The following is a 72089-nucleotide window of genomic DNA, read 5'->3' as shown; positions in this document are numbered from 1 at the left end:
CCTGTCCCACTCACAACTCCGGCATTTGTGGCTCCTACATCCCTCGGCACCGTCCTCCCTCATCCAGCTTTCCTGCCGGCTGATGTGGTGGCCCTTTTAATCAGACCTGAACCCCTCTGATGGGTCTGCCCTCGGGCTTTCTTCTTGTTGCTGATGTAGCCCGTACTTGGCTTGGGGAGTAGTCTTGCCACCTGTCTCCTGCAGTGCTCTCCTGGCCATTTTCTTGCCGCCAGCTTTTATTTCAGGCAGACAGCACTTTCCTGTGACATCATCCATCTGCACCACGCCCAGCTGAAAATAAAAGTGGCTGACAAACTGGGTGGGCATTCTGTCCTGGTGTGGTCCGTCCGGCTCATCTCTCCCTGGAAAAGGTAAGCTTGCCCTGTCTTCAGGGCTTTTCTCCTTCTTGTCCTGGAGGGTCCACTCTACCCCGGATCCCGCCATGGGAGTGGTCTCTGGGCCCTTTACCTGCATCCCCCTGGGACAATAAACATATCCTGGTCCCTTGGGATGCAGCATGAGGGCTTTGTTTAGACTTCAATAAAATGTATCAACAGCTCATAAACCAGGATAAGGAGTCATTTATGAAGAGTCTATGAACTTACCTGGAGAAGGCAAGGATGATTGAAGGAAGTACCGCCCACATTTTGAAGTTTATCACCCACATCAACCCTTCTGCTGTTGTTATTGAGCCCTAAAACCAAGATGAATGTAGTGAAGCTAAGAGCTAGTACTATGGTCTGATGGTATCGGTTGCTAGGTTGATTCATAGTGAAGTCTTAAATTCTTCACACTTCTTTATTTTTTGCTGGGAGTAACCAAAAAGAGAGGAACCAATATGACCCTTCACATATACAGCGAATATTCAAGGTCAAAAGTCACCATGTTTCTCAGGGAAGAGGAATACAGTCAATATCATTTTGCCTGACTAATCTACTTGCTGAGAAAAAGGCGGCTGTTTTAATCTCACCTGGATTACTGCAAAGGAGTTCTGAGTGTAAACTATGGTTATATAAAGGAATAAAATTGTACATGTTATTTAATTAATGTTTTATTTAATAAATGCTTTTAGGAAACTAAACATCACAAAGGAGTCTGTGAGCCTATAAACTGCAGGGCATAAACTGCTGAGCTGACCTTTTCGGGTAGCAATTTCTAATCAACCCTGCCAGATTAACAGCATGAGTAAAATGGAGTGCTGCTCCAGTCAAGAGAAATTTACCAAGGAAATTCAGGGGACAGAAGCTCCGGGCTCTGTTAAGGATGTGACCTTTTAAAATACTATTACTAAATCCCCTTGCTGAGATGTAAAACAAAAATAAATAAGAATTAGAATAACTGCAACCTCACAAAGCTGTGCTCTTTATGTACACCAGAAAACTGTTGAATCCACCAGCCTGTTTGCAAATGAGCAGAAAACTCTCTTCCAAAGTCATGATGTTGGATTTCTGCTCATGCAGTTCAATTCATATATTAGAGGTGTAAAATGACCTCGCTGGGCTGACAAAAGAGCTAAGTTTGTTCTGTGCATCTTCAGAGAAAATGAATCGTTTACAGGAAGCTTTTAATGCCTCTTTGCTTCAAGAAGCAGTACTTTGTAGTCCAATTGTACTCTGAGTGGGAAAGATCTGGAACAGTCATGATTATGCTAGGCACTGAAGGCATCTGTCTTACTAGCTTTAAGGGACAGACTCCCATTGTTCTTAATTAATATGCAGCTCTGCTACACCCTAATTTCCCTGACGGGATCACTAGCACCAACAGATGCATCAAATGGGGCTACTTTTCCATACCATGTCACTGTCAGCTACCTGTGCAAAGGCATAAGGTGAGGAAAAGCCTAATGTTGTCTACTGCTTTAGCACACATCAGCTAGAATCTAGCTGTATATGTATTTCATAGATTTCATAAACATTAGGTCTGGAAGGGACCTCAGAAGATCGTCGAGTCCAGCCCCCTGCCCCAGGGGAAGGAAGTCAGCTAGGATCAAAGGATCCCAGCAAGATAGATGTCCAAATGCTTCCTAAACGAATCCAGAATAGGTGCTTGCACCACCTCTGGAGGCAATCCATTCCAGGCCTTGGGGGCTTGGACAGTAAAGACGTTTTTCCTTATGTCCAGCCTGAAATGGTCTTGGAGCAGTTTGTGACTGTTTGATCTTGTCATCCCTTGGGGCACTCTGGTGAACAGGCATTCCCCCAGATCCTGATGTACACTCCTTATATACTTATAGGCAGCCACCAGGTCCCCCCTGAACCTGTACTTTTCCAGGCTGAAGAGTCCCATGGCTCTCAGCCTCTCATCATAGGGCCTGTTCTCCTGCCCTCTGATCATATGTGTGGCTCTCTTCTGGACTCTCTCACACTTCTCCACATCCTTTTTAATTGTGGAGCCCAGAACTGGATGCAGTACTCCAGCTGCGGCCTCACCAAGGCTGACATCCTGGAATTTGCTTGAAAAGCATCTATGAATATAAGCCAGAGTTTTGCTCACTTTACCAGCTGCAACATCACGTTGGTGGCTCATATTCATCTTGTGGTCAATCATGACCCCCAAGTCCCTTTCGGCCGTGGTGCTAGCAAGCATAGCACTGCCAAGCCTATAAGTGTGCTGCGGGATTTTTTTCCCAAGGTGGAGTACCTTGCATTTTTCAGTGTTGAATGCCATCCACCCATTTTCTGAGCCTGTCGAGGTTAGCCTGGATTACCAGCCTATCCTCAGGTATGGACGCTCTATCCCAAAGTTTGGTGTCATCGGTAAACTTGGACAGCCTGCTTCTGATACCAATGTCTACATCATTAATAAAATGTTAAAGAGTATAGGTCCAAGGATGGAGCCTTGGGGGACCCCACTGGTCATGGCATACCACAATGATTTACTTCCATCTAGTACCACTCTCTGGGTCTGACCTCAGAGCCAATTCCTCAGCCATTGGACTGTGATGTAGCCAAGGCCACAGTTGGCCAATATTTCCATGAGGAGATCATGGGACACCAGATCAAAGGCTTTTTTTCACAAAATCCACCCAATTGTGATTTGAGTAGGTCTCTACACATCATGGCTCTTGCTTTTAGGATTTGTATGGTCAAACTTTTTACACTGTAATTGTTATGCACATTTTTTTGCTGCAAGCAAGTTCTGTGGACAGAAGCTGATAATGATTCCCAATTCAAATTACCCTGAAGTCAGAAGTAAGAACTCTGATGGGCCTCAGCTGGCTTTGAATCAGATCCAGAATGTATTAGATGAAAGACAAGATTGCAGTTTGGGCTGATGAATTTAAACCCACACTTGTTTCTATCCTGTAGCGTTTTTTCCCCCTCATTTGTGTTTTTCCATCTATATCATAACCCCTGTTTGATTCTACCAGGGAGCCTCTGCTTAGTAGCCACTCTGCTACCCAAGCCATATGCATGTTAGTAAATCTTGTTCATAGATTCATAGATGTTAGGGTCGGAAGGGACCTCAATAGATCATTGAGTCCGACCCCCTGCATAAGCAGGAAAGAGTGCTGGGTCTACATGACCCCAGCTAGATGCTCATCTAACCTCCTCTTGAAGACCCCCAGGGTAGGGGAGAGCACCACTTCCCTTGGGAGCCTGTTCCAGATGCTGGCCACTCGAACTGTGAAGAAGTTCTTCCTAATGTCCAATCTAAATCTGCTCTCTGCTAGCTTGTGGCCATTATTTCTTGTAACCCCCGGGGGCGCCTTGGTGAGTAAATACTCACCAATTCCTTTCTGTGCCCCCGTGATGAACTTATAGGTGGCCACAAGGTCACCTCTCAACCTTCTCTTGCGGAGGCTGAAAAGATCCAGTTTCTCTAGTCCCTCCTTGTAGGGCTTGGTCTGCAGGCCCTTAACCATTAGAGTGGACCTTCTCTGGACCCTCTCCAGGTTATCCACATCCCTCTTGAATTGCGGCACCCAGAATTACACGCAGTACTCCAACTGCGGTCTGACCAGCGCCCGATAGAGGGGAAGTATCACCTCCTTGGACCTATTCGTCATGCATCTGCTGATGCATGATAAAGTGCCATTGGCTTTTTTGACTCCCTCGTCAAGGTCGCTGATGAAGACATTAAAGAGTATCGGTCCAAGCACCGAGCCCTGCGGGACCCCACTGCCCACACCCTTCCAGGTCGAAACCAACCCATCCACCACGACTCTCTGGGTGCGACCCTCCAGCCAATTCGCCACCCACCGGACTGTGTAGTCATCCAAGTCACAGCCTCTTAACTTGTTTACCAGTATGGGGTGGGATAACGTATCAAAGGCCTTCCTGAAGTCTAAGTATACGACATCCACCCTTCCTCCTGTGTCCAGGCGTTTCGTAACCTGGTCATAAAAAGAAACTAGATTGGTCAGGCACAATCTGCCTGCCACGAACCCGAGCTGATTTCCCCTCAGCATAATTTGTCCTGCCGGGCTCTCACAAATGTGAGCCTTGATAATTTTTTCAAAGATTTTGCCAAGGATGGAGGTGAGACTGACTGGCCTATAGTTGCCCGGGTCCTCCTTCCTCCCCTTTTTGAAAATGGGGACCACGTTGGCCCTTTTCCAGTCCTCTGGGACTTGGGCTGTGCGCCACGAGCATTCAAATATTCCCGCCAGTGGCTCTGCAATGATGTCGGCCAGTGCCTTCAGCACCCTCGGATGGAGCTCATCCAGGCCTGCCGACATAAATGCATCCAGTTCTTCCAAGTGACTCTGCAACATCTCAGGGTCTACGCATGGAAGTCTGGCACCTTGCTGCTGCCTCTCTACAACCCCAGTGAGAGACTTGTTGTGCCCCTCACTTAGGAACACTGAGGCAAAGAACTCGTTGAGGAGTTCAGCCTTGTCCCCCCGTCTGTCACCAATTGTTTCTGCCCATTTAGCAGGGGTCCTATTCCTCCCTGGACCTTCCTTTTACTCCCTATATATCTAAAAAACAATTTCTTGTTGTCTTTTACTTGGGTTGCCATCCTCAGCTCCATGGTAGCTTTGGCCCGTCTAACTGCCTCCCTGCAAGCACGAGCAGAGGAGGTATATTCATCTTTGGTGATCTCTCCCTGTTTCCACTTTTTATGTGCTCCCCTTTTGGTCTTTAGGCTGCCCTGGATTTCTCTGGTCAGCCAAGGAAGCCTTCTGGCCCCTTTCCCTCTTTTGCCTCGCTCGGGGATCGTCTTGCTTTGTGCCCGAAGGATCATTTCCTTAAGGCACAGCCAGCCTTCTTGGGCTTCCATTTCTTCAAATCTCCTACTCTGCAGTGCATCCTTGACTAATCACCTGAGTTCATTGAAATCAGCTTTCCTAAAGTCTAGCACTTTCACCCTACTAGTTACCTTACCCACTCGACGTCTTATGGTGTATTCTATTATTAGGTGATCACTGTCCCCCAGATGGTTACCGATCTGGAGATTCGCTACCATGTCATCTCCTGTTGCCAATACCAGATCCAGTATGGCATTCCCCCTAGTGGGACCGTGTACCTCCTGTGTCAGGTGGAGGTCCTGTACACAGGTTAGAAACCTGCGTGAGCAGTGGGACTTTGCTGTCTGCGTCTCCCAGCAGACGTCCGGGTAGTTTAGGTCCCCCATGACTACCGCCTCTTTAGCTTTTATGGTCTCCGAGAGTTGCCTCAGGAGTCCCGAATCTCTTTCTTCCCCTTGATGTGGGGGTCTGTAGCAGACCCCTACCACCAAATCCCTTTCTCCTTGCCCCCCATGTAGCCTAACCCACAATCCTTCTACTTCCTTATCCTCGGATTCCGTCTTGATGAGGGTTGACGTATATTGCTCACTAACATAGAGCACAACCCCTCCCCCTTTCTTCCCCACCCTGTCCTTTCTGTACGATCTATAGCCTTCAATATGTACCGCCCAGTCATGGGATGAATCCCACCAGGTTTCTGTTAGCCCCACTAAGTCATAGGTGTTTTGCGCAAGCAGGAGCGCTAGTTCATCCTGCTTGTTTCCCATGCTCCTAGCATTAGTATATAGGCACTTGAGCCCTGCGACTGGTGCCTTTGCTGCCCCCCCACTCCGAGTCCCAAGGGGCCCTTTGATTCTTACCTTCTCATTTCTTACCTGTGCCGTAGTACTGGCCTCCCCATGGCTTTCAGGTTCCCAGTGCTCTCTTTCTTCAGGCTGGGCTGTCCTTGTGGGTGCCACATGGTTTGGTGGTCCACAGCTTCCCCCGCCCTTATCTTCCCCTCCCTCTGACGAGCCTAGTTTAAAGCCCGCCGGAGGAGATCCGCCAACCTAGAAGAAAACACATGATTACCTTTGGGGGACAGGTGAAGCCCATCCCAGCTAAGCATGTCCCTCGTCGTGATGTGCGGGTCGTTGTCCAGGAAGCCATACTTGTTGTTGCATCTCTTGTATGATTTTCCAACTCTGCCACTTGTCCAATCTTTCTTTCAACCCTGACATACTGTTTATCACAGCTGCTTTTCATGCCTGAGAGCACAATGTATATCCTCCTATTTTGATCCCATCTGCTGTTGCCTATCTAACCACTGTATTCCAAAAGGATGGTTGTAGGTGAGGGATGAAGATCACATGCATTTCCACACATGCGTGCATGCAGCACAGCTAGGTTTCAAGGGTTATTTCTCCAGAGACCTGTTATGAAAAGCTGCAACTTGTAGGTGCAAACTTCAGACTGGTGAATGTGAATGGACCCAATGCTGTGGCTGGATGCTCTACCCACCTATCTGTCAAACTCTTTTGTTAGATGCAATAGAATTATTTTCCTTGATACAAAAAATTGTGCAAGTGGAGAGGGGGTGATGAGAGGAAAGAACCTTTCCTTTATCAATTGCTGAAATAAAAGGTCATTTCAAGGTTGGTACATGAAGGCAAAGGAAAATAACTGAAGTTAATTACCTTGTTTATCGCTGACTGAATTTGTTGGCTTCCTTGGCAACTGACATTGAGGTAAATGAAGTTCTAGAAGCCTAAAGAAGGTTGATACTTAGCTTCTTTTTTCTATTGGCTGTATTTATTTTTATGACTGTTTTTCAGATAGAGAGAAAAAATGTAGAATCTGGAATGATTAGATTAGTGACATTCAAAATTCAGCTACTCTTTTCATTTGAACTATTAATTTTTAAGTACCAGCACCAGATACTCTTAAGAAAAAGAAGAGGAAATAGTTTATTATGCCTTTGCATTGTTTTCATCTCTAGTTTTGAACTGGTCTGATTGCAAGGATAAGATAGTGTGACTCCTTGGTCAGGATTTGGATGAGAGATCTTCAAGACAGTAAGACAGCTGCATTTAAGTACCCAGGAGTTCCTTAGGAACTGGAATCCCTAAGTCATCATTTGCTAGAAAGGAGAGGTCTGTTTCCAGAGCTGATACATGTATTTACGATGAATATTTACAAAAACTCATGCAGCATTTAAAACAGCAAATGGACTCTCTTCCAGGGAAGTAGACTTCTAATGCCAAACATGACTACTTCACACTGATCTAACAGTCACTTTATAACTATCTTTCTTGGTTATATTTTTCATTTTTAGTATGTGCTCTCCTCTCTGTAGCCTGCAGAAGAAGTGACTGACAATCTGATCCCTCCTTCCAGGGTTCCTAATAGATCAATAGATGTTGTACGAGAATGGGTTTGTAGTACCACCCTAGGGACATTTGATCAAATATACAGAGGGTCTCTCCTGTAGCCAGCATCTTCTGTTGATTTGTGCCTTGGTTCGTGTGCCCTTTCAATATAAATTGTCCATCTTAAGTGTGCTGAGAGTGGAGAACTTAAGTCTTTTGTAATAGTGCTCCATTTAATTATCTCACAGCCCTGAGTTACCTGCAGATTCTTTCTCTGAAGGGGAATTCACGAGCGTAGTGTAGCCTATGACTTTTCAGCTCTTCTGAACCTTCCAGCACAAAAGAGGCAGAGTGGGAGTTAAAATCAGGTTTGCTGTGTGATTCTGGGCCAGTCACTTTCCCTGTGTTTTTAAATGGGGTAATGCCATTTAACCACCTGTGTCCTTGCTGGTATGCTGAGAGGTTGCATTAATATATTTACCTATAAAATCTTCAAGCTTGTTATGGACTAGTGCATGCCTGTTATTTGAGAATGCTCCTTATTTATTTGGTAAACTCAAATGGCTCTGACTCGCACCTATTTGGAATGCTTCTAATTAATATAAGAAGGCAAGACTATTAGCTACAAAATGGGAAGCATTCAAGTTACCACAAACAAATGTATGCAGATTTACAATGCTGTGTCAGCAGATGTAGTTGTCCTTGGCAGTCTCAGGTGTGTCTCATTGAATGGAAATATAATTTAGATTTTTTTTCAATTGCTGTTGAATGTAGGAGTCTGCAGATCTTCAGGCTTCCCTCTCCACAGCGTTTTGATGTGGTGCCTGGAGAGCTGCCTTTGACTAATAGATACATAGGACAAATAAAATAAAGGGGTTATTTCAATTTTTTCTTTTAGGGATTGTTTGTCCTTTGATGGTAGAGTCACTTTGGATCTTTCTGGGTTCAAGACTAAGTGCCTACAGTGTGACAGCTGCACACTGAGTAACCTTTACAAATAGGGCTTTTATTTAATTAAGCCATAAGTTATCAACAACTCTGCTATTTTAAAGTGTCACAGTTATTTGTGTGCTCACTGTCTCTCTTGCTGAAATCTAGTTTATCCAGTATTCTGCCAGGTCTGGAACAAACTCTCAGACTTTAATGAGAGAGCAACTAAAGGACACAAAGCTACTTATGTTCTTTAACATAAGTCAGCAAAGCCTGACTTTTAACTCTCAGCATGCTTTTAAAGGAAACTGGCAACATCTGAAAACTAGTACCTTTGCTTTTGCATAGAAGTTTCTTTAGTGATCAGTCAAAGAGAAGACTATATGATGCGCAGCATGTGGAACATGTCTTGGAGGAGGTGTTCTAGCAGGACAGGGCAGGAAAGGGCAGGGGCAAACCACATTATGAAATCTCAGGTTTCCTTGATCATAGGCATCTTAGTTTTGTCCACCTATTTTTTCTTTCAGCTTGCTGGCAAGAGTGGGTATAGTTAGGGAGAGAGAAGTAAAGGCAACAAAAGAAAAGGAATATAGTATTGCTTCTTAACCTATATTTTTTTTCTGTCTCTGGGCAACTCAAGTAGCATAACAAAGGAGGGAGAGCACAAAAATAGCAGCTGCAAAGCTGCTGGCCTGGCCACTGCCATCAGCTCAGCCACTGGCATTGCCCCATGTGCCACATGGTGCTCAAACATCTGGTTATGCTTCTGGGAGGCCCCCTTTTTTTCTTCCTCTGTTCTGAAAGTTTGATAATTAAAAGCAGAGCCAGTGGCAGTATCATGTTACTGGAATTGTCCAGCTAGTATTGTAGGTGAGGCTTGTCTAGCCACAGATGTAGTAGGTATTAGGGTTGTGCGAAATTTCACCGGCTGTTTTGTTTTCATGCTGTTTTGACTCATTTTGAGCTTGCAACAGCAAAATTGAAATGAAACAAAAGGCTTTGAAACAGCCTCGAAACAAAATGAGGGCAGTCAAAGCATTTCAAAAGGTTCAAAGCTGACGCTGGGTTTGCCTGCAGCTAAAGAGAAAGTAAGGAAAGGGAGGGGGAAGGGGGGGAAGGACTGCTCTGATAGTAACGTGTAGCTGCCCAGTGACCGTGGTCCTTCCCTGAGGTCGCTTCCAATCCCAGTGCTCTGGGGAAGGACAGAAAAACAGCGTAAAAGGCAGCATTGTTTGAACCGAGCTTTCTCTGTGCCTTCACACTGACAAGTGACACAGGATTTGCTCTGAACAGTTTGAGGTGCAGTTTCCCAGAACCCCCCGAGCCTATTTCCTTGAAACTTGAAAGGCTTCATGGCCTCAGCAAAGGCCATCCCTGCAGTTTTCACCCCACTGTGCCCCTTGGAAAAGGATCTTAGAGTCCTAATGGATGGAAAGGGATCTTGGCGTCCTAGTGGACTCCAAGATGAACATGAGTCGGCAGTGTGACGAAGCCATCAGAAAAGCCAATGGCACTTTATCGTGCATCAGCAGATGCATGACGAATAGGTCCAAGGAGGTGATACTTCCCCTCTATCGGGCGCTGGTCAGACCGCAGTTGGAGTACTGCGTGCAATTCTGGGCACCGCATTTCAAGAGGGATGCGGATAACCTGGAGAGGGTCCAGAGAAGGGCCACTCGTATGGTTAAGGGCCTGCAGACCAAGCCCTACGAGGAGAGACTAGAGAAACTGGACCTTTTCAGCTTCCGCAAGAGAAGGTTGAGAGGCGACCTTGTGGCCGCCTATAAGTTCATCACCGGGGCACAGAAGGGAATTGGTGAGGTATTATTCACCGAGGCGCCCCTGGGGGTTACAAGAAATAATGGCCACAAGCTAGCAGAGAGCAGATTTAGACTGGACATTAGGAAGAACTTCTTCACAGTTCGAGTGGCCAAGGTCTGGAACGGGCTCCCAAGGGAGGTGGTGCTCTCCCCTACCCTGGGGGTCTTCAAGAGGAGGTTAGATAAGCATCTAGCTGGGGTCATCTAGACCCAGCACTCTTTCCTGCCTATGCAGGGGGTCGGACTCGGTGATCTATTGAGGTCCCTTCTGACCCTAACATCTATGAATCTATTAACACACACACGAAGTCACACATGTCATAAGTTTTGCTTCTCAGCAGCTTGAGGTACAGTTTTCCAGAAACCCCTATACCTAGCTCCTTGAAATTTGGCAGACTTCATGGCCTCAGAAGGGGCTACCAGTTCTGCAAGTTTCATCTAAATCAGGCAAGAATGACAAAGTTAAAGGCAGTTTCATGCTTCCCCATTATAGCCTATGGGCAAAACTTCGAAACAGCATGAAAACAGCGAAACCATTTCAACTAAACAAAACAGAATAGTTATTTCGAAATGAAACAAAACTCTAAATGAAACACTGCCCTGTCAAAACAGCAAAATGTAAGTTGAAATGAAACGGTGCTGTTTCACACAGCCTTAGTAGGTATGGTTTTGGTAAGTACTATTAAAGAAAAAAAAGCAAAAGCTTTTCCAACCATCCCCTGTAATAAACTAGATTCATAACAAAAGATTTACATTGAGTGTGGATGAAATCCTGCTCTCATTGAAATTACTGGGAAAACTGTTGTTGAATTCACTGGGGCAGGGTTCTGATCTTTATTTCAAAATGCCCATCTTCAACAATTCCTTTCCTGTCTGTGTCCCACTGACCTCACTGCTACTACCACTTTCTCCTCCGTTGCATTCTGCTCCCATAAACTCCGTTTCACAGTTACCACTTTTTGCCACCAGTGAAGGGGAGAAAATAAATTCAGGGTATGCTGGTTTTAAATTATCCAAAGGCCAGTGAAGTCCATGAGTGTCCTTTCATTGAATACCCTGACCTTTGGAGAAATAGACAGAAGGATTGTTGGACAGTGAGATAAGTTATCCCTTCCCTTTTGAGGACAGAGTGTAAGTGAACAGATTCTGCAGGGCAGGAAATGGGCACAAATTATATAACTATATGGGGCTAGTCAAATCATATTCAAGGTCATCTAAATATCTATTTATTAATTTTTTTTATTTTTACTATCAAGGATGATTACATTACATTTTAGATTTCAGCTCTGACAGGAATGAATGGTTTACACTAGAGCAGGCTACTCAGACAGCCAACTTTATGCTGTCAGCTAATATTTCAATACATAGTGAACTTCACTTGAATCATGTTACCAGAGTTGTGAAGAACTTACATTATGTTATGAACAATCTGCTTCCAAGAGAAATTCATTTGGCAACTGCTGACTTTCTCAGCTTCACAACATTTTAATAATACATGTCTTCCTCCACCATTGTGACATAAGCCCTGCTACAAAAGTTGTTCCATTACTTCTGGGCCAATTAAGTTATTTTTGTTGCTTATTTGTTCTTTTTCGTGGTTTAAAAATATCCCTTTTCTCTGTCTAGACTCTCTGGACTCCTATACATGTGCAGGAAGCCTGCTCCAATACACTGTAATTCTAGCACACCAGAGCAGACTTGATTAAATGAGTCTGCTGGAGCGTGGAAATTAACACAGTCCAGCAACCTCCAGTGTCATGTGTATCAACATCCTCAAACTGAAAAATGGCAGTGGAGCACTTTAAATTAAAGCTCATTCGACGAGCTTTAATTCAAAGCACCCTGTCACCGTTTTTCAGCTTGGGGACGCTGATACATGTGATGTTCCAGGAGCTTTTCATTACCGCAGCTCTTGGAGCTGCACTAATTAAACCGCCCCCCAAAGCCTCCTGGAGCATGTGTATAAATGCTGTCTGTTTTACACTCTTTTTCAGTCAGATCCAGTTCATTAGATTGAAGAATCTCTGTCTTTCTGACGCTTGTGAAACTATGCATTGTTGTAACAAAAAGATCCTGATAAGCTCTTTGTTAATATAAGCCATAATATCTCTCAGCTTTATAAACTGTCATGAAGAACTGAAACTGTAAAGCAAAGAATTGACCTGAATTTTCACTGAACTAAAAAATTAACTCTCAAAATTAATGTAGCTCTACTACATAACTGCTCTTTCTCTGCATACAGGATCCTGAATACTTTTTCAGGAACAGAGTGTTTCAGGCACATGTTGAAAAAGCTGACTAACTGACTGACTGACTGCAAAGAAAACTGTACAGAACCTTGACTTCTAATATTTTTTTTCCAATTGAAGCAACATTTCTCTCATTCAGTCACAGACCAAGTAATATTTCTGAGGTTGGTTTGATGAAAAATTTGGTGTTTATAAATATACAAATGATGGATTCTTTTCATGATTGGCGTGTTAGAATGCATCAATAGAGAGACCTTTTCAAAGAGCCAAATTCTGACATTACATACAGTGAATGTCTTAACTGCAAAGTAACATAATTAAAAATCTAAACTTGTCATCAATATTAGATTTATATGTATATATGTATAAATGTGTATATAATATGAGAGAGCCAGCTTCTAATACACACACATACACATAGATTCATAGATGTAGGGTCGGAAGGGACCTGAGTAGATCATCAAGTTTGACCCCCTGCCCTGGACAGGAGTGAATACTGGGCTCATATGACCCCAGCTAGGTAATTATTAAGCCTTCTCTTAAAGACCCCCAAGGTAGGAGCCAGCACCACTTTCCTTGGAAGTTGTTTCCAGATCCTAGCCTCCCTGACTGTGAAGTAGTGCCTCCTGATATCTAGCCTAAATCTACTCTCAAACAACTTATGGCCGTTATTCATTGTTACTCTGAGAGGTGCTTGGGGGAACAGGGTCTCTCCCAGTCCCTGCTGGCCCCCCCTGTTAAGTTTATAGATGGCCACCAGATCCCCCCTCAGCCTTCTCTTGTGGAGGCTGGACAGGTTCAGGTCCTGTAGCCTCTCCTTGTAGAGCCTCCCCTGCTGTCCCTGGATCATGCAAGTGGCCCTCCTCTGGACCCTCTCGATGCTGGCCACATCCCTCCTGAAATGCGGCTCCCAGGCTTGTACCCCAGCCTGCACTGAAGGTTTTCAAGATGAGGGTGGATAGACAACTATCATATATGGTTTAGAAATAGCTGATGTTGACTTTTTGCAAGAAGCTGGACTAGATAGCCCCTGAAATCCCTTATAACCTTACCATTCTATGAATGTTATGTCAGACTGTGTCAAAAGCCTGATGCTGAGATTTTGGTCTATCTTCTCTCCTCCAAGTTCAAATGTTTAACTCAACATTTTGGTCTAGACACTGGGCTAGAAACCTCGTAAGAACAGGCTTCTTGTCTAGATTCCAAGTGCATTTAGAATGCAATCAATTCCTAAATACAACAACAATTCAAAGTATTTTGGTTTTTCCACATCCTGACTTGGATAAAAACAGAAAATGACCATACCAGGTGCATTCAAACAAATTACAATAACAAAATCTAAACAAATTCTTTAACCTTGAAAGGTTATGGTCATCTGCTTGCCTGATCTCATTTCTTGTCATCCCGAGCCTCCTCTGTTCTACCAAAGATGCCAGATTGAATGCCCCATTCACCACTTTCTGCTTTCTCCAAACTTTCCTCCTGCCACAGATTACCTTCTGCATAAGGTACCCTGATTATTCTGATTCACAAAGGCTCCAATACAGCAAAGTATTTAAGCTGGATCATCATGTGTTCTGGCTTTAAAAATCTGAGTCATGGGCTGCATCTACATGAGACACTTTAATGCACAGTACTCTGTTCTACTGTGCATTAGTGCATCACAACAAAAACCGTGCTAATGCACAGTAGAATTAGTCTACTTCACAGTAAGCATCACAAAAAAGTTCACCTTTGCTACTGCACATTAGCACAGCTACTGCGGTGTTATCTAGAGGTAGTAGATAAAGGTATTAAAGGTATTAAATTTAATATGCAGTAGCAAAGGCGCATTAATGAACATGTAGATGCACCCATGGTACCTAATTAGAAGCATAAGTTCCAAGCTCAGAGTCTGCTGTGGCACTTCTTACAAATTTATAGTTGGACATATGTGAAGGACCTTGCTGGATCAGTGTAATGAAAGCCATTACTGTGTAAACAGGGTCAGATCTATCTCCCATTAAAGGCCAAGGGAACTGTTTCAGACCCTTTCAAAATTCTATTTTCTAACCTGCAATATCATCACTACTTCTCTTTTATACATTCTAGGGCTAAAATTGGATTTTTGCTTGGTTTAGCTGTCCACATTCAAGAGATGAAAACTCTCATCTGAAATTAACTGCAAAGCTTGATGTTATGTAAATGTGGGATGATCAGGTCACTGGGTGGGGTACAAGCGTACTCTCCAGTGTGAGGCTAGCTGGAAGGTAGGTCTGTGCGAAGTGGCTAGTATTCACTTCGGATTTGGCTGATTCAGGGGACAGTGATTCGATTCAGTGATTTGAATCATTATCCCAAATCAATTCAGCTGAATCTGATTCAGAGATTCGGCTGCTGCCGAATCTCTGAATCACCCAGGCCCATCCCCCACCCCTCTCCCAGCCCAGCAATGGCTGCCTTGCCCACCCCAGCTCCCAGCACTTAGGGGAAAAAAAGCCCTCACTCACTGGGTGCTGCTGGGTGGAGGGCAATCCCTGCTGCCCCCCACTGCCCCACGCTGTATGAGGGGCTCTGCATGAGCCTCCTGACCTCCCCCCCACTGTCCCAGCTCAGGGCTGAATGAGTCCCCTGAAGCCACAAGGCTGCTGCAGGAGCTGGTCAGCCCCAGGGTTTTTCACAGGTTTTTTTTCTTAAAGGGGCTGGAGCTGCTGCAGGCAGGGCCACTATGGGGGGGCTGGAAGAGCAAGGCAGGGTCGGGGGGATTGTGCAGAGTCCCCCAAGCAGCAGAGGGCAGCGGGGATTGCCCCCCCACCTGGCAGCACCCAGTGAGTGGGGGCTTTTTTTAAAGCACTGAGAGCTGGAGCAGGTGGGGCAGCCATGGGGGGGCTGGGGGAGTGGGGGGGGGCCTGTGGGGGCTGGGAGAGCAAGCAGGAGCTAGGAGCTGGCAGGGGTCCCCCCATGGTCCCCTTCCCCCTCCTCCAGCCAACCCTTCCCCTCCTCCTACTTACCAGCTCTGAGTCCAGCTCCAGCTCCCTGCTGCAGTGATTGGGAACTGCCTGAATCGTCAAAGCCCTCTGAATCTTTCCTGAAGATCTGGAGAGTTTTGGATTGATTCAGACCTTTCTAATGGTCCCCTAATTCGATTTGGATTTGGAGATTCAGCCACCGAATCGGGCCAAATCTCCTCCAAATCGAATCAGCACCTGAACTTTCGCACAGCCCAACTGGCAGGTAGCCCCCACACTGAAGCATGGGTGTCTGGTGCCTCCCGAGTTGGGGGGGCACCAGACCTATGACAGCAGATCACTGGGGGTCCCCCAGCTGCTGATTGCAGAGCCAGTGGCATTTCCAGTTTTGCTGTCACTTCCAGTTCCACGTCTGTCACTTCCAGGGGATGCACAGCCAATCTCAGGGGTACACATGCACCTGCATGCACCCACTATGTGTTACCAATGCACTGAAGTACTCTCACGCCCCAGCCAGCCCCATCAGCATCTATACATGCAGTGCTGCAGAGTAAAAAGATCCGCAGCAGGATAGTACTTGTATTTACAAGTACTACCCTGACATGGAGTTTATAAGTTTCCTTTTGCCTAATAGAGCTTTGTGTGTAGACAGCAAGATGTTTACTGTGGAGCTAATTGTGCATAAACATCTCATGTAGACATGCCCATTTACTACAGAATGGAGGAGGGAGGGGCAACTGAGTACTCAGTGGGTTGCCTCATGCTTGGGAACCAAAGAGCAAACAGTTCACTGTTTCTTTGCTATCAAGCCAGAAATGAGTGGGCAGTATTTTATGACCAGCCCTAAGTGCTCCAGATGTAGATGCCACTCACTCCTCTGTAAAGAAGCTGCTAATGTCCCTAGTTCCTAGAATTTCTTCCAACAAAACACTGTTTAGGTTTTCTCTTCCTTCAAGATGCAGGATGTCTTGGGTTCTCAGAGAGAAACAGTATAAGGTAAAAATGTTGGTATGAATGGAAAATGTATCTGTAACTTTTTGGGGCAGGGAATATTAACTGCTAAGCTGTTGTAGTAGTGCCACAAATACCAGGTGTGTGGAGGTAGGGAGGTATGGACCAGGTTGGGAAATACCTCTCTCTTTCCACCTCACTTGTGTGTGGTAAATCCATCTAGAATGTCTGTCCAATGAAATGTTAATACTTGGACTGGCAGAAAAGGACTTAAATATTTTAGAGATGAATCATTTCTAATTATGGAAACCTGTGTACCAGAATGTACCATCCCTTTAAGCATGTCTACTGTCTGGGATTACCCTGTCACACTGTCAAGTCAAATGGCCTTGTAGTCCAGAGGGATGCTTGGTAATTGGTTCTTGGCATAGTTCGGCATATTAACTTTCCTCACTATAAGGGAAATCTAGGTGGAGGAGCACATGGAAGGGCCCTCAGTGCTGAATCTCTCCAACATGGAGATGAGAGATAGTAAAATTATAGGATGGGAGTCATAGGAAGAACAAATTCTGTGATGGGGCTGCTCAATCAAAGCTCAAAAAAGGTTGGTCAAAGATGTAGATAAAGTATGACTAATCTAGTCTCTTTTTATGACCAGGTTACAAAATGCCTGGACACAGGAGGAGGGGTGGATGTCGTATACTTAGACTTCAGGAAGGCCTTTGATACGGTATCCCACCCCATACTGGTGAACAAGTTAAGAGGCTGTGACTTGGATGACTACACAGTCCGGTGGGTGGTGAATTGGCTAGAGGGTCGCACCCAGAGAGCCATGGTGGATGGGTCGGTTTCAACCTGGAAGGGTGTGGGCAGTGGGGTCCCGCAGGGCTCAGTCCTTGGACTGATACTCTTTAATGTCTTCATCGGTGACTTGGACGAGGGAGTGAAATGTACTCTGTCCAAGTTTGCAGATGCCACAAAGTTATGGGGAGAAGTGGACATGCCGGAGGGCAGGGAACAACTACAAGCAGACCTGGACAGGTTGGACAAGTGGGTAGAAAACAACAGAATGCAGTTCAACAAGGAGAAATGCAAAGTGCTGCACCTAGGGAGGAAAAATGTCCAGCATACCTACTGCCTAGGAAATGACCTGCTGGGTGGCACGGAAGTAGAAAGGGATCTTGGAGTCCTAGTGGACTCCAAGGTGAACATGAGTCGGCAGTGTGACGAAGCCATCAGAAAAGCCAATGGCACTTTATCATGCATCAGCAGATGCATGACGAATAGATCCAAAGAGGTGATACTTCCCCTCTATCGGGCGCTGGTCAGACCGCAGTTGGAGTACTGCGTGCAATTCTGGGCACCGCACTTCAAGAAGGATGCGGATAACCTGGAGAGGGTCCAGAGAAGGGCCACTAGTATGGTTAAGGGCCTGCAGACCAAGCCCTATGAGGAGAGACTGGGGCACCTGGACCACTTCAGCCTCCGCAAGAGAAGGTTGAGAGGCTGAGTTCATCACGGGGGCACAGAAAGGAATTGGTGAGATTTTACTCACCAAGGTGCCCCCGGGGGTCACAAGAAATAATGGCCACAAGCTAGCAGAGAGCAGATTTAGATTGGACATTAGGAAGAACTTCTTCACAGTTCGAGTGGCCAAAGTCTGGAATGGGCTCCCAAGGGAGGTGGTGTTCTCCCCTACCCTGGGGGTCTTCAAGAGGAGGTTGGATATGCATCTAGCTGGGGTCATCTAGACCCAGCACTCTTTCCTGCCTATGCAGGGGGTTGGACTTGATGATCTATTGAGGTCCCTTCCGACCCTAACATCTATGAATCTATGAATCTATGAAGGAGCAGGTACTGTTTGGCTAAGAAAGGAACTGTTCTAAAAAGAAACAGAGGGACTAGAACTTTGAGCAAAAATACCCCACAGGAAGCTTGGGGTCCAAAGAAGTGTCTGTAATTTGGGGACTGGGGTGGATCTTTCAGAAAAGGGTGATCGGGAGGTGTGTAGCAGGGCACTAAGGCACCTGCTACTCGTAGAGTGGAGATAATTACCCAGGTGCAGGTTGCTAGGGCAACCAGAGGAAGCTAGTGACCCACACCTGCAGGTGGTCAGCTGACCGGAAGGGGCAGGGCCTGGCTCACATTTAAACCCCAGGGCTGAGGCCAGGTGGAGAGTTCCCTGCCAGCAGCCCTGGGGGAAGGAGCTCTCCCAGAGCAAGCAGAGGGGAGAGGCCAGACTGCAGGTACAGCCTGAGATTGGGGAAGGATGGAGCACCCCTGGTGTGGCTGGAATGATGTTCTAGCCGGGTGGCTAGGATTTATGTTATAGCCCAGGGGCTTGTGTTTTGTTTGCTGTTTTACTTGGAGGTTTGGGTGAGGCTATTAGGGGTTGGAGGAGGCCTCATAGGGGACCCACAGCAGTGTGGAGACCCCAGCCCCAGAGAAGGGGGCAGAGAGAAGCCCCAGAGAAGGGGCAGCGATTGACGAGTGCCAGAGAGGGCGCAGAGCGAGACCGAAGAACATCAGTTCCATCAGTGAGGCTTGGGACGTGGTAAAGGGATGGTTGGAGCCACACATAGCCCATATGGCTGGGATGCACAGGAACACCCATTACAGAACGGGGCCAGTGTACAGCAGAAAATTGTGTCCAAGGGGACAGAAAGGCAGCCTTCCTATTATATATTTAACATCAAAGACGTGGTGGGCAAGAATTGAGACTGCTTTTAGTCTAACTTGGCATGGTAAAGGGGTGTTAGGGGAGATCACGGCGACCCCTAGAATGCCATCCTGTTACAGGAGGTAAGAAGTCTTGTGTGGCTCCCTCAGGCTTTTGAGGAGCAGACCTCAGGAAAGACTGAGGGAATATTCAAGTGCTTCTTAATTTAGGCATTTTGTTACCCTTGAAGAAACAGAGGGAGGGCTAGACCATCTTATGAGGAAGGGAAACTCAGGCAGGGTCATGGCCTCAGCAAACACACCTTACCTTGTTAACCCCCCCTGCACACGCACACGCACATGCACACCCCTTGCCTTACTTGTATGTGTGCATGTTTAGGAAATGGAGGAAGAGAGAGGAGTACAAGGATGACTTTCTCCTGGCACTGCAAAAAGGGATTCCAGTTATATAAATATACCAAAGCTCTTCACAATTTTCCCAATACATTATTAAGGCTGATTCTCATATTGCATCAGTTTTTCTGCAGATTTCAGAGGAGATATTCCTAGTTTATTACAATTCTGAGATCAAAATTGGATCTGTTGTGTTTAGTTATACATATCCTCTTATTCTGATATTCACCAGTAGGGAGACATTTCTGTAGTAACAGTAGGCTGTCTGAGAGAGATCCTTTGATAAAGAACTACATCCAAAATAAAAACATGTATATGAGTAGGGGTTTTTTGAGGGTTTTTTTTACTTATTTTACACAATAACTTGAGATGAAATCTCTGCTTTTATGAGCACAAAATATTGCTTGTCTTCTGAAAAACTGATTTGGTCTTAGTTATGAACTCATCTGCCACTTTCTCTTTATTGCAACTTTCAAAATGAAACCTGTTAATAAAACAAGTAAAAATGGCTAGAAGAGATGTTCTATAAAAGACTCATCCTTCTATCAGATGCACAAGAGAAACCAGCAGCTTGGGATAAGCTTTCCTAAAGAGAAAATCATTATCAGTGTTTTGCTATCATGGGGGAAATAAGCAATGAAAGGATTGGTGAGGTAATAAGTTTGGGAAGATTTTGAATGACACCTTTACGTGCTCTGGAAGTGAGCTGCAGTCAGATCTTTAAAAAGAGAGAGTCTCTTAAACTCAATATACCTACTGAGTGAGGGACAAATTTTTTTGTGAAGCGTATATTGGAGGCAGATTTCTGCCACCATGTTTATGCATATGAAGTCTTGAACTGATGCCTAGAGCCGTGTGAAACAGCACCATTTCATTTCCACTTCTGTTTGAAGGGGCAGTGTGTTTTTTGATGTTTTGTTTCAAAGCACTGTTCCAGTTTGTTTTGTCAAAACTGTTTTGCTGTTTCGACACATTTCGACTTTTTGCCCATAGGCTATCGTGGGGAAGCACAAAACTGCCTATAATTTTGTCATTTCTTGCCTGATTTGAATGAAAACAGCAGGCATACTAGTCCCTGCTGAGGCCACAAAGCCTGTCAAGTTTCCAGGAAATAGATGCAGGGGTTTACGGGAAACGGGACCTCAAAGTCTTGAAAGCAAAACTTGTGTCACCTGTAAGTGTGAAGGCCACAGGGGGTTGAAAATGGCAGGCATGGTGTAGTCCACAAAACCTGACAAGTTTCAGGAGATAGGTGCAGGGGTTTCTGGGAAACTGCACTTCAAGCTGCTGACAAGCAAAACTCATGACATGTCACTGTGTGTGTGTGTGTGTGTGTGTGTGTGTGTGTGTGTGTGTGTGTGTGTGCTGTTCCTGGTTGTAAGGAATAGTAAAGAAGCCAGAGCAAGAAAGCCAGTCAGTGAAAATGGAAATGGAGGCATCAGGGGGTGATGGACAGACTGGGGTGGGGGGGAAGGGGGATGTAGCAGTGCAGGTAAAAGTGGAGATGTACCTGGGGAGTCAGATGTCTGGTAGGTTGCAGTGTGTCAGAAGTCCAATGTCCATGAGTTTCTGTACCTAGGAGGTTGATGAAGGGCAGTTCATAAGCTCATCTGTGAAAAGTGGTCTGTAAATTCAAATAAGCACTAAACCTTGCTAACCTCATCACCAGAAGCCAACTTCCTACAGCCCAAAACTCACTGAGTGGATCCATGCCATGACAAGACATGCAAAACCTGCCAACAATATCTCCAGTATGGAGATATCTTCACAATACATATTTCCATCAGGGCACTTGGTGCCCTGATGGAAAATATGTAGGAGACACCAAGCAACAACTGTGCACCAGAATGAATGCACACCTAAAATCTATCAAAGACAAGAACACCCAACTACCTTCTCCAGTCTCTCAGGCCTGATTCTCAAAGGGAATTTACAAACCACTTTTCACAGACGAGCCTATGAACTGCACTTCATCAACCAAATCTTTCATTGACTTCAAGTAGAGGCAAGTTCAGCCAATGCCAAAAATGTAGAAAATTTTAGCTAAAGTTTCCATTGGTCTCAGGAGACAGAGCAGTTCCATAGTTTTTGTTCAGAAGCCATTTAGAAATGAAATCCTGTGGCATTGCTTGAAGAAGGGTGTTTGTGCCCAAAAGCTTGCAAAGAACTTTTTTCCAACTATTTAGTTGGTCTAATATAAGATATTACATCTACCCAAAGAACCTTGTCTGCTTATGTACTTAAACCAACATGGCTACAACCAACAACCCTGTCTGGCTCCACATATTCTACCAGGATATTATGGTTTTGTCTAGCTGCTTATTTTTTTTAGCAATGTTATTCATCTTATATATTAAATATCCGTCACTTAGTAAAAATCAATTTGTCACTGTGACCTGTAAACTACAGCAAATAGCCAACCCTGAGAAATCTGACTTGTTTTGAGAACAGCTTGTTAAAAGAAGCTGTGATGGAAATAGTTTCTGTCAAAGAAGGTACTTCCATCAAAATCAAATGCTTGGCAAAACAATGTTAACTTCCCAGAAATTTTGTTTTTTTGGGGAAAATATTCAACAATGTTAAAACATCCCCTCCCAATTTTTTCAGAAACAAATATTACCTTTTCTGTTTTTTCCCTTAGGAAACAATTGAGTTTTTAGAATTTTGCATTATATACTAAAACAAAGTTGCCATCTTGGTAGGATTTTTTCATATCTCTTCAGATACTGTTGAAAATGGTGAGTTTTCTGACCAGAACAAAAACAAAGGTTAATTTTTTTTAAACTTTCACAGAATAGAATTTGTTCTCTATATAGTTCTAATTTCAATTTTATAATAAAACCTGAGACTGGGCAAGTTTCATTGGAATCCAGCTTTCTTAAATCATTCCTTTGATGTGTCACTTTACTACTTTTATTATGCAGTATTTTCTTAAGAGTCCCTTTTCATACCTGAAGGTAAATAATAGGAAAATGATCTACACATACTTTTTTACTACTGTAGAAACATACACTTACTAGGTGAAATTTAACCCTGTATAAGAAACAGTACAAGGCCTATACCTCAGTTAAATACCCATTGAAGTCCTTTTGGGCTCCTGTACACATGCACAAAGCCTCCTCCGATACACCAGAAATCCACTGCATCAGAGCAGACTTGATTAATCGAGTCTGCTGGGGTATGAAAATTGACGCGCTCTGGCAGCCTTCTGTGTCACGTGTATTAGTGTCGCTGCAAGTTTCCATGCTGAAAAAATGGTGGCAGTACACTTTGAAATAAAACACGTGCACAGTGGTTACTTCACATTTATTTAGTGCTTGTTTATACAAGTACATGTATAAGCAATTACTGAATAAATGCACAGTAACCCGACTTACTGTGCAGTAGTGCCAGCAAATGCTTTTTTTGTAACGCTACTGCATAGTAGCCTAATACTAATAGTGAGCAGTCAGTGTCTCATGTAGATGCACCCAGTTATAACTGAGCAGTGGAGGTCAAAGTTTGAACAGCAGCTATTGAATACTTGCACTGAAATACCTGTGAACAAACCAAGAAAAAGTCTTGCAAAAGTCACTGAATAAACTATAAAATGTGTGTATTTGAAAGTATTGCTACCTGTTTACAGATGGTCTGCAAGCAGAACAGACATAGTCATCGTGTACATTATTTGCTAAAAAACATTTCCCTGGATTTCTGCAGAACCAAGCCTATGGACATTTTCTTTTTTAATGGAAACCAGATATTAATTAACCAGAGAATTTGAGGTAGTTAACCTTTAAGAGTTTTTGAGTTAGTATCTTTTTGGCTCCAAAAAACATCTTGAGAAAAAGTTCAGGTTCCTTTCCACAGACCTGCTGTGCCAGGAAGCAATGACTTCAAACTTGTCAGGCTTCACCATCTGGGCTACCTTTTGAAATGGAAGCAGTGTAGCTATTTTACATGGTGCTACGGCTATGCTGTAAAGGCTCCCTGCATTGTAGAGATGCCACATTTCCTGTAAATTGGAAAAAGGCGGTAGGGGGCTTGTGTGACACTTCCTGCTTTGGAGAATTAGGAACAGGACAGAGTCACAAGGCACATATGTACAAAGTACTAATAAGCCATTTACTTCCTTTCTGTAAGTATGTCTTGGCATAAAGGTCCTATTTTCATACTGCCGCATGATACCAGGGATAGAAAATAAAGCATGATGAAAGACCCAGTAAGAGAGGTAATACTGATTTCGCAACTATAGAGCTTGAAAGACAGCAAGTAACTCCCACCGCTACTCCTGGGAGCATACTGAGAAAAGATTCAAACAGCAATTTGGGCTGTATGCAAAAGACTTGGTCAGATATGTTGGAGGAAAACCCAAAGAAAGATTGATATGCTCTTCATGTTGGAAGGTAAGGAAGTCCTAGTCATTTACAAGGTATTTTATACCTGGGGTAATGGAGAGGAAAGCTTTGCAAAAATAATGAAAATGTTTGAAAATCACTGTGTTCCTATAACTAATGTCACTTATGAGAGAGAGATGCTCAAGATGAGAACATGGAATGAAGGAGAAACAGTAGAAGAGTTTGTCACAGACTCGAAACTAAAAAGTCAGTCCTGTAAGTATGGAATGCTAATAGACTCCCTCATTAAAGACCAGATTGTTTTGGGATATAACAATTAGATATGATAACATGTAAGCTGTAATAAATGCAAAAGGTCAGAGAAAGTAAGAAACTGCATACAGTAAGTGCAAAAAGGGACTCTTCAAAGGAAGGCAAAGAGTTTTTCTTTCGAGCACAATTAGGGTAGAGGCAGAAAAAATTTAGAGGCTAATAAAATGCATTTGTTCAAATGGCTTTTATGGGATCCAAACAATTGATAGACCCTGGAGACTGAATGAATACAATGGTAAACTGAAAGAGAGAGATGTCAGAAAAGAAAAGAAATAATGGAAGACCAATTCCAGGGTTTGGCCTCTTCATACAAAAGAAAAATGAAAAAAAAGGTGTTTTTATTGGTTCACAAATGCCAACAAACAGACTTGTGCTTGGTCTCAGGAAGAGGATGCATGCCATAGACAGATGGAAAGACAAAATACAGAACCAGATATAAAAGCGTTAATAGCATTATGATGGTGGTATATCAACAGAAAATGGGTACCTCCCAGTGACATACGAGATAAAGGTGAAAGAAGAGTTATATAAAATGTTCCACATACCTTTAAAGATGCTACAATAGCTTCAAATGTGATAAATGGTCATAACGATATAGTTGGTTAACTTCTTAGTACTTGCAGAAAAAAGAGTGGAACTATGGCTTTGTGTAGGCCCTAAATTACTGAACAAAAACATGGAAAGAGAGCACTTTTATTTGTCCACAAGAAGTCAGCTACCATCTGAGATGGTGAGAGTCAAATGATTCACACAGAAGTACAAATGTGTTAAAAGTACAGGGAGGTGTAACAGAAAGAATCAATGTTACCACATGAGAGAGTTTCCCATTCATTTGGGCAAAAATAAGAATTGACACCTTCAATTTGGAAAGGCTTGATCAACCTGGTTTATACTGAATTACCATGCTCAATTTCCAGAATTGTCCAGAAGTTGATGCTTGAAGATAAAACAGTGGCAACAGGTTGTTAGGCACGTTAAATCTATATATTCACATCATGAAATTCTAACACCTGTCGTCACTAGCACTGGACTACAGTTCAGCGGTAAGGAATTTCTAGATTTTGCTCAAATATACTACTTTCATTATGAAACATCTAGATTCAGATACTCTTATGCCAACATAACAGTGAAATGTGGAATACTCATTTTGAAGAAATTGCACCAAAACAACGGAGGGATGAGAAGATATATTAACACGTCTCAGCTATAAAACTCTCCTGCTGCCACGTGGAAAGTCACCTGATGAACCTCTCTTCGAAGGAGGCATGGCCACAACCATCATTGTGATCCTGGATGCTGGTGAGCTCTGAGAATTCAGTGGCATATCAACAGAGCTCCTGTTGGGAGCTATACATGCTGTGAGATCTATGAACTTACCAAGTGGTCAACACAGGGTCTGCCTACAGTCCCTGATTTCAAGCAGTTCTGGACACTGCTGCGGTTTGCTGTTCCCCTCCCTCCTGCCTCCAATGAATTCACAGGGGAAAGGAGGAAATCGGGAGAGGCATGGAAGCCCCTGGGCTCCAGAGCAGTGTGAAAGCAAGGGGTATGCAATTTTGCTAGTCACTTGTCCCCTACTTCCATTGCTGCTGAATTCAAGGGGAGGAAAGGGAAAGGAACAGGAAGAACAAACAGCATCAGCGCTCCAGAGCCGCTTGCAGACAGCAACTGTGGACAGACTCCATGCCAGTGAGCTCATGAAGCTCATGGTAAATGCAAAAAATGAGGCATAGCAGTGTACCTTTGGTGCCTGCCACTTCAAGGGCTGGAGCAGGCAGCCGACAGGTGCCTAATTAAAGTGGCCATTTTCAAACAAAGGTCAGCCAGGTAGAGACAGCAATTAGCTGCTTGCATCCAAGGAAGCAATGCCATCCAGCTCCCTTGCGTTTTGGAACATCCTGGAGGTAAGGGCAGGAGCTAGGAGGATGGCTTGGAGGCTCCTGGTCCTGGACATGACCTAAAACTGCACCCTGCTGGGGTAGGAGGCCTGGTGGGACTGCCAGTGGTGTAGCAGCCCTACTCAAATACCAGGACTGCTCAACTCCCCGGTGAAAGGTGGGTTGGGGTGCCTTAATAACCTCACCCCCCACAACTATGTGGATAAGGGGGGCAGGCATGGCTACAGCCACCTGAGTCCCAGGGGGTATAAGACCCCAGGAAAAGAATGGGGCCAGATACGGCTGCGGTCACTTGAACCCACAGGAGTGAAAGACCTTGGAGGCCCCAGGGACAGGATAGTTGTGTATCCCCAGAGAGGCGGCGGTAGTGAAGACCCTAACAAGGGTTGAGTAGGGCTGAGGGTCAGCCTGAAGGGCAGCCCAAGGGGGTGTACTGAGTAGGGCTGTGGGACAGCCAGAAGGGCAGCACATGGGCCAATCCCCAGGAGAGCAAGCTGTAGGGTGTGAGAAGCCTGGTGAGGGGCTAGGGTGGAGTTATCCCTCCGTTTGGTGAATCAGCTGGCCACTACCCAGGTGAGGGTCATGGAAGAGGCCCAAAAAACTGCATGCTGCCACCTGAGGCATGATTCAGATAAGCCTGATGGCCTACAGGGCCACTCAAGGGAGCAGGGCAGAGTGAAGGGAGCACACTATCGTGTGGCGGGAAAGACCCTGTGAGACAGGGTGGAGTGCAAGTAGCCTCAGTGAGAGGGGGATGGTGTGAGTGTGTGAGTGAATGAGACCTGACGTAGGACTAGAGCATAGTGACATACTGGATGCCATCTGTGAGGCATGGGTCATAGTGAAGGGACAGTACAGAGCTGTGGATAGTGCCCCTGGCATTGGAGCATAGAATGAGCAGCTTTTTGCATTATACCACCAATTATGGAACAACAAAGTCGTGCCAGAAAAGATTGGGCGGACTGCCCCATATGGACAGGTCGGTGGGCTGACTTGAGATCTGGTCCTGACCTGGCCCCCTGTCACACCCAGCAAGAGCTCGGTTGACAAAGCAGTGGTCTCTGATAGTTCACTGTACATACAGCACATGCCAAAGGAAGGTGCAGGTGTGTCACCACACCCTCTCTGGATCTGCCCCTACTCTGTGATCACAAATGAATCAGGTATCTGTTCAAGGTACATGGCAAGACAAAGAGGAAGGGTGAAACAAGAACTGACACACAGGTTGAAAGCAGTTTACAAGTTGACCTGGTTAGTGGCCATAAGACTGAGCAGACAAATATTGACAAAGACATAAATAAGGATGGCAAAGAAAAAGGTTGGTGAAGGGCCAAAGAAATTGATCAAATCATGGTAAAGTTGTATAAGAAGTGAAGATTTGTTATAGTCTGTTAATTAAATCTGAACAATATTAGTTTTGTAAGGAAATATGCAAAGGTATCTAAAAAGGGGAAGATATTTCATAGGAAGCCTTCCTAAAAGTGAAGAGATGTCATATTTCTTGTACACTGGGAGATTTAGCCATGAGCCTTAGGTTCATAGGAAATTAGGGCTGCAAGGGGCCTTACTAGGTCATCCATGCCAGCCTGCTGCTCAAGACAGGATTATCCCCAATTAAACTATCCCACCCAAATGTCTAACTTATTCTTGAAAACTTCCAAGGATAGAGATTCCTCAGTTTCTTTAGGTAGCCTCTTCCATTGCTTGACCACCCTTGGCCAGAAAGTTCCTCCTGATCTCCAGTCTAAGGGCCATAATAGACATTACATTTAACAGCCTGATAATATGTTACAACCCGTAACATGATACACATATATGGGGTTATCTCTCATTTAGGGGCCCAATAATCATGTGATAACTAAAGCTCAATGGAAGTAATTTAGCTGAACCTGATGTAGTTGAACCGGGTTCTGCAAATGGTTTTATAATGTCTGTCTTGTTAGGGTCTCTCTGCATTGAGAGTTACATAGTTTATTCGCTAGGTGTAACTCCAGAGCCTGTAATTTCTTATCTCTATGCTTCCTTGTGGAATGGGTGCAAGTGAGGTTAAATAGATAAAACAGGTTCTGTTGGTTTAGCTGGAAATGCAATGAACCCAATTATCACCAGGCTATTTGCCAACTTGAAAATTCAAGTAGCCATTTGAGCTAGTAGGTTTCAGCAGTGGGATCCTGGACTGTCCTAAAGCTATACACTTGATCCTCTGTGCCCTGGTCTGGAATGAACTGTGCTTGGTGGTGTCTCAATGCTCCCAGGGCAGACACATGAGAGGATTGTGAGCTGTCAAATCTTGCTCAGGAGATGCCTGTGTCTCAAAGTTAGAAGCACACATACAGAGTCATTGTCCATTCACATGTTTCCAAATACACAGACATACAATAAATGCATACATCTGCTCTTCCAAGGTGCACACATTTGTACAGACACCAGCAGTGGAAGAAAGATGAGAATCTGGAAAAAAACAGTTCTGCAAACTTCAACTAAAGGAAAGCTCTGACCTATTTGAAAGTATTCATTAAAACCCTCTCCCATTTCTCAGTCCCTTTTATGCCAGTGTCAAGCTCAGATATGATTAGTATTTATCCTGCAGGAGCATGTAGCAGCCCCAGCCATGGAGCAGGATTCCATTGTGCCAGGTGCTGTACACACATACAACAAAAAGACAGTCTCCAAAGGAAAATAGAGCAATAAGAGAAGAGGAGCTGGGTCAGTGATAGGTGTGAGAGTTTCTACCCAAGAACTGAGTGAGTCTCCTCAGCTGCTGCCTGATGTGGTTGGGGGAAATTCCATGATACTCTGCACGACTCCCCTGAAGCTCCCTGCATCTCTGAACATGATTGGTCACAGACAGCCCCTCAGGCACAGCTGCATCTGCCTGCTCTTCTTGTCTGCAGGGCCCTGGGACCGGATGATGGTCCTGCAGGGAAAGTTGCTCAGCATTTGTGTTGCTGGCAGCCAGAACAGATGTCTGATGGATTGTAGAATCTGGAAAGCCTTCAGGCTATTATATAGGAGAATGTCCCACTGCTTCTTCCTCTTATGCCATCTCTTAGTACCTAAAAGCTTCTGAATTCACCCCTGTTGTTAGCAAGGGCTCCCCACAGCAGTGTAGCCCTAATCACTGGTTCTGAATCTCACTGGTGACCATAGAATTGCTGCTGACTTACAGCCATGTGAGGGAGCGGAGGATGTGGTTCTATGCAGTGAAACGCAAGATGAATTTAGGCTCATGAACTTACTCCAGACTTGTAGGAGAGCTGGGGTTACTGTCTGTAAAAGGGCTGTGCGAAGCTTTGGATCGTGCTTCCGATTCAGAAAAGATACGGATGATTCAGATGCTAAATCAGTATGTCCGAATCAAAGTGCTGGCTGCTTTAGACTTTCCGAATCAATTCTGAGCTTCCAAATTGATTTGGAAAAGATTTGGAGATTCAGAGGGCTGTCTGTATGGGGAAACAGAAACTTAAAAGAGGGAGGGGAAGCGGTGGGGAGGGTGAGCAGGGGGGGAAAGACTGACATGTCTAGGTAGCCACTGAGCAAGATTTCTCTCTGACTGCCTTTCCAATTACAGTGTCTGGAGGGAGGGACATAGAAACAGCATAAAAGCCTCTGTCTGCAGGCTTGCTGTGCCTCTTGTAAGCTGGTTCTGTCTGGGGAACAGTGTGAGAAAGGTACTGTGCACTGCCTGGATTGCTTTATAGTCAGCAGTTGAACTGCTCCTTTTTGTTGTTAGGATTGGGTAGTATTTAGCTCAGTTTAGCTTAGCATCTCTTAATACTATTCAATTCATTTATTTCAATTTATATTGCTCTTTTTTGTTGCTGCAAACTTTGAAAAAAGAAAGCTGTGTTTTCCCTACCAGCATGATCCATCACTGCAGGGAGGCACACAGATTGCACATGCACGCGCATGCGCGCACACGTGCACACACACACACTTATAATATACACACATAGAAGAAGAAAAATCATATATTCATAGAAGAGAGTCAGATTATATATAGTAGTTATTAGTTATTAATATTATTATAGTTTACATAGAAACTGAAGACAACACAAATGTCAGATTCAGATTGAGACTAACATAGAACTCAGGGTCTTAGAAGGAGATGCATCATTTTAGGTACACATTACAACAGAAGAGGAAGAAATACAGTAGTAGACACATTCACATTAATAGAACATCACAGAAGAAGACACTATATATATTAATATGAAGCGTGCTGGAAAGGCAGGTGCTGGGTCTTCTGGAAGGGGAGGGAGAGGGAGTAGGGGGAGAGCTAGAGCTGCAAATTCCCCTCCCCCTGCCCCACGCACACATAGATGCGTTCTCTTCCCAAGAAGCCATGACACTTGTGCTGCCAGTGGAAGCAAGGAGGTCAGAGCAGTGTCTGCACCTGACATCCCTGTACCTGCACTACCTCCCCTCAGTCCAGAAATAGGCACCAGCAGTGGAATCACTGTCTCTTCCAATGCCCCACTCTCAGCTGGAGGGGGAACTCGCTGCATTACCAGCCAGCAGGGGAAGAACATGCCCCTGCTGAGCTCCCATGCCAGGACGAGCTTGGAGGTATGAGACTGGGGCTATAGGAAAGGAGGAAGGCCCAGGTCCTGGGCATGACCACTAAAACTGCACCCCGCCAGGGTAGGGAGGCCTGGTGGGACTGCTGGTGGCACAGCAGCCCTGTAAATGCAAAGACCAATGATCCCCTGGTGAAAGCTGGGTAGGAGGTACCATAACCTCCAGCTAATGCACGCACACAGTCCTGGCTGGGGAACACCCAGACCTGTCATGTCTTTGACAGGCCTGATGCTTGCTGGTTGCAGTGTAGTTGTGAGGCTCCGAATGAGCTCAGCTTAGCTGCTCAGGATGCCAGCTTTAGGGTTGAAAAACCCTTTGTCAGGCTGAGGAAGTACCTGCAGTTAGTCCTGGATGGACGGAATAGTAAAGAAGCAGTGCAGGCCAGAAAGCCAGTCAGTGAAAATGGAAATGGAGGCATCAGGGGGTGAGGGACAGGTTGGGGTGGGGAGGTGGGAGGAGAAAGGGGGATATAGCAGTGCAGGTAAAAGTTCACAGGTACCTGGGGAGTCAGATGTCTGGCAGGAGGAAGTATGCCAGAATTCCACTGTCTATATTGAGTCCATGAGTTTCTGTACCTAGGAGGCTGATGAAGTGATGTTCATAGGCCTGGCTATGAAAAGTGGTTTGCATTGTAATTTGTTCCCTCTCAGGATCAGGCCTGAGAGACTGGAGGCAGAGTGTTTTTTTGGTGAGGAATGTGCCCCCATAGATAGTTGGGTTTTGTTGTCTTTGACAGATTCTGGTGTGAAGTTTGTGGGGATACTGGAGATAGTTGGCAAGTTTTGTGTTTTGAGCTGTAGGAAGTTGGCTTCAGTTTTGGTGATGAGGTTAGGTGCTTGTTTGAATGTACAAACCACTTTTCAGAGCTGGACCTATGAACTGCACTTCATCAGCCTCCTGGGTAGTAGGTACAGAAACTCATGGACTCCATATAGATTAAACAGTGGAATTCTGACATACTGCAATCTGCCGGACATCTGACTCCCCAGGCACCTCGGCACTTTTACCTGCGGTGCTACATCTCCCTTCCCCCCCACCCCACCCCAGCCTGTCCCTCACTCCCTGATGCCTCCATTTCCATTTTTACTGACTGGCTTTCTTGCCTGCATTGGGGGCCAGGCCAGCCTCTGGTTTCTTTACTATTCTTCCATTCAGGACCAACTGCAGGTACTTCCTCAGCCTCACATAGGGGTTTTCAACCCTAAAGCTTCCTAAGATATATTTTTGAAGTACTCCTTTTTTTTCATAATAAACATATAGACATAAAAACACAAGATAAGCCATCACATACCATGACTAACATCATATATCCAGCACAACACAACATCTTTACTTCTTGCTGTCAATTCCTTTATAAAAAGAAAGGCTCTGTGACAGTTCCTTTTGGGTACCTTTGCTGCTGCCAGCTAAGTTATTTTACCTGTTGTCATATAAAGTGGTGGATCAGGCCTGAGGCTGTAGGGGAGTAGGAGGCCCCACTGGGGCACACTGCCGTGTTGTGCAGAGGCCCCAGTGCCAGGAAGGGCGCACCTTAACATGCGCATAGTATCACCCACCCACATCACAAGTTTTGCCTGTTAGCAGCCAGAGGTGCAGGGCTCCAGAAGCTAGACTCCCCCTGCACCTATCTCTTTGACAGCTGGCAGGCATCATGGCCTGGCAGGGCCTATCAGCCAGGCCTGCAGTAGATTTCACCACCCTGTGCCCCAGGACAGACACAGTTGCGCTAGCACCCATGTCACAAGTTTTGCCTGTCAGCAGCTTGAGGTGCAGTTTCCCCCAAACCCCTGCACTGATCACCTTGAAACTTGGCATGCTTTGTGGCCTAGGCAGGGGCCACCATCTCTGCAGTTTTCACCCCATGGTGGTGTAACACATACAAGTGACATGAAATTTTCTTTCATGAATTTGGGGTGCAGTATCCCCCAAACCCTGCATCTATATCCTTGAATCTTGGTAGATTTCATGCTTTCAACAGGGGCTACCATCCCTGCAAGTTTCATCTAAATCAGACAAAAAACAACAAAGTTATAGATATTTCATTGATTCCCCATTATACCCTATGACTGAATCTCCAAATCAGCTCCGAAGCTTTGGAGCCTGTCCCAGGGGAACTGGGGTTACCAGAGGACCCCAGGCCAAAAACAAAGGAAAACCCCACTTACCTCCTGCAGGGACGGAAAGACGCAGGGAAGGATGCGCGGCAAAGCCGCCGGTGCGGTTTGTCAGCCGTACCTATATCTGGTTGGAGCAAGGTGACGTCAGCAGGAGACGCCACCCGGTGGGGATAAAAGACTGCCTCAAGACCACAGGAAGGGATGCCCAAGACCCAAGGGGTGCAGTGGCAGCGGCAGTGCCAGCCCGGCCAAGAAGGTGGGGGCGGAGCCAGCAACAGCAGGCAAGCCAGCAGCAGAGCCAACGAGGGCTCAAGCGGGTGAGCCGGTGGTGGAGCCAGCAAGGGCTCGTGCAGGCAAGCCAGCAGCAGAGCCGGCGAGGGCTCGAGCGGGCGAGCTGGCGAGGACTCGAGTGGGCAAGCCGGCTGCGGAGTCGACGAGGGCTCAAGCAGGCAAGCCAGCAGCGGGGCCGGTAGAAGTCCTAGCAGGGGAACGGACAGCGGAGTCGGCAAGGACTCCAGCAGAGAAGTTGGCTGGGAGGTCGACTGGCTAGCCAGCTGGCCTCCTGATAGGGAAGGCTGCTAAAGGATGGTCATAAGAAGGAACCCCAAGTGGGGACCAGCTGCTAGGTCAAGGGGAACTCCTGGCTAGCGGGGACCCACTAGACGCTAGCAATCACGGTGATGGGGAGTGCACACCACTCGTGGTGCGGGTAAGATACAGACCTGAGCGTGGGGATAGCTGAGGCCGGTGTAGAGGGCCTCAGGGCCTGAATAGTTTGGGCAGAGACCCGGGGCCACTGGCAGCATAGCCGGTTGGTCAGGAGAGAGCAGGGTGGAGACTGAAGAAACCCTGAGGTGCTTGAGGGCCAGAAGACCCACGATAAAAAGGTGGAGAATGGCTGGGGTGTAGGGGAGGTCGGAGCCCCGTGAGTGCCCGCCCCACGGCGTGGCGGCCCTGAAGGCTACCCCAAGGGAGAACCCCTCCACTGAAGTTATCATCAAAGTTGTGGCAGGCAAGATAAGGGGAACCCCGAACGTCAACCAGGGTAACCTCTGGGGTCCCACCCCAGACCTTGGCCCTAGATGACCTCTGAGTTAGGCCAGGGCCCCTACGGAGTGCCTCATTGACCGGAGATGGGCACAGAGCCAATTCAGCCAAATCAAAGCAGAAAACCAATTCAGAGCTTCGAATTGAATTTCTGGCATCCAAATTGGCTGAATCCGAACCCAAATAGAATATTTCCCTATTTGCACAGGCCTAATCTGTAAGGATCTTTGCAATGCCCTGAGCATGTATGAAGGGTGACAGTGCAAGATGCTGGTTCTGATCATCCTTTAAATGAAAGGCAATTTCACTGGGATGAGCAATGCACAGTCCTAGGAGGTTTCCCAACACTCCGAATCAAGCCGAATCTCCGCCGAATTGAATCAGTGACCAAAGTTTGCACAGCCCTAATGCTATATACATATAGATTCATAGATTCATAGATGTTAGGGTCGGAAGGGACCTCAACAGATCATCGAGTCCGACCACCTGCATAAGCAGGAAAGAGTGCTGGGTCTAGATGACCCCAGCTAGATACTCATCTAACCTCCTCTTGAAGACCCCCAGGGTAGGGGAGAGCACCACCTCCCTTGGGAGCCCGTTCCAGACCCTGGCCACTCGAACTGTGAAGAAGTTCTTCCTAATGTCCAATCTAAATCTGCTCTCTGCTAGATTGTGGCCATTGTTTCTTATAACCCCCGGGGGTGCCTTGGTGAATAAATACTCACCAATTCGTTTCTGTGCCCCCATGATGAACTTATAGGCAGCCACAAGGTTGCCTCTCAACCTTCTCTTGCGGAGGCTGAAAAGGTCCAGTTTCTCTAGTCTCTCCTCGTAGGGCTTGGTCTGCAGGCCGTTGACCATACGAGTTGCCCTTCGCTGTACCCTCTCCAGGTTATCCGCATCCTTCTTGAAGTGTGGCGCCCAGAATTGCACACAGTACTCCAACTGCGGTCTGACCAGCGCCCGATAGAGGGGAAGTATCACCTCCTTGGACCTATTCGTCATGCATCTGCTGATGCACGATAAAGTGCCATTGGCTTTTTTGACTCCCTTGTCCAAGTCGCTGATGAAGACATTAAAGAGTATCGGCCCAAGGACCGAGCCCTGCGGGACCCCACTGCCCACACCCTTCCAGGTCGAAACCGACCCATCTACCACGACTCTCTGGGTGAGACCCTCCAGCCAATTTGCCACCCACTGGACTGTGTAGTCATCCAAGTCACAACCTCTTAACTTGTTCACCAGTATGGGGTGGGATACCGTATCAAAGGCCTTCCTGAAGTCTAAGTATACGACATCCACCCCTCCTCCTGTGACCAGGCGTTTCGTAACCTGGTCATAAAAAGAGACTAGATTGGTCAGGCACGATCTGCCTACCACGAACCCGTGCTGGTTTCCCCTCAGCATAATTTGTCCTGCTGGGCTCTCGCAAATGTGAGCCTTGATAATTTTTTCAAAGACTTTGCCAAGGATGGAGGTGAGACTGACTGGCCTATAGTTGCCTGGGTCCTCCTTCCTCCCCTTTTTGAAAATGGGGACCACATTGGCCCTTTTCCAGTCCTCCGGGACTTGGGCCGTGCGCCACGAGCGTTCGAATATTCCCGCCAGTGGTTCTGCAATGATGTCGGCCAGTGCCTTCAGTACCCTCGGATGGAGCTCATCCGGGCCTGCCGACTTAAAGGCATCCAGTTCTTCCAAGTGACTCTGCACCATCTCAGGGTCTACGCATGGAAGTCTGGCACCTTGCTGCTGCCTCTCTACAACCCCAGTGAGAGACTTGTCGTGTCCCTCACATAGGAACACTGAGGCAAAGAACTCGTTGAGGAGTTCAGCCTTGTCCCCCCTGTCCGTCACCAATTGTTTCTGCCCATTTAGCAGGGGTCCTATTCCTCCCTGGGCCTTCCTTTTACTCCCAATATATCTAAAAAACAATTTCTTGTTGTCTTTTACTTGGGATGCCATCCTCAGCTCCATGGTAGCTTTGGCCTGCCTAACTGCCTCCCTACAAGCACGAGCAGAGGAGGTATATTCGTCTTTGGTGATCTCTCCCTGTTTCCACTTTTTATGTGCTCCCCTTTTGGCCCTTAGGGTGCCCTGGATTTCTGCAGTCAGCCAGGGAAGCCTCCTGGCCCCTTTCCCTCTTTTGCCTCGCTCGGGGATCGTCTCGCTTTGTGCCTGAAGGATCGTTTCCTTAAGGCACAGCCACCCTTCTTGGGCTCCCATCCCTTCAAAACTCCTACTCTGCAGTGCGTCCTTGACTAATCGCCTGAGTGCATTGAGATCAGCTTTCCTAAAGTCTAGCACTTTCACCCTACTAGTTACCTTACCCACTCAACGTCTTATGGTGAATTCTATTATTAGATGATCACTGTCCCCCAGATGGCTACCGATCTGGAGTTCCCCTACCATGTCATCCCCCGTTGCCAATACCAGATCCAGTATGGCATTCCCCCTAGTGGGACCGTGCATCTCCTGTGTCAGGTGGAGGTCCTGTACACAGGTTAGAAACCTTCATGAGCAGTGGGACTTTGCTGTCTGTGACTCCCAACCGATGTCCGGGTAGTTTAGGTCCCCCGTGACTACCGCCTCTTTAGCTTTTATGGTCTCCGAGAGTTGCCTCAGGAGCCCCGAATCTCTTTCTTCCCCTTGATGTGGGGGTCTGTAGCAAACCCCTACCACCAAATCCCTTTCTCCTTGCCCCCCATGTAGCCTAACCCACAGTCCTTCTACTTCCTCATCCTTGGATTCTGTCTTGATGAGGGTTGATGTATATTGCTCACTGACATAGAGCGCAACCCCTCCTTCTTTCTTCCCCACCCTGTTCTTTCTGTACAATCTATAGCCCTCAATATGTACTGCCCAGTCGTGGGATGAATCCCACCAGGTTTCCATTAGCCCCACTAAGCCATAGGTGTTTACTGCAAGCAGGAGCGCTAGTTCATCCTGCTTGTTCCCCATGCTCCTAGCATTAGTATATAGGCACTTGAGCTCTGCGACTGATGCCTTTGCTGCACCCCCGCTTCGAGTCCCAAGGGGCCCATTGTTTCTTACCTTCTCGTTTCTTACCTGTGCCATAGTGCTGGCCTCCCCATGGCTTTCAGGTTCCCAATGCTCTCTTTCTTCAGGCTGGGCTGTCCTTGTGGGTGCCACATGGTTTGGTGGTCCACAGCTTCCCCTGCCCTCATATTCTCCTCCCCCGGACGAGCCTAGTTTAAAGCCCGCCGGAGGAGGGCTTTATGTGTGTGTCTGTGTGTGTATAAAAGTTCAGCATGAAATGGAAGGTAGGCCTGTTGAAACACTTTGGGTAAATATCAGAGGGGAGAACAGCAGTGGGGGTGTCATAGTGGATATCTGTTATAGATCATCAAACTTTATCATTTTGTGGCTACTGGCCCTCAAGTTGGCAAACCAGGAGGAAGAGGTAGACAGGCCCTCCTTTACACAACTAATGAAAGCTTCCAAATTACAGGACCTAGTTCTCATGGGAGACTTCAATTATCAGGCCACCTGCTGGGAAGGAAACATTAACAGTGCATGAGCAGTCCAGGAAATTCATGAAGTGTGCTGGAAATAATTTTTTGATTCAGATGGTAGACAGGCCAGTTAGGGGAGAAGCTCTTCTTGACTTGGTGCTTGCAAACACAAGATTGGTTGAGACTGTGAAGTTGAAAGGCAACTTGAGGGCCAGTGGCCACAAAATGATAAAAGTTCAAGATCCTAAGGGGAGGAAGGAAGGAGAGCAGCAGAATAAGGAAACTGGGCTTCAGAAAAGTGTACTTCAAAAAATGCTGGAAACTGGTGGGCAGAATCCCTTGGGAGCAAAGTCTGAGAAGAAAAGACGCCCAGGAGAACTGGCTGTGCTTTCAGGAGGCTGTACTTTGAGCACAAGAGCAAGCTATGCCAATGCAACAGAAGAATAGGAAGTGCAACAAGAGACCAACTTGGCTAGACAGGAATCTTTTCAGTGAGTTGAAACTCAAAAGAAATCCTACAGAAAGTGGAAACTTGGTCATATTACTAGGGAAGAATATAAGAGCATCACATGCAGAAATAATATTAGGAAGTTCAAGGCATGATTTGAGATGCAGCTGTCAAGAGACACAAAAGACAATAAAAAAGGATTCTACCAGTATATCAAGAGTAAGAGGAAGACTAAAGAAATCATAGGACCCTCACAGAATGTGGAAGTCAATCTAGTTAGGGATGATTCAGAGAAGGCTGAAGTATTTAATGTTTTTTTGCTTCAGTCTTGGCAAACAGGGGCAGCTACTAGATGACAAGTACAGTTGACAGCAAAGATAGGGAAAGAGACAAACAGCCCATAGAAGAAGAATAGTTTAGAGGTTACTTAGAGAAGCTAGATAGCATACTGAAGGAATTGGTGGAGATAGTATCAAAATCATTGTGTTCCCAGGTCTCTCTGGTCTTGCTGCAACTGACATGTTGGTGGGCCTGCTCTCTACCTGGTGGGAGCAGACAGCTGGTCCTGCCCCTAGCTCCTAGTCCTGTTGCTGCCCACCAAGCATCTAGCGGCAAGTCACAGCTGTGCAGATGAAGGACAGGCAGAGAAGGATTTTTGACTTAAGGTGTGACTGTTCCACTAAGCTGATCAACATTAAGCCAATTAACATTTGTGCAGCTTATAACGCAATGTGTAACAAGGCCCTTAGACGCTGGGGGAAGAAGTTTGGTGTTAGATAGCATTCTATTGTAACATTTGAGTTTTTGATAACCTTAACTGGATTTAAAGCTGCCAATAATAATGATCTCAGTGTCAATATAAGAAGTTTTATTTTCAGCTTCAGCACAAGAAGTTCTCATTCTGGTTGAGCAAGGTAACCTTAAATGAATGAATATTTGCTAAGTATTTTAAAGGTCAGAGTCTATTCCAACTGGCAGTCCCTTTATCAACTGTCTGATTATTCTTTTACCCTTTTGTTTGCCACGGCACCCAGTCAATGCCATATACCTCTGTCCCAACAGATGAAGCACGGGAACATGTTGTACAAATAAATAGCATTATCTGAGCCTCAGACAAAACTGCAGTAATATTAGTTGGATAAAATTGGAAAACAAAAGTTACTGACCAAGGTTAATTTGCTTATAGCATCAGTTAAGACTGTTTAGATTCCCCCTTTTCCCAACCACAATGCGCAGCACGTAATGTGAATGTGGTGTATAATTATAAATCCCAGCAGAATCTTTTGAGATAAAATTAAACACCTTCAATCATTCATTGACTAACAGAGTTAGATCTGAAAGAAGTGTTTCCAAATGAGGATCCATCTGCCACTCTAAAGAATTATAGGATGGATAGATCACGTTCACTGTCACAGAGACAAGTTTAGTTAGGTGCTGGTGTCAATAGGTATGTCTGCTAAGTAGAATGCCATCCCCATAACTGAGCTACCTCTGTGCACTACTACTTTCTTCTGAGGAATCATTTTACTAGGCCCAGGAAAGTGGAATCTTAGTATCATTGAAGCAGCATCTCGGCCTTTAGCAGTAAGGATTAGCTGGTGCCAGCTCTAGAGTTCTGTTTAATTAAATCTTTCATGACCACCATAACTGGACTGCATGGTTAATGCCCTTTTCAAGAGAAGAATCTAGCAATATCCACTCTCCTTAATCATTCTTACAGTCTGCATATTTCCTCTCTCAAGGGTGCAATGAGAAAATGGGTGGTTTTCATTTATGAGAAAATGCAGTCTCTGGAAGGAGGTTGATTTGGGATACAATAATAGATCTCTAAACACAATAGTTAAAGGCTGACAAGGAAACTAGTCTTATTATCCTTCTCATTCTGAACCCTAAGTATCACCTTTAAACAAGGGAGGATGCAAGTAGGATGGGAAATTTGCAAATATAGTTTCCTATAGCAAATTTTGTGCTGTCATTGGATAGAATGATCATGGGTAGTGAGGAACATGTTTATACAAAGAGATGTTCATGTGGGAAACTGAACATCATTTCCATGATATAAGTCTGAAACACTCCCATAGAGAAACACGTCATGTTGAACCTTTAATTCCCTAAACGTGGCTTACCACTCTGCATAGAACTTTTTCCACCACTATTTGCCCTGAATCCTCTTAGGTTGGGCATCACTGTTTGTTCCAATTCCAATAAAAATGTAACCCCACACTGGGAGAAATCCTGGTTCCACTGGGGACACTGTCATCAAATGGGTAGGATTTCACCATCCATCTTGTTGATGGTCTCTATGCATGCATCTTACTCATGGTCATACTTCCTAGAGTGACATGGCTGGTTGGTCTGCCAAATGGAAATCAAAGTTGACAAGTTTGGTCTAGTTTGGAACTATACGTTCCCTTTTAACTTGTCTTTTATATTCAAGCTCAATTTCACATTGTTTTAAACGTGATTCTATTTTTTAAAAAAGGTAAGTGGCAAAGGAGCACCACATAAGGGTGTATCCCTCAATGTCCTGATGATTTACACCTGTGCATTGTCAATCAGAATGCCCCAGCCTTAACTAATCAGACTCTAGCCACAGCCCAATTTCTCGCCTGCCATGACTTGATGGAACTTTTCCTTTGGAAGACGATGTTACAGCGTGAGTCTTATTGTTATGGCATTAGGCTTACTCCTATTGGGTCTCCAACCTCCCCTTTCACTCCAACCTTATGCCAACCAGCTATTATTTTTATTAGAAGGTACCATCAGAATCTTGTTAGCTCAATCTTCCTCACAGTTAATTTTATCACCAGGCTGCCTATTGTCACGGTTTAACCTAGTTGCCTTCATCATGGAAGGCAGTCCCAAGAAGGCCCCAGAGGGGTCAGACACTAGTGGGTATTTCCCACTGGGACTAGCAACCTTGACAAACCTCTTTACTGGGTTTGAGACTAGGTGGGTCCCTCTACACACAGTCCTTCTTTGCTCTTATCTTTCTCTTTTCTTTGGTTTTAGGTCTTGACTTGATCAGCCTGGCAGGGGGAGGGGGTCTCGGGGGGGACTGCTGGGGGGAGGGACAGACCCTGGCAGGGGGAGGGGGCCTTGGGGAGACTGGTGGGGGGAGGGGCCAGCCCTGCAGGGGTTGGGGGGGGCTGGCAGGGGAAGGAACTGGCCCCGGCAGGGGGAGGGGGCCTCATGGGGGGCTGGTGGAGTTGGGGGTCTCGGGGGACTGGTGGGAAGAGGGGCCTGCCCCGGTAGGGGTCGGGGGGCTCAGGGGGCTGGCAGGGGGAGGGGCTGGCCCCAGCAGGGGTCAGGGGCCTCGGGGGGGCTGGCAGGAGGATGGGCCATCCTCAGCAGAGGTCAGGGGGCTAGGGGAGTAGGTGGGGATGTTAGGGGTCTCCCCCATGGTCCCCTCCCCCCTCCTGCAGCCCCCCCAACCGCTTACTCACTGCACTGGAGCCCTGGTGCTGAAACATGCGGCCTGGCTGGCCACGTGTTTCAGCACCAGGGTGAGGGCCAACCATAGGGATGTTCTGGCTGCCAGAGCATCTCCATGGAGGACCCAGCCTCCGGTTGCCTCGGGGCATGGTCTGGGACCTTGCCCTGCTTCGCTTTTTTAAACTTGGATTTATTTAGACCCCTGGATATCCAGAGATCTAATTTTCTCCCCGCGCTGTAAGTTTCCAGTGCAGGGAATGTTTTTTCATTCCCACAAATGCCTGTTGCCCTGCCTCAAAGGGGTTTGAGGCGGGGCAAGAGGCACGTGCTCGCTCATGTGGACACGCCCACACAAGGCAAATATGGTTTTGGGTTGCATCAATAGAAGTATTAGATGTAAGACATAGGAGGTGATTAGTGCCTCTGTACTTACCACTGGTTAGGCCACACCTGGAGTACTGTGTGCAGTCCTGGGCTCCACATTTTAAGAAGTATGTGGAGAAGTTAGAGAGGGTCCCAAAGTGGGCAATGAAGATGATAAAGGGCTTGGAAAACAAGTTATAGAGGAGACTTGGAAAATGAGTTATACAAAGGAGCTAGGCATGATCAGCTTGTGGAAAAGGCACTTAAGAGGGGACATGATAGCAGTCTTCAAATACTTGAAGGGCTGCCATAAAAAAGAGGGAAAGCACCTTTTCTCTTGCTGTAGAGAGAATGACATGGACCAATGGCTTGAAATTGCAGCAATGTAACTTTAGCTTGGCTGTCAGGAAAAACTTCTTCACTGTTATCATATAGGATGGTTTGATTAGGGATGATCCTTCCCCAGGCAGGAGGAGATTATACTAGTTGACCTCTGGAGGTCCCTTCCAGCCTAACTTCTCTATGAGTCAATGATTCTCTAAACTAGAAAGGTCTTGATTAACTTTCATTGGGAAGAACATGTGTGCTTTCATGCAAAATAAACTTTTTTACTGCACATTGAACCGTCACATAAAAAACCATGACTAAAAGACAGTAAAATAGTCTACTCCACATTAAGCATCACTAAAAATGTGCAAATGTGCTACTGTACATTAGTGCAGCCTAATGCTCTTTTACTATCTCATATTGGAAGTACTAAACTTAACATGCATTAGAAAGGGAGCATTCATGAATGTGTAGGTGTGCCCATTGGCATACAAATTCCTTTCACCACTAGAAAAGATGACACATTAAATCACAGGTTAGTGCAGGAAAACTGCCATTTTCCCATATTTTAAGACAGTGATATATCCCACACTTTGGTTTTGTCCCTGATTTCCCAAGCCATGTCACTAAAGACAACATGTTCAAAACATCACTGATTTAAAGTTAACTGTTTTTCTGAATATAGAAGCAAATACTAAGGAATCTCTCCTGCTCGACAGCTGTTCCAACTACTCTTGTGAAAATAGCAGTGCTTAAATAAGCAATATTTATCAACATGACATGTAAGTGTCAGCTAATTCATTTGTAACTTTATTCATCCCATATGTTAAAATAATAGGAATTGTATGTTTTAAAGAACACGTATACCTTAATATAGGTTCTGTTATTTTATTTACATGAATACATCTGTTTTATCAATAAAGTTAGTGGGAGAGTTGTCACTGAGTGTAGCAGAAGCAGCAGCACTTTTAAACCATAAAATTTGGGAATGTGTGTAAGACCGAAGAAGTGTTAGTAGTCATGCAAAAAGGTATTGGAATGGGAAAGTGTTTATGTCTAGTCAGATAAATACCATCTGTGAAGTTTCAAAAACTGCAGTCACACAGCCTCACCTCAAAATATGTGTGTGTATGAATGCATGTGTATGTGTATATATAAAATCTCCCTCTAATTTGTCTGCGCAGCATTTACAGCCTTCTCTCTGCTCTGTTCTACCTCTTCACTTTCTCAAAACAAAATAAGGAACATTGACATTAAAAACTGGTGGGGAGCAGGGAGGCAGGGAGAGATGGAAAGGCCAAATTACTTAAAATGAAAAATGCAAGAACATACAACAGAACAGGAAATTCCAGCGTATCTGGCACAGCTCCTCTATATTTCTTCCAAAGTTTCGCTTCCCTTGTTCCACACTTCTGAGTCTAATTCATTACTGTGCTCAGGATAGGACAATACCAGTTACTCTATGGATTAGGAAAAAATGTGAGACTTTGAAAGCAGCATTGTCTGATAAACTATAAGGTAGGAATATCAAACAGAGGTTATTCTATGAATAAGTACCACTACATGGCATGAACCTTTCTCCACAGAGCTTGCCAGACCTGATGCCCCACTTTGTGATTCTGCAAAGACTTAGCTTAAGCTCCTTTAAATCCCTTTTTAAATGTGAGCTGGAAAGGGAGAAATAAATTATTTTGCTTCATTGTAATATATGAAGAAAACTTGAAAGCTTATACTGAAAATTAAATTAATATCTTGTCTACTATTTCTTTCCAAGTACGGATGTTAAGGTGATGGGCATAGTCTAAGATTTATCCTGGAGAATCAATAGAACTTTGGTGCCATCAATTTCTAAGAAGATAGATTTGTGTAAGTGAAGATATGATTTTTATTTAGCTTTTGTGTACACTTGAAAAATGTGGCAATTTGTATTGGTGCAGAGAAAGTGTTATAACCCATCCAGTGAGAAAACTATTAAACTGATATAATGCTGTTTGTTCTGATACAGCTTATTCAGGTATGGGAAGGGTAATAAATTATACTGGTATAAGGTATTCTATGCCTATATAACTTCATCAGTATTAAGGATTCATCTAGCATAATCCTTTCAATAAAAATCAGAGCACTAACTGAATTAGTTATAATAGTATGAAGACTGTGTTAATCTGGCCTCTGCCTCTACTTATTTATTTAGCGTATGCGGTTTTGGCATATTGTTTCAGCCATCTTAAGGCAATGTCATCACCAATGTGAAGAGCTTGAAGCCCACAAGATAGCATAGTAAAGAGACACACGTCAACCATGTGAGACATGGTTTGAACTTATCCACAAGGGCATTTGTTGTCATTGTGAAGGTTTGAGGCACAGTGACCCTGTCCAGTTTGAAAAGAGTTGAGAAGTGCCCAATCAATCCTGGTTGACTGATGACTGTAGGGTCAGAGAAGATGTGGTGATTGACTGGTGTTTGTTCTGACCATTCTTTGTGCCATCAATTAAGCAAGAAAAAGTCAAGGGTTTTGAAACGGAGGCAAAGCATCAGCATCCTCCTGCAAGTAGTTGAACCATTAATGAAACTGATGATGCTACCAGCGGACCAAATCAGACAACTGTCAAATCCCAGTCAATCAGCTATAAATGTCTGCCTATTTAAAACTCCTTAAAACTCCAGCCAAAGGGATGCAATAAAAACGTCTTTGTTAAATAAGTTACTGTGGATAAAATAGTTTTGGGAGTATGCAACTTAAATTGTTTACATTCCTGGACTGATATCTATACCAAGTGCCTGCCTGTTTTTCTCTGCTGCTGTGCATTGTTTACCTCTCCTGTGTCTCTCTGAGGAATTGTGTGTCTATTTAACAGAGTATTTTGCATAGATAAATGAGGTTTCCATCTGGTATGAACCCCCGGGTCTCATTAACGTGCCATATTGTGCAATAAAAAATGTCCTCATGCATTTATCTTTCCACACATCTAATCTTGTAATAATGTTGAATTTGTTTGCTCTGTTCCTCTATATTTGCTTGTTCTATTAGTGCTAGCCAGCAGTATATTTAACAGTTTTGGGAACTGTGCCTTCTTCAAGGTTACCTAAGTAAATTAGTCTAGTCCTAAAAATTATAGCACCTAACTAGTTCTCTCAACACTGTATTTGTTCCTTCACATTCCTTCAGTATATAGGAAAAAAGGTTTAATAATGTTTGTGCTTTCTTACAATAAATCAATCTGTGATCTGTAATTTTGAAATATGTTCCCAGGATACACATGAGCCATGTCTCAGTTCCCTTCTGTTGGTTGATATGGAAATGGAAAAAGAAGGCCAAGCTTCTAAGGAACATAGTTGAGTGTGACACCAGTGATTCAGGAATGTATATTAGGGGCCAAGCTTCTCTAGAGTCCATCTCTAAAGTCTAAGCAGGTAACACTGGCCCCTTGGCATGCTTAATTAGAGGTTTTTCCTATAACTGCCTACCTGTTGCATCAGGAAATGTATTTTTCCAACCTGAAAAATGTTAGGCAATTTGAAAATATCTGCCATCTGAAACTGAAGGGCCATCTTGAAAATTTTCATGAACCTGAAGTAAAAAAAAGTCAATAAATTAGTCAAACCAATTCTTTTACAATTAAATTAATAAACTTCAATATTCAAAAAAAGCCTATATTTCAACTGTGACATGGTGAAATGCCTCCTCTGATTGATCACAGACTCCACTTACCTGCCTTTTGAGGAAGAGTAGCTAATCAGAACAAATGAATAAAGGAGACAAAATTCTCACCGTGTTAACAACATTCTCAGAGTGGGAGAGACTGGAAACAGGAAGAGCCCAGCAGCTCCAAGTAACTCAGCTTCCTCCTCATTTCTTCCTTTCTGTGAGTAACAAGGGTGTCCCTCTGTTCTATCAACAGGAGTCCTGAGAGGAGAGAGAAGGGGGTCACAGTACAGGTCCCTGGGGGACCCCATTATTGACCTTTCTCCATCCTGAAAAGAGGCCATTCAGCCCTCCCCTTTTCTTGCTATCTTTTAATCAGCTTTCACTGCAGCAAAGGCCCTTTCCTCTAATCCTGTGGCAACTACAGTTTTTTGAAAGCCTTTAATGAGGGACCTTGCCAAAATCTTGTAGAAAATCCAGGTATATTATGTCATCTATCTCCTATGTCTCCCAGCTCTGTCTCTGTTGTAACATAGACAGCTAGCAGTAGAGTAACTGGATGTGGATGAGACAGGCACCTGTCCCAGGTGCCAAGTTAGCAGTAGTGCCAAAATTGCCCTCCACCCTCACTGAGTCTTTGTCCAGGCAGCATTGCCATGCTGGGAGCTCTCCAAACCCAGGCCTCCCACTCTTGAAATGATGTGCCAGCTCCCCACACCCTGCTCTCCCACAGGGTTTACCTTGGAGCCAATTCTGTTTCTTATACCGCTGAAAGCCAATGGGGTAGCATTAGCCTTGCAAATGTATTGAGAATGACTTTATAAAATTCTGGATTGGGAGACTGCCCATAACATGAGAGAGAGTGAACAGATGGGACTGGTTAAGAAACAAATTAGAGGATGAAAGAGAGCCAGGAACGCCATCTTAGGGGCACAGAAACAAGAACAGGCATGAGGTGTGATTGAGGCAAACAGCATGCATGTGTTAAGGAGATTTTGCTGAAGAAATGAGCTGGGAGAAAACTAGAGAAGAAATAGAAAATACATTTGACAAGGTGTTGGAGGGGAAAGAAAATGAAGGAACTACAACTTCCAAAGTAAGAAATGTTTTAAAAGAGTTGCAAAAATATGCAGAGAAAAATACATGGAAGGAAAGAAAAAGTAGAGAAAAGAGAAAGGAAATGAAAATAGGAGACGTGATTTAAAAATGATCAAAAGAAGACAAAGTCTTGGAATGCTGAACCAAATGGGGGAGTGTTCCTGGAACAGCCTTCTGGCTTGGAATTCCTTGTTTTTATATGGTTGTTTTGTTTAGAGAGATCTGGGTAGGAGAAAAAGCGGTGAATTGAATGATTTAGCACATTAATTTTAATTAAGCTCTTCTGTTTAACATGTGCATATGATATGGTCCTGTTTTCTCATTAGACTTGCTATTAGAATCAAGCCCATTTATAGAAGAATAAAACACATTGTAATCATCAGTTTTAATATATGTCACTGATAACTGCCTTGTTGCATTGTCTTAACCACTATATAGTAGTAAAGCATTACATTTTCTTATTCCTTTATTGCAATCTCACAATAAACAAATCTTATTATATTATTATACAAATATTTAGTAAACTAGTACAAAATAGGAGTACAATTTCATTGGGAATTACATTCATATATATGCAGACAGAATTTGGTCCTGACCTTTTAGTTTGCACAGAGAATTTTCTGAGCCTTTTGTATTTTCCAGCTTCCGCAACATTTCTGCTGCCATATGTCACTGACATGGGTGAATGACACAGTGCACACAGCAAATTCAGTGATTAAGCAATTTTTTATTTGAAGAAAATTGCTTAAGACATGGCTGACTACAGGAATTTTGGCCAATGGTACCCTATTCCAATTACATGCAGAGTACGTCCAGTACTATTCTGTAAGTCTGCTCAAATTAACATAAAGCACCTGCCCTGGAAGTAACCAAAAGAAGATTCAGAAAGGCTGTGCATAGCTTCAAGGAAAAAAAAAAGATTAATTCCTTACTAAAGACCTGAACATCTTTGCATCTGTACATGTTTTCGTTATAAAATTATTGACCATAGTAAGTAGAAAATGTTAGGGCGATTCCCTCACCAGAGCCACTCCTCTCTAGGGGCGAGTCAGTGGAGCTGACCCAAACTGAAGTTTCAATAGGTGAGGTTGTGTAGGAAATTGATAAACTAAACAGTAGCAAACCACCAGGACCTGATGGCATTCATCCTGGGGTCCTGAAGGAGCTCATATTGGAAATTGCTGAACTCCTAACCATAGTATGCAACCTATCACTAAAAATAGACTCAGTACCAGGGTCTAGAGGATTGCCAATGTGATTCCCATATTTTGAAAAGGTCTAGAGGGGATAGAGGGAACTATAGACCAATGGCTGCATCTACACATGCAATTAATGTGAAGCAATAAGCTCTGCAGCAGTTTTAGCCAGACTAAACTACTCCCAGGCAGAGTCTACCCATGTACCCAGGACAGCAGCAATTTGAGCCAGGACAGAGCAGACCTGGGCTTGTATTGGGCACAGTGAGTCAGCCCCCAGCTCCAGGTGATGGTGTCGGAGGAGCTGGCTGGGGCACAAGGGTGCTGAATGCATAGAGCTGTGTGGCAAGGTGACAGGCAGAAGTCTGGCCCCTGACTGGCTGGGCTGACTGGGCACAATTTACACTCACAGACAGCATCTACATGTGTGTTTAATTGCAATAAATTACCCCAGTGTAAGATAGTACCATCCCCGACAGTACTATCTACTACAGTGTTAATTAGTTTACTACAGCCTAATACCATCACACATGTAGACAGTGATGCTTTACTCCACAGCTCATTAGTCTACTTGGCAGATAGGCTCATGTGTAAACGGAGCCAGTGAGTCTTACTTCTATTCTTGGAAGACTGGTAGAAACAATAATAATAATTTAAAAAATCTTTAGCACATGAATGCACATGACTTGCTGAGGAAGAATCAACATGGCTTTTTCATTGAGGACTAATATCCCACTGAGCTACTAGAGTTCTTTGAGGGTATCAATAAGATCAATATTAATTTTCTAAATTTTGTAGGGGCCCCGTGGGCCTGATAAAATGTCTTCACAGGCCAGATCTGGCCCATGGGCCGTATTTTGCCCACCCTTGGTTTAAAAAATAAATGGTGAAGAGAAAGTAAATAGGGATTTATTGTTTATTATTTCTCACAACTCAAGATCTAGGGGTAACAAAAGAAAATTAGTAAGTTTAAAACTAACAAAAGGAAATTATTTTTCACACAGCATGTAATTAGTGTGGAACTCTCTGCCACAAGTTGTCATGGAAGCTGATAGTTTAGTCAGATTCAAACAGGGGTTGGACAAATTCTTGGAGGAAGGGGGCATTTTAACAGGTTAGGTGCTTGAGGGCTGTTGTGATGCCCCCTGCAGGCCCCCTCATCCCTGCTAGGCTCTCTCTCTGCCCTGTCTCTACAGGTCTCGCCTTGCCTCATTGCCTGCAAAGTCTTGATGGAAACTTCATGGAAGAGAGGCTGCCCTCAGAGACTGGCAAACCTAAGGTGCTCTCTCTTCTCCCATGGCCAACTCTGTTGACCTTGCTTGCCTTAAAGGCTTATTGCATAACTCCATCTGCCCCTACACCATGCCCCATAGCTCACAGATGTTTTTGAGTCACCATTCAGGTGGGACTCCTGTCGTTAAGTCACCAGGCCACCTCAGGTCTTCATTCCCTTGTTAGGGCTTCAGCCTTCCTAGCTTCCACCTCTCAACTCTGGCTGGTCCCTTAGCCAAGGCCCACTGTTCTAGACCTGGCTTCTGGGACCCAGCCCCAAGCTCTGCCCCTATCGGAGCACTGCCTGTCAAAGCAAATATAATGTATGAAATAGTGAAAAATGGTGAGAAAAACCTTGATTTTTCATCCCCTAAGATATCTAATCTTGATTGTCAATCGCCATTCTAACCTTATCTCTTAAACCATATATCCTATGTCATTCTCAGGGCCATTTCTTTATGTTTCACCAATAATTACTGCCACAAACTGCTAAAAATTATTGCATCTGAAACATATGTATTGCAAAATCCCTTTATATATCACACTAGTCAGAACCCACGGCATTCAGGGGAGTTTGGAGTACAAGACATGGAGGTTCTTTAATAGTTAAATCCCAATAACAGGATCATTCTAGTGCTTGAAGAGAAAATATGTGCTTTATTCCAGGATTGGAGATTTCTTCCCAAGTAAAGGTGCTGTGTTGGAAAATATGTCTCTCTGTATCTAGGTAGTAAAACTGATATTTTTAATTAATTTTGACACATATTGCAACTTTATATACTGCAGCACTCATATTTTGAAGTCTTTCATTTTTCCCTATTCATTAGATAATTATTCAGCTAGGTAGCCTGGTCAAACTGAACTTGCCGTTTCCATTCTAGAGTGGATGATCTGATATGTTACCACAGTTTATTTACTTTAAGTGTGCATCAATGTTTAACATGTGCAAGAAAAGTCATGCTGTTTCTTTAATTATTAGTGCCATAGTAGCTCCTAAAGCCACCATTTGAGCTGAGAGCCACATTAAGCTGCATGTTGCCTCAATATTATACGAGATAGTCTCTGCCCAAAGAGTTTGCAAGCTAAAGAGACTAGAGATGAAAACTGAATCAGAGAATACAAGATCAGTAGGGCAATCAGAAACAGAACCAAGCATTCCTGAGTGGTAGATCAGCAGCTCTCCATTTTGAAGGGAAACCTTTAAACAACACTAATGTATTTCAGTAGCTAATGTCCTTTAAAAATTACAATGATTTTTGTGCAGGAAAGAGTTGAGGAAAAAGTTGTTTTGCTTGTTATACAACCAGGTATAGAATTCTAATTTATGAAGGGAAAAGCCTATAATGTTAAGAGTAATTGGATATTCTGTTTCACATTATACTGTTAAATAGACCCCGATTTATATTTCAGTGTGAAAACTTCATTTAAAAAGTGACAGAGTTTGACTTAAAACTAAAAAGCAAGGAAAATCAAAATTTAGCTGGTTTTAGGCCTAGTTCTTTGCTTAGTAAAAACTTGTAAATCTAATTAAAAAAGGATGATGGGCTTGATAAGTATTCCACTTATTAGGTGTCTAAGTGGACTTAGGTAATGAAATACAGTTCTATTCTGTCCTGTTCAAATGCTGAAAATCCATTAATGCATCTACTTTTGTAATATATAATCATCATACCCTTAAAAATGATTCATAAAACTCACCTTTTACATTAACTGTTTTTCTGGGATTCAAGAGTAGAATAGAATTGAGCTCAGCTGCATGTGTCCATTTACATGCCTAATGGCTTAGATAGAATCCAGCCCCTTGTTTTCTAAGCTAAATATTTTAAACAAGACTGCATAGCTATCACGATAGTTTCATCTCTTTTAGAAAGCAATAAGGGTGACTGCTTTCTTTGAGAGAAAGTGAGACGTGATGGAAAGTTCAAAAGTTGAACTGGTGAACAGACAATGTTGTAGCTGTCTGTGCATTCGAGTCCATGGAAAGAATCTCATTGATTCCAATGGGAGTTGAATCAAGCCCTAAAAGAGTTCACTGTTTTAATCAGCCCATCATTTTAGAACAGATTGAAAAGAGAATTTGTCTCATCTTCCATATACCCTGAAGACTGCCTGGGGCTCATGTTTGGCCATCTGTCCCCTCTGGGCTCAAGGAAGCTGGGGTTATGGGGAAAACTGCCTAGGTCTTTAGGGAAATGCTGGTAGCAGCATTTCCTTGATCACCACCATGACCCCAGCCAGAAGGAAGGGCCTTGGGTGACCCCTCTAGGAAAGAAAGCCCCCTGGTTCCTCCCTGCAACCCAGGAAAGGGAAGAGAGGCACAAACAATGTGCTTCTGATGTGGAAAAAAGGGACATTCAGTTGTAGGACTGTCCGCAGATGGACTGTAGCTACACACATACCTATGTCTCAGAGGCAGAGTGAGAAAACCCAGACCTAAGGGTATATAGACAAAGTCAGAAATGACCATGTTATAGGGCTTACAGACTCCAGCTTGGGCCAGACATTCACACACAAATGATTCATGAATCTATCAGACATTCATGTATATTATATGGGGATACTCAGCCCTACCCTTTAATGCACCTAAGCTTGACCACTGGAGGAAAGGAAGGCCACATAAGGGCTAGGGTGGCCTTCCAGTTAGTTTACCTCATAGTGGTGGGATGAGACTGGGGTTCAATAGCCAAACTAATCCAATTGGCATTATGAATATAGAGAAGCCAGACTGACCATGGCATCACTGAACCAGTGCTAGGGGGTTTTTTCCCCATTTTTAGACCCAGAGCTTTTTGAGCCTCAACCCAGGTCATACCAGGAGTAGAGATTGGGCAGATGGGAGGCCTTTTCCAGCCAGCAGAAACATGCAGAGAAAAGGTTTGGGGTCCAGTATAATCTGGGACCCCCTCTCTGGAGGGGGCAGAGTTCTTGAGAAAGTAACCTGGCTCAATGCTGCCACCTCTAGCCTCATAGCCTTCTGTCTCCCCCCGGCTCCATTCCCTGGCAGCTTTTAACTTCCTTTGAGCCAGCTAATCAGCTGCACCAGCTGGCCTAGTCCTCCTAGATAGGCATGTAGTCTCTTTCTCAATGCCTGCAGCTGGGTGTAGCCCCTGAGACATGCACCTTTCTACAGTGATCAACAACTCTGCTCCTGAGGCATGACAGAACTTTGCATCAAAGGGGCAAACTTCCTCTGTGCAGCAGTCAGGGAAACTCTGGAACTCTTTGGGAGGGGGTGCTGGATCAGGTGTGGGAAGGCCAGGAATTCATCAGAGACCAATGGGAGGACCCAGGACCAATGGGAGGCTTTCTATATGGATGATTGGGTCAGGCCAATGAAATCATCATAGATGAATATCTAGCCACCCAGGATCCTCATTTTGAGCTGCAGGGTGACTTCCTGATGAGAGTGACCAGGGACAAAACCACAGGGTCCTGACAGTCACAACTATTAATCCCAAGGCCATACCGCAGGCAGATTTTGAAGCTCACCTATGATGTGCCCTTGTGTGGAAGGGCATTTGGGGATAGAGAAGAAGTAGGAGAGAGTTGGGAAGGTTTTTCTGGGGTATACCAGGAGATCAAGGAGTATTGTGTTTCCTGCCAACTGGTTGCACCCCAGTTCACATCTAAGGCCCCACTTTTGCCTGTCCCAGTGGAAGGCATACCTTTTGAGCAGGTCAAAATTAACTTTCTGGAATCTCTCAAACCTAGGTCATGAGGTTCCAAATTCATCCTTGTCCTCATTGCCTATGCCACCAGCTACCCCAAGGCAGTAGTGGTCTGCTTAGCATCAGCACAGATACTGGCATCCCAGATACTGCAGATATTTTCCTGGGTGAGCATTCCAAGAGAAGTCTTAACTGACCAGGGCACAGCCTTTATGCCTTGGCTATTACAAGAAGTCTGGGCCTTATTGAAAATATATTCAGTAAGAACTTCAGTGTACCAACCCCAAACAAATGGCCTGGTCAAAAGATATAACCAAACTCTGAAGGGACTGCTGTAAAAATTTGTCACCAGGAAGCTGCAGAATTGGAATCAAGCATTGCCCTACTTGTTATTTGCCCTTTAAGAGGTTCCACAATCCTCCACAGGCTTTTCACCCTTCAAATTACTATACAGAAGGCAGCCCTGGGGTTTGCTGGACCTCCTATGAGAATCCTAGTGGGCCCAAGAACTCACACCCAGAATGTAGTCCAGGATGTCCTGAAGCTGCAAGGAAAATTAGACTTCATAGGATCCCTTGCAAAGGAAAATCTCATGGCTGCCAAACAGGCACAAGAACATCAGTATAATAAAAATGCCAGACTACAGGTTTATCAGCCTACAGATTGAGTAGTACTGTTGCTGTGGTCCTCTGAAAGTAAGCTGTTGGTAAAATGGCAAGGCCCTTTTGAGGTCTTACAGAGGGTAGGCCACATGGAATATGAAGTGCACCTAGTGGGGAAAAGGTGTGGTTCACAGATCTATCATGTTAACCTGTTAAAACTCTGGAGGGCGTAAGAGATGTACATGGCCTCCACGTGTTTTCTGGGAGCTGGTCTGGGGGCTCAGGACCACCTCCCTTAGATCCAGTTAACCTTTAGTTGGGGGAAACTATCCCCAACTCAACAGGTTGAAATTAGAGCCCTACTAAGGGAATTTAAAGAGGTGTTCACAGTAACCCCAGGAAGAACTACTATGGTCAAACACCAAATTATCCTCAAGCTGGGATGTGCACTCCAGAAGGGATAGTCAAGAATTCCAGCCTGGCTGAGGGAAACAGTAAAACAGGAGATTAAGAAAATGTTGGCTTTGGGGGTCATAAAAGAACCAACCAGTGAGTGGATTCGGCTGATGCCAAAACCTAACCACACCATAAGGTTCTGAATCAACTTCTGCAAGGTTAATACAGTTTCAAAGTGTAATGCATACCTATGCCCAGAATAGATGAAATGGTGGAGAGTATAGACAGCACAAGATATAGAACCATCCTGGACTTAACCAAAGGATACTGGCAGATACCTTTGGACCCAGCATTTTGTGAAATCACGGTCTTCACAACATTCTGGGGACTGTACCACTTCCAAATTAATGATTAATGGAGGTATATCTAGAACATATACTAAGCAATGGCAAAATTAGGTCCCTGGGTGACAAGGTAAGGGCCTTAGTAGAGTCACCAGTGCCAATGACAGAAAAGTGACTGCAGTTATTTCCAGGCTTAAGGAGTTGTTATAAGGGGTTCATTCTGACAACATGGCCTCACTAATGGAACTGTTGCAAAAAGGAACACTGCAAAGGATCCAGTGGTCATTCAAATGTGAGACATCATTTGGGACTGTTAAAAGGTTACCATGCAGCTCACCAGTCCTGCACAGTCCAAATTGACAAAAGAGTATATTATACAGATGGATGCTTCAGAGCAAGGCCTGGGATCAGTCTGCTTCAAAGATCTTAAGGATGGGGAAAACTTTATCCTGTGTCTAAGTAGAAAGCTCTTTCCCCAGAAGCAAAAATATGCTATAATAGAAAAGGAGTGTCTGGTGATTAAATGGGCAATGGAGACCCTCTGCTACTACCTCCTAGAGCAGGGGTTTTCAACCTTTTTTAACAAGTGTACCCCTTTGGTTTCAAAGTTTCAGCTCATGTACCCCTTTATATTTTTTTCTTGTTTTAAATTGGGGGGGAGGGTCAGATCGAGGCCCTTGCAGGGAGGGAGGGAGTGGGGCTGGGGCAGGTGCTGCATAGACAGAGACAAAAATAATTTGGGGGAGGGGGGCTTAGAGCACAAGTACACATGCCCCCCTGTGACAGGGCACTGTTTGTGCCTGCCACTTCAAGACCTGGGGCCGAGCAGCCAGCAGGTGCTTAATTGTGGCAGCCATTCTAGAGCTCTGGCTGCCCATATAAACAGGGCATTTTGATGCTGGTTGAGGGCACAGCAATATCACCTGGTTGTGAGGCTTCAACATTACCTGGAGGTAAGGGAGGAGCTGTAGGGGATGCTCAGGATGCTCCTGGTCCTGGGCATGACCTAAAACTGGACCCTGTTGAGAGTGGGTGGCCTGCTGGGGCTCTTAGTGGTGCGGGAGCCCCCAGGAAATGCCAGGCCAGTTACCACCCTGGTGAAAGGTGGGTCAGGGTGCCTTAACCCCAGCTTCCACAACTGGGTGGGTTACTCTCTTGTAGAGTCCAGAAAGTGGACCCCAGTGAGAGAGTGGGTCCATAGACTCAGAAACCTGTCTTGACATCCCCTGACTGGTCAGTGCTGGGGCTAGGACTAGAAGGGTCGAAGGGCCAGGGGCCCACCGTGAGGGATGCCCAGAGCTGAGGGCCTGGGGTTCTGACTGGCCTGGAACTGGGACCAGGGCCAGTATAGCTGAAGGTCCTGGGGGGACCTCAACCATAAGGGAGAGCAGCTCGGGGAGCTATGCTGCCCAGGATGAAGGCAGAGTAGGCCACCTGAGTGGGGGGATGCAGGTAGGGTTCAAATAGTAGGATTCTGGGGCCCAGAGTGGAGCTGGTGATGTTGACAACAGAGGATGCCATCTGCGAGGCATGGGCTGTAGTGTAGGAGCGGTATGGAGCCACAGATAGCACCCCCCTGGCATTGGGGCAAGAAATCAGCAGCCTCCCGCTTAATTAACTTACATCTAAGTGTGGTGGGCAAGAAGGTGGGTGGCTAGCCCAGAAACAGGTGGGCGGGCCACAGGGAAACCAGCCCTGAGAAGACCACCTGTTACACCCCCCCAGCAGGTAAGTCTGGGGGGGAAGGAGAAAGGGGCAGATTGAGGCCCCCGTGGTGAAGGAGGGAGCAGGGCGCAGGCAGGAATTGGGGCTGGGGTGAGTGGGGCCCTGGCCAGGATGAGCCCTGGGCCTCTGCTTGTCCCACCACCCAGCCTGCCTAGGGCCCCACTCACCCCAGCCCCTGCTCCTGCTCTGCTCCCTCCCTCACTGCAGGGGCCTTGATCTGCTCCCCACCTGGTGCTAAAGTGGTACAGTCCCCAGAACACTGTGGAGACTGCATAGTGGTGGCCCTGGGAGTGGGAGCTGAACAGGAGGTGCTCACGTGGCAGTAGTGGCAGTAGCTGCAGTTGTCTGCTTGGCCACGTGCTGAACCGCTTTTCCATGGCCAGTCTTGGCTCTGTGGGCTGCTGACTGGCCTTGTACCCGGCCAATCATGTGCTGCTAGGGGTGGGCAGGAAACACACTCTCCCCTCTTCCCACCCCCCATATTCAGACCTTTGCAGCAATCTGGAGAGTGAGCTGCGGTGGGGGGCAGGGAGGTGCTGCAGTGTGTTGTGGAGGGGCAGAGAGATGCTGCAGTGGGGCTGGCAGTGCCTGGCACATCCCTCCCTGCCTCCAAGAGGTGAATGTGCTGGGGGAGATGATACTGCCATGCTTCAGAGCATGCTCCTTTCCTGCCTGCCCGCACATGTGTACCCCTACAATGTTTCCAAGTACCCCTGAGGGCGCACACACCCCCCCGGTTGACAGTCCCTGTCCTAGGGGCTCATTTCCAGTTGGTCACAGACTATGCCCCATTAACATGGATCAATGCTATCAGAGAGGCTAACCCTCATCTGACAAGGTGGTACCTGTCTCTGTAGCCTTTTGACTTTTCAATACACCATCACTCAGGGTCAGCACATGCAAATGCAGATTTCTTCTCCAGAGTATGGGGAGGTAAAGAAATGAGAGTGTACTACGCTTGTGGAGAGGGGAGGTTGTAGCAGAGTGCATGTCTCAGGGGCCACAGGGAAGGGTGCTGGGAGGAGGGGGAAGGTTGTGAGTCTAGACGTGGAATCACTGAGACTGGGTACTCTCTCAGGGTCTAGGGAAAAAGACCACAGGGCTTAATTAACTCTATTGCTTTGCACTTGGTGTTTGATTTATGGTTTATGTTGTATCCTGTGGGGGAGGTTCACCCCAGGGTAAATAAGACTGTGTGGTGTGAAGTAACAACCCACTGCAATCACCATCTTCTTCCCAGAGCTGGAGAAAAACTCTTTATATCCTTGTTTCTTCTTTTCTTTAAGGGTTACTCAGCTTCTGCTATGTATCAGAAAGGTTACTGCTGGCTTTTGTCTGTTTCACTGACAGTTTTAAAATAACTTTCAAAGGCAGCAAGAGCATAGACTAGACAACTTTTCTGTTGGTTCACAGAAATCCAAATAAGGATGAAATATAATTTAAAGCAGTAATGAAGAATGAGCACCAAAATTAGTAGTGCACATATAATCAGTGATAGGTCATGTATTCTTGCATTCTGTTTAAAGAGAAAGCAAGGCCTGTATTACAGGAAAGCACAGCAGGATTCATTTTTTATAATCTGGATGAACTATTTTAATCAAGCTTTGTTTCAGATTTTCAAGGAAATTGCCATTCCTATATAATTTAATATATCTGCTATTTATACAAGACCCAGACACTGCCAGGTTCTTCACAATCTGAATGTGATATAAACTCTTTCCTGGGGAGCTTCCAATTTAATTAGATGTGATACAGTGCCTAAAAGCAACACACATGACTGTGGAGGAAGAGTCCACAGAGAAAAAGAGAACAAAGGTTATGATAATATTCTGTGCTTAGATAAATCTGTTATAGCATGAGCTCTGCACAAATGAGCTAAATACAGGGTTTCTTGACTTCCTTGCTTATTTGGGTTTTTTTAACATATTCCATTGTCTTTAAAAAAAACTCTTATAATTGAGCCAAAGGGTAGAGTTTGCACCTTTGGGTTCTAGTGCTATTATTTCTTTCTATTTTGCTAAAAATAATTAGATTGCAATTAGCATAATACTTATGCACACGTTCAGTTTTATTCATGTTGATTGTTACAGTGAAGCCAGCATAACTATTCACAAGTAGAAGAGTTTATGGGAACAGAAAAAAAGGACACTTGTGAAGATATTTAAGCAGCTAATAGACCTCTGGGGAGGTCTGAACAGAAGCAGCAGTAGAACATGGCACCCCTCTGAGTGACTGAGCAGCCCTATTCAGGACCACACTGCTCACCTCACAGAATGAGGAAGGGGCTAGAAAAGGTGCCCCCAACATTGTCTGCTTTACCTCACCCTGGCCAGCATGCCACACTGGCAGGGTCCTTTTTGACCACTGTAGTGGGAAAGAAATCAATCCTTTTCAAGGTGGGCACGTGGAATGTATGTACGTTGACTGATGGAAACACCAACAGACCTGAAAGGAGAACTGCCCTCATCGAGAGAGAACTGAGCAGATACAATGTCCAGATTGCTGCTCTCTGTGAGACTCGCCTACACAACGAAGGGCAGCTCACGGAAGGAAAAGCTGGTTACATGTTCTTCTGGAGTGGTCATGGCACCAAAGCCAAATGGGAAGCAGGTGCCAGTTTTGCTATACAAAATAGCCTCGTCAAGAAGCTGACCTACCTGCCTAAGGCAGTGAATGACTGACTGATGGTGCTCAGGCTCCCCCTGCTTGGCAAAAAGTGCACCACTATCATCAGTGTGTATGCCCCTACCAGGACAACCATATTATTATTTTTTTTTTTTTTTTTTGTAACTAAATACTTTGAGGCCCCATCAAATAAACTTGTGTTCACGTGGCAATTTCTGTCAGGAAAGTAATCCACTCTGATTTTCTTTATTTGTTTCTATTATAAAGAATTCCCCATGGAAACAGACTTCCTACAATTTCACTGTAAATTTGAGTCCACTATATATTTCTTTTTTCTTCAGAATCCTTTTTTGTTACAGTGGTACTGTGAAGTCATAACTGCATATGGATTATTACAGGTATACTCCTACCCATAAGAACATGCTTCGGGCTCAATCCTGCAGTCTTACATAGGTCCTTAATTAAATGCACGAGCAGTCCCATTGACATCAATGGAACTAATAACAGGTAAAATCAGGCAAGTTCATAAATCTCTGCAAGATGAGAATCTAAATTAAGTAACATGCAACAAACTCTTGGGTACTCTAAAAAAAAAAAAAGGCAGATAAGAGCAAAGTAATAGGATGACTTGGTTGTTGATGCTAGTGATACACGTTCTGAGAATTTTGTGTCTCATTCTGTCTACATGCACATATATACACACAGTTATTTGAGTAGACAGTTAACAAATTTCAGGAAACAACTTTTTTATTATAGAAAACACTACAATATACAGTATGCAAGAATCCTAATGTCTGTTTACCTACTGCAAAAGCCACTTAGCTACAATATGCAAAGCAATTATTCTGTTATTAAAAAAAAAGGGGGGGTGGTGTTAAATTCCCTCACTTGTTTTGTCACTTGTTCAATGGCAAAAAAAAAATTAAAGTTGCCTAATAAATAGCTCACTATAAGCCACCTTTTAATAAGAGAGTGAAGTAGTTGAAATTTAGGTGGCAGCATCAGCAAGCCTTTGATTCAAGGATGATTGCTCTAACACAGCTCACTGATGGGTCTTGAGGTAGCTTACAAGTCCAATCCTTGAGCCACAGACCAGTCCATAGAAGTGTGATTTTTTTTCTTTTTTTCTTTCTTTTCCCCCCATTTGGACTTCTTTTTTCTTGCTCTATCCTCACTCCTCCTCCTTCCTGTATCATTCTCTCCTCTTTTCCTTCTCTCTACTTATTCCACTTACCTTTCCTCCTTTTCCCTCCTCTGCCACCAGCTGCACTACTTTGACTACTGAAAGTTCACTCCCTTCCTCCCCAGCTCTTGCTTCTTGTGGTGTCTCCCCCACTGTCATGAATTCTGGCTCAACATCTTCTTCTTCCCCACTTTCCCTTTCCTGTCTCTGCTGCTCCTCTGTAGATCTAGCTGTACTCGAGAAAGCTAGTACAAGTGTCCCTCTTCCCCACAAATAACACACTTCATTACTTCACACTCCACCACCCTTCATATCTGCCCTTTCCCTTCATATCTGCAGCATATTGTATATTGGCAGTATGCAGCCAAGTGTCCTTCCTACTCTCACTTACTACAGAGTTTAGGCTGTCTGAAATACATTATAAACCTTTGGTGTTGCCTTACTTGAATTACTGATGCTATGTGCATTATCCCATCAGGACCCCTTTCATCCATCCTCATTACCACCCAAGCTCTCCACAATCCTCTCCATATGCTAGATTTATGACATATATTTTCAGCATACATAACTTTTTGTACACGATTCTCTAACCATTTTTCTATCCCCCCCATCTCAAGCATGTCCGTGTACATTGAAATAACTATGGTCCTTTCTCTTGTCTTCTCTCCTGCAATAAAGCTTATCCCCTTAAATTCTTCTCTCTCACCTAGTACTGCATACCTCTTCCAAAAATCCTCATAACTTTCTTGGCCCCACAAAATTTCCCAAGACTTTCAGTTAGGAAAAGTGACAAGGTTATTAAAATATTCTGCTTTGATATCACAAAACTTCAAACAATATTTTTCTACAATTTCATATCTATTCATTGTCCAACTTCTCTGTTCTCTTCCCCCTGTTACTGCTGCTCTTATTCTCAGGCATAGATTACCTGCTGCTCAAAGTCTCTCTTCCTCCCATCTTCTCTCTCTTTGCAGGCCTGATTTATTCATAGAAAGTGAGGGTTGGAAGGGACCTTAGAAGGTCACTGTGGCAGTGCACCTTTGGGTGCCTGGCACTTTAAGGGCTGGAGGCAGGCAGCTGCTTGATTAAGGTGTCCATTTTCAAACTTTGGAAAGACAGCGACAGTTTGCTGCCAGCAGCCACAGGAGTAACATCAGCCAGCTGAGCTAACGTTCAGGAACATCTTGGAGGCAAGGACAGGAGCTATGGGGAGGTTTGGAGGCTCCTGGTCCTGGGCATAACCTAAAACTTCACCCTGCTGGGGAAGGGGGTCTGGTGGGGCTGTTGGTGGTGGGACAGCCCCCAAGAAATACCAGACCAGGTACCCCCTCCCCCCCGATGAAAGGTAGGTAGGAGTGCCTTAACCTGGGCCCCCACCATCTGTTGGGTAGTGGTGAGAGTAGTAGAAGCAGTGTGAGCCAGGTGTTGGTATAATGAGACACCTGAGCCCATCAGGGGTGTGAGATCCTGGAGACCCCAGAGGCATAGTTTGTCATGTATAGTTTGAGGGCTTGCACAGAGTAGGGTGCAGCTGGGGCACCTGAAGGACTGTGCCATTGGGGTGCAGAGTAGGGCTGCAGAGGGCATCTTGAAGGACTGCACCACCTGTATGATCAGTCTTAAAAGGCAAGCCATACCAGGAAAGGCTGAGGGATGTGGGACTCTTCAGCCTGAGGTAAGAAGGCTGAGAAGTGACCTGGTAGCAGCTTACCGTTACGCTAGGGGAGTACATCAAGGGCACGGTGAGCAACTGTTCACCAGGGCACCCGAGGGGAAAACCAGGAGTAATGGCCATAAGCTCCTGGAAGATCAATTCAGACTCAACTTTAGGAAAAACTTCTTCACAGTCAGGGTGTCCAGACTATGGAATAAGCTCCCTCCAGAGGTGGTATAATCACCTACCCTGGAAATCTTCAAGAGGAGACTACACAGTCACTTTGCTGGGGTCACCTGACCCCCAGTTATCTTTCCTGCTTGAGGCAGGGGGCTGGACTCGATGTTCTTCTGAGGTCCCTTCTGGCCTTACAATCTGTGCATCTGTGAACCAGGGGTGTACTGCATAGGGCTGCATGTGTGGTTTGAAGGGTGGTACATGGGGCCAGCAGCAGCACTGATCTTCCCGGCATGGGCTGCATCCAGCACCAGTCCCAGCTGGCAGCACTAGCCTCCTGTCATCTGACAGGCAGATTGGGGGCTCGCCCGCACCCTGCCCGTTGTGCTCAATCTTCCTCAGTGCCAACTCCTTTTCAAGTCATGGTGACCTACTACATTGAATACATATTTACTTACTTTTCACTCCCACAGATAAGCTATGACTCTTTCCCATTTCCAATGACTTCTGTTTCTTCACCAGCCTTAAATGTCTGGCCAACATTACCAAACAGAGCCCCATATAGTTCACCTAGGTGACTAACAAAGGACTCTACAAAAAGGCAGCACACTGAGTAAGAAGCTGCATAACATAGTCAAAAGGAAATCCTGAGGAGAAAAATCTTTCCAAAATCCTCCTCCTCCTTAAGGCATATGCTTTACATTGATCTGCAGAAGGCATGTCTCTCTGTTAAGGATTCGCTGTGCTGAATCATCTCCTACTGAGCTCGCTTAGCCCTTCTTTGAACAACTGAGTTGGTAGTGATCTCAGCTCCTTCTCATCTAGTAGCTCAATAATTTGAACATTTATCCAGGATGTGAGAAACCAGTGTTAAATTCTCTCCTCAGCTTGAAGGATTTCAAGCCCATATCTCCTTCCACCTAGGACTCTGCTCTAACCAAAAGCTATTGGGTAGTTTCAGATGGGTTGTAGAGGGGCATGGGGAGGGGAGTACTTGATGCTTCCAGTCAAAGCAGTTCCACTTGGGAAGGAGGGAAACTGGGTTCCAGTTCCTTCCCCATGGAATACTTCATATAAAACAATGAAATGTTAAGTAGAGCAATAATTGAAATTGAGATCCCCTTTCTTCTGTAAGAAAGGGCCTGAACCAGTAGATTATGGAGTCTATCTTATTCTCATGGTTTTTCTCTGGCCCAAATATGTAACTATTCCATGCAATATGGACTAGCTGGAAGAGAAGAAACTGAGTGTGCCCCCTCACCAAACCCACAAGAACAGCCTAAAGTTTATACTACTCTCCTGTAAGACTGGCCACATAGGTTTGAATTGCCTCGGGCAGAGGGAATTTAACTCAAACCTTCTAGATTATTGGGGACTGATCTAATCACTGAACTATGGATTAAAATAGAGTTGCACCTTCTCATTCAGGTCTTTTTCATGTGAAGCCTGAGGAGTGTCCCCATTAAGAAAGAAGCAAAGGCATCTCTTGCTTGTAGAGTATGATGGAGGCCTAATCATATAATAAGAACTGAGTGGCTCACCACTGTCAAGACTGAAGTATTTCTGGGCATACCTAGGAGTAGAAGTCTAAGTACCTCAGAAACTATAGGGTTTTTTTTTAACGTTAAAACTGTATTTGCCTCCAGTGTTGGACAACAGCTGTCTGGAGGTTTTGAATTCAGGCATGAAACCTGGTGTTTGTGGAACTTAAGTCCCTCTGTAGGTACATCCCCATATATGGGAGTGTGCAGTTGCTGCAGTAAAAATAGCAGTGGCACAAATTTATGTTGCTTCTTTTTGCCACTGTGCATACCTCTGTACATGGTGTTGTGCCAGTCCAGCCACTTACTCTGGCTGGCAGCCAAAGTATGGCTCTGACTGGCCAGGCTCCATTTCTGGTGGTACACTGCTGCCACATGCACCCTGCCACTTCTTTCAGCAGCATGTTTTTTTTACACCAGGATCTCCGGTGTTTAAAAAACAAAAACAACCCCCCCCCCCACACACACACACACACACTGCTAATTAGTAGCATGGTAAACAGCTGCACATGTACTGCATGCAGTTTGTAGCACCTCAAACTGCTTTGCAGCACCGCAAACTGCATGTGCCTGTTTATTGGGATGTGCCCTGTGAGCCCAGACCTAAATATTTATACTAAAATGATCAACAGTGGCAAAGTTCATGTTGATATTTAAGTTTATCACTAGGGGATTGTAGAATTAAATACAACAAGATGAATTAAGCAGTTCCTGCTTCTCTAGGAGCTGTTATTTCATGCTCTGTGCAGACTCAAAGAGGGCATTGAATCAAGTTGAATTTAGACTATCATCTTGACCAACAAAGACTGAAATAGAAACATTTAATAAATCAACCTTTAAATTCTTCAGAGGACAGGGACCTTTGTGGAAGCTCCTTGAACTCACAGTTCAGGGCAGAATTTACATAGTATTGGCCTTAATATCCTGCACACCTAAAGAAGCTAGTAACCACTGGGGAATAATACAGGTCAGGAGTTTAACCAAACGGCCTTCATGGCCAAAGGCCAAAGTGGGCCTCCACTGGTTCCATTATACCAAAGTAGGACCCTCTGTCAAGTCCTCAGGCTTCTGAGCACCATGACTTTTATTTGTATCATGAATCTTTTACATCTTTTTCACTTCTACTTAAATGATCTAATGCAGTGGCACACCTACGTGAGACACTAACTGTGCAGTAGCCTAATAATACTGTGCAGTAGCCCATTACAGTACAAACAGTGCTAATATGCTACTGGTCAGTATTATTAAGCTACTGCACAGTAGTGTCACTAAAAAGACATGCACCAGTGCCACAGCTCAGTAATGTTGGTTATTGTGCATTAATTTAGTACTTTATTATACAAGTACTAAATTTAATGTGCCTTAACTATGGTGCATTAGTGAATATATAGATGCATGCAATGTGTCTGAATACAAACCCAATAATGGTATACAGACTATTATACTTATTCATCTCATTTTATGATATAGGGTGGTCCAAGGGACTAACATAAACCTTGAAACTACTGAAATTAAGTTGTGATGGTTTTGGGCTGTCTTCCCCATTCTGTCTTGGGAAGTGGTATTCAGTTTCTTGCTGAGGTTTTTTCCATCCATTATTACTTTGTCTTTAACTCCCATGGTTCTTATATGGTTTACTTCTCTTTTTACAGTTGCTTTTCAAATGGGTTGAAAAATGCTTACTGGTTAATGCCAAGGATTCTTCATTCCTGATCTAAGCAGATGCTTCTTCTCATTTATTGTCTAGTTCAGGGTTTGTCAACCGGGGGTACGCGTACCGTCGGGGGTACTTGGGAGGGCCATAGGGGGTATGCGTGAGTGTGGACAGAGCACTGCCACCCACCACCCCACTCCTCCACCTCCCAGGAGCAGGGCTGGGAGGTGGTAAAGGCAGCGGTGCCCTTTTGTGGGCTGTACAGCTGCCGCCTAGTCGGCCAGATGTGAGAGGGGAAGCTTGCATGTGGTGGCCACCACCTCTTCCCACCACTCCCTGCTGCTGCCTCTCTGCATCTGGCCGCACATATGGATTCTCCCCACCCCCTACTCCCCCACAGCTCCACATCCAGCCACCTGGGATGCACTTACCAAAAAAGGTTGAAAACCCCTGGTCTAGTGTTTAATTATCTGTGTAATCATCCTGTTATCCAAGGCTCATAAAATGTTAACCTTGGTTTCTCCTTTCTGCAGATACAGCAAATGCTCCAAATTATAGTCCTTGTATTTTCTCCACAATAACTTTAGAATATCACCAGACTCTTATCCATATTTAGATATGGAAGTAGGTATCCAAGCCTCTAAAATGCTGAGCAACTTGCAATTTCTACATGGAGAAAATAAAGCTCAAAACTGAAGGGAGGAACAAGGAGAGGAGCATACACACAAACCTAACTAGCTCTTAAATTTTTCTTCCTCTATAATTAGTTAGCCACAGCTGACAGCAATCAGTAAATATTTTAAAGGTGAACACAATAGGTGTGAAATGCTGGCTAGACTGAAGTTAATGGCAGTGTTGCCATTAACTTCAATGTAGTCATGATTTCACTCCAGGGAAGCAAAAGGAAGGAGGAAGGCAGGAAATTACAGACTTGATTGGTAAAAGGAGGAAAAAAGCACTAATATTGGGCATAAGCAATGATGTGATATGATAATTCTGTTGGGAACAGCTGTGGCTTATCAGCTAATTCTTCTTAACTCTGCTAGATATTATTAAAATGCCTAGATTGAATCACCTGCATCTCTGAAACAGCCCCTGCTAACAGATCTTTGGGTAAAGCACATCTGCTCAGAAAGAATGAACATGAATTATGGAAAGTTTGAGGGCTTCTGTAGAATCTCTATAGTGAGTTACTCGCTGATAACATAAAGCTGCATTCTCTTTTTGTTTCATAAAAAAGATCTATTAAACAAAAAGAATATGATAACTAAGTTAAAGGGTACTTGGCTGCATACATAGTCACAGCTATTGTCTGAATAAGTTACTCAGAACTACATCTCTTATTTTTTCAGAGGAAGAGACTGCATTTATCATCAGTGTATGCAAGGCTATCTTCCAGGTGAGTACAAGTCAGTCTACTGAGATATGAAACAATGATACTGGAATAAAGTTAGAGCTTGAGACTCTTCTGGATTGGAGATCTGGGGGATGAGAACCACCCTCTGCCCTGTGCTGCCGTCTCCTCTCTTCTCTTTCCCCCACTCTGCTCATGCCCAGCCTGTAGAGTGGATTTGAGCTATTTTACAAGTACTACTTTGGCTCTGAATAGTTTAGTAGTCCAGGGAAGAAAAATTATCTAACAAGTACTAATCCATTATTTTTCAAGACTTTAAAACAAATGAAGGAAACAATTATTATGGACACAGAGGTGAATGGAAAATGGGATAATATTCAATGTGGTTTTATTAGAGGTAGATCGTGTTAGACTAACCTGGTATTTTTCTTTAATAGTTTTCTAAACAAAGAAAACTCAGTAGATGATTTCTTTCTGGACTTCAGTAAAGCATTTTGCCCCAGTGGGAATCATTAATTAAACAGGAGAAGGAGCGGATTAGTATAAGGACTATAGGGTTGGTTAGGACCCAGTTAAAGAGGAGACAGGAAAAGACTGTATTAGGAGGAGAACTATGGTATTGGAAGGAGATTATTTCTAGTACTCTTCAAGTGTTGTCTTGGATCCAGTTGTATTTAAAATTTTAATTAATGACCTCAGCAGAGAAAATAAGAGTGGGCTGAGGAAATTTCTTTCATGGAAGGACTATGACTTCATAAGGAGGAGCAGGGATAGAGTAACTGAATTTTAGGACTGCGCTAATAGAAATTGGATAACATGTAATATGAGTGCTTGATTATGGACTTTAGAACTGATCATAAGGATTCATACTGTAATCTGGGAACTCTTTAACTGGAATGATCCTAGATGAAAAACATGTATTATTAGTTCATCACAAGAAGTCTATGCCACCCAGGCAAGGTGGAAAGGAGAAAAGCAAATGGGAACTTGGAATATATTGGGAAAAATATTTCCAACAAAGGTAGGGAAATATTGTATGAGCCACCAGCAGTACCTGGAATACCCCGAAGTATTCCAGAATAGACCACATAATGCAAAATAGACAGGTTAATTTAACCTCCTTCCTCCTATTTGATATTCCTCTGTTTCACATCACAAGATTGTATTAGCCTTTCTTGCTACAGCAGTGGGAGGTCATGTTCAGCCAATCTTCCACCATAACCTCTAAGGCTTTTTTCGAAATCAGGGCCTCCAGGATGAGAGTCCTTCATTTTATATGGCCTCAATTATTTGTCCCAATATGACTTTAGATTTGATCTTATTAAAACACATAGGGTGTGTCTACACATGTATTAGTTGCCTTAGATACTGCACATTTAGTTTAGTACTTGCTTAATAAAGTACTAACTGAATTCACAGTAACTAGAGTTACTGTGCAGTAGTGCCAGCACATGGTTATTTTGTGATGCTTACTGCACATTAGCCTAATAACACTGTGCAGTAGACTATTAGCATGGTTTTTAACTGTGCGGGCCGGGCCCCGCTCCCGCCGCTGCACGCGGGTCAGGAGGGGCGATCCGCAGCCCGTCTTTCATGCACACAGGCTGTGGCCGGCAGCCCGGGCACGCGGGGTTGGAGAAGGCTGCCGATGAGCTAGAGTTAGTCACAAACGCGTAGTGGTTGATTGAAAAGATTGTTTACTTACACCCAAAGATGGTAGTGGTGTAGGCTGGACAGGTTTCCAGGCACAGCTCCCGCTTGGATCCTCGCTAGAGGAACACGACAAATTCGGTTGCTCCCACGGAGTTGTTTAGGCTCTGCAGGTCCGGTTTGGTTGGGTTCGAAAGATTCCCCAGAGTTAAGACTCCGCGGGCTCAAAGTTACAGGAAAGGGATACGTCTGGGATTGCAATCGGCAACGGGAAGAGGCTAGAAGCGAAAGCTCCACAGGGTTCGATTATTAAGCTTGAGAGAGGCGCGTTGGGTCTGCAAGGGTCCGCAGCGCTTGGAGATCTTCACACAGCATGAAGTCTCCTCCTCCTGGCGAGTTTTATCTCTCTCCAGGTTTTCTCTCTCTCTCCGTCTTCTTCTCCGACTTGGGCGGAAACTACCCAAGCCTTTTGTACGGCTAGCAAGCCAATCGCTAGCCGCCACGTGTGCCTACATTAAGATTGGCCAATAACGTGGCACAAATCTCAATACAAATGGCGGGAACTCCTTTGCAGCGTGTATCACTAGATGCAAAAGAGATGCACCCTGCAAAGAAGCTGTAATTTGGCGGGAAATCCCCCATTGCACCAGAGTTCTCTCTCGCAGCAGAGAACTCTACCATGCAAAGAAAGCTACAATTGGCGGGAAAATAATTTAGCAGTGCCGAAGCACATACAAACAAAAAACCACAACTTTGGGTTGTGACATTAACCACCACACTACTGCACAGTGTTATTAGGCTAATGCACAATAAGCATCTTGTGTAGATGCGCCCACTGTGTGTTTGTGCCCAGTCTATCAAGTAATCTATCTTGCTTTGTATCTGTGATCTGCCCTTTTCACCATTTACCAGTCCTTTAACCTTTGTGTCATTTCCATGTTTTATCAGTCCTGACTTTAAATCACTTTGAATTGTTTTCCACATTTCTGAACTTCAGCTGTGGTGGTGCTTTTAGCTGCTTACTTTATTTTCTTTAATGTTATTTGTTCCTGGTATCATGTGGTGTTCAGAAAAATCTCTCTGGGCTCAAGGTTCTTGAAAAAGAACCTTTATTCAGTGACTTGGGTCCTCAACTGCTTTTCCAGAACAGATTATATCTTCTTCATTGCTTCTCTTTTAGATTGCCTGGGATTCAGGAAGGTAAAGTCTTTGAAAGGAACATTTCCAGTACCACAGGAGGAAGCAGTGGTCAAGGGGGAAGACTAGGAAACTGGGTTTCAGTTGTGGGCAGTGCTATAGACAATGTCTATAGCAAGTCACTTAATCTCTCTGTTCTTCAATCCACCATCTGAAAAAAAAATGGTGATATTTTCTTCCTCTCTACCTTTTCCTGCTTTGTCTGTAAGCTCTTTGTAAGCACTTTGCTTCCTACATCAGTGCATAGAGAGTTTATTCTCTGTTGAGATGTTTAGGTGTTACTTTAATGCAAAGACTAAATGCTAAAATAGAGATTAGCACCAACACAAATCATTGACTAAAAAATAATATAAATAATCAATTTCTCCTTTCTTGTAATGTATTATGCATTTTCTTCCATATTATTGGTATTATCTTAGTTTTCCCTCCTCAAATGTTTCAGTGAACAAATTTCTGTGAATATTTCTCCCAGTAAACAGCATGTTTGAATCAATGGTGGGGAAAACTCATGAAAAGTAATCCTAGAACTCAGAAAAATGAATACTGACACAATCCTGCTTATAAGAGCAACTCTTATCTAATCAAGAAAAAAACAGTATATCCTATCACCTATTTCTCCAGTAGCCAACTCAGTTGCTTTATTATCAAATTCTATTAATAAATAGACTTATAGGCTAGTTTGTCAGGTTAGTGCAGAAATGGGTGATGCAACGTAGGTATCTGCTTAATTGTTTTTTTTTCTTTGTTTGTTTTTTACAGAACATACACACACATTGTTTCTTTGAAAAGTGATAGAAAAAATAGCACATAAAGAACCTAGTTTTAAATGCAGCTCTCCAAACCTTGCTTATGTCTTCTACTTCATCCTCAAGGCAGGTCTAAGAGTTCAAGAGATTCAGAAACCTCCTTCGGTGGAGGAGGCATTCAGACATTCTCTGTGGATTTTCTTCTGTAACTAAAAGATTGAGCATAAAAAACACTGTGGGCACATCTACATGAGACACTAAATGTGCAGTAAACTAATTCTACTGTGCATTAGTATGTCATGGCAAAAGCTGTGCTAATGCATGGTAGAATTAGTCTATTGCACATTAGTGTCACTCAAAAGGCATGCACCAGCATTACTGTTCAGTACTAAACTTAATGCTCCGTAACTACAGCACATTAATGCACATGTAGATATGCCTACTTTTTCCCAAAAAGAAAGAATAAGGCATTAACTAGGGCTCCAACATGTTGAGACCAGTCAAACACTTGCAGCAGTTACAATCTGTGAGTGAGCGTGAGCTGGGCGGGACACACATCTTTTAACTTTCCTGTGGCTACAAAAATTCTTATGGTGCCACTAAGTACATAGTCTGATAGAGAGCACATAAAATTGGACTGTACCAGGTTTTTTATGTCCACTTAGTTTTTTCTTTGCACTTTCCATCTACTTTTACCTCTACAAGGTTAGGGTCAGGGGATTATATTTTTTATTTATGTTCTAACTCTAAAGGCTTTGGTTGCAGGACCAACTACTCATACTGTTGTGTAGTTTTACAGCATCTTTTTTCTTAGCGTGTGAACACTACTCAGTTTCTGATGAGAAAAGTTTATATTGTTACCATTAAGGTGTGGGTTTGGGAAGGCAATAATTGTAAGCAGCAGTGGGACTGTTTAGTGCCTGATTTACTTTCAGTAGAATCAAGTTATTTTACAAGAGTTACACCCTGTAGATTAATGTTTTGCCTACAACTGATGAAAGAAATGTTTGGCTATGTGTCATCTAACCACCTCTCTTTAAGAGCTGGTGTGCATAATGTAATGAAAGGCTGCACTAAGACTATAACATGGATTCATGCCACTGTTTTCGCATCCATTAAGGAGCTGGAACTCCCTGATTTGCAGCTGCTCAGCTGAGAGGCAACAATATGAACCAAATGCCATCAGTGTTAAAAAATGGCTAGAGCTTTGAGGCAGACTGCAGAAGCACTCAAGAACGTAGCAGCTAATGGCAAATACACTTATCTTCAAATATAGCTGATGCTTAGCAAAGAGCTACCCACTCTGATGTAGGCCTCAAACACCATTATAAAGTAGCTTGAACAGAACTTTGCATCAACAGGAAAATCGGATGTTGTGAAGCCTCATAAGTCCAAGGGTACATGCAGACATTTGCCGCACCCCACCTACAATCACACAGCTTACTTTAAGCTGCATGACTGTAGATTGTGAGTGACTGGTGCTGGGAGCTTTACTAGGAACCTGACCTAAGTGGAGGGGCAGGTGGAATCAGGGTGAGCTAACAGGTCCATGGGGGAGCAAGGGGTCTGGGCAGGGTTAGTGGGCAGTGGTGGTGGACTGAGGGGCTAAAAATAGCCTGGTTAGGGTTGGGAGGTAGAAAGAGTGTAGCTCTGGGGCTGGGGTGAGCAGCTGGGCTTTACCAATCCCAGGTCAGTGCTCCAAACATGTGTAGATGTCCAATAGATTGGGATAACCTGTTCCCAATCTTAGTGTACCTCTTCAAGTGAAGTAATTTAGATCAGGCCAGCCTTGTGTGTGTGTGTGTGACACAGCCTCTGCACAGATCAGTACTTACATCAAACTAACTCTAGTTAGGTCAATCTAAAAATAATGTCTGTGCACACCCCAAGAGTGCAATCCATAAATTTCCTCGCTAACAGGACAGTTCATGGGCACCTAAAGTTCTGCTACTGCTTATAGCCAAACACACCGCAGTTGGGTTAGCCTGGGCATCTCAGTACCTATTTCCTAACTCTGTCACTTTGAGATTTACAAACTAGGTGCATCTGCTTGTACATCCCTGAGCACCCAATCCTGTAGGTATGCTTTGAGCATACCTAACACACACAGGCAGCCTTGCATTAAATACAAAACACAGCCACAGTCATTTTCATTCAAAACACAGCTAATGGTGATGACACCAACCTTTTAGATAAGAATATGTGGGTTAGGACATATGATGAGAAGTCGGGGACCTGAGTACTGGGCTCTCCTCAGTGTAAACATGTTCAAAACTGTACCTTCTATAAGAGTGCCCTAATCGCCAGACTGTAGAATAGGTTGAATAAGGTTACTCTCTATCCCTCCTGCTAAGCTATTCCACTGCACAGAAAGTTTCATGGAGGCAGAGAGAATAGCAAGAGGGAGCATGACTCTAGCCCAGTTACACAAGGGCACATCCCTGAGAGGGAGTGTCTTGAGCTCTTGTCCCCTCTGAAGAAATTACATACACATTATGCTTTCCCTTCTCCCA

The 72089-nt window shown here is 44.6% G+C and overlaps 1 long non-coding RNA gene across 1 annotated transcript; it reads left to right on the top strand.

Annotated features, from left to right (window-relative positions):
* The first annotated feature begins 43599 nt into the window (after positions 1 to 43599).
* LOC132249632 (uncharacterized) lies at positions 43600 to 58728 on the top strand. The gene is made up of 2 exons (XR_009461143.1): positions 43600 to 43716; positions 57886 to 58728. It is a non-coding gene; the product is annotated as an uncharacterized LOC132249632 (long non-coding RNA).
* The last annotated feature ends 13361 nt before the right edge of the window (positions 58729 to 72089 follow it).

This window comes from Alligator mississippiensis, chromosome 3 (genome assembly GCF_030867095.1).
Source record: "Alligator mississippiensis isolate rAllMis1 chromosome 3, rAllMis1, whole genome shotgun sequence".
NCBI classification, from domain to species: domain Eukaryota; kingdom Metazoa; phylum Chordata; order Crocodylia; family Alligatoridae; genus Alligator; species Alligator mississippiensis.
Note: the sequence above shows the minus strand (reverse complement) of the source record. Positions and strands in the feature narration are given on the sequence as shown.